Below are 72,089 nucleotides of genomic sequence, written 5' to 3'. Positions count from 1 at the left end.
AAAGCTCCAGATTCTTTCATTCAGATATTATATATATATATATATATATATATATATATATAAATTACTTTCAATTCCTTCTTTAATCTCTTCTAACTCTTTTTTCTATAAGTCTACAAGCTAATCTGTTTAAACTGTAAACTACCTCATAGTATATCACTGTCTTCAATATTTGATTGTATCATCCACATACCTCCCCATTGCTGTTCTGCAAATAAATGCCTTACTGTTTAAATTATGCAAATATTGTGGTCATGCTGCATTATTTTCATTGACAGTCATCTTTCCTAATTCACACCATTGTTGTACTGCAAATAAACTGCTGCAATCTTTGTACAAATAAAGAATTGCAACTATCTGTTGAAACTTGTGTATGCCTAAGTGGCTTTGCTCATGGCTGAAAACAATCTGTGGACCCCCGCCTATCCTGTCAACAAAGTCAATCAATCAATCAATCAATCAATCAAACAATCAATCAGTGAATAAATTAATACATTTTACTTTTCAAGAGTATTTTGCACTTTAGAGAAAAAAATCTGCATTGTTAAATGACTACAAAGCTGTTCAATTAATTGCAGAATGTCATTGTCTTTTAAAAGGTTCAGCAGAATTGGCCCAATGAGCTACCCTAGTCTGTGTCACTTGTCTATAAAAAAAAACAAAATAAAAAAAAAACTGAAGTGGACCAGGTTGATATTTGTGACAAGAAAGCTTTAAGAATATTGGCTATCATGATCATAAATATTTTATAATTTATATTTGTCAGTGACTTGGATCCTGACAAAACAGTGTAGGATCTTTGCTATCCCAGTAATTCAGGAATTCTGCCATGCATCAGGACATAGTTCAGTTGAAAGAACTGAAATGAAAGTCTTTTGCAATATTTGTAATTTTGTCTGTGGTAATTACATGTATTTCATATATTAAACCATCTGGCCCCAGGGCTTTAATTGTTTGGAGCTCATTGACATGCTTGTGAATATTTATAGTGGTTGCTGGCTGGCAATCTCTAAAAACCTGGGAAATAGGAGCTAGCTCAAGATTGTTAAAGATTGTTAAAGAAATTGCAGAACTAAAACTCTCATTACACAAAGCAATATCAATGTAAACCTTCGCATGACAGTCCCAAAATGTTTGATTATTGTACTGATGAAATATGGTTCTAAGATAAGCGATGAATTCAGAAGTAAAAAATGAGCACTTTGTCCAACAGTAAAAGATATTTCATGTACTTCACAAATCAGACCACGATGTATTCCATTTAGAAATTTTTGATATGTTATTTTCTTGTTTGTGATGGAATAGTACCCTATCTTGTAATGTCAGTGCGCTAAATTAGGTAGATTGCACATATATTTTTATTAAATGGAGTGTTTAATAATGTTTTTCTTTATTCTGATATTAAGTTTAATTTCTTGCAGTGTCAGTACATGTTTAGATGCAGTTCATAAACACAGTTATTGTTAAAGTAGGTGTTGTTAGTGTTAAAGCTTTTGTGTGTTTTAAGTCAACTTATTTTAAATTAGCTTAGTTAGAATCACATCCATTTTTTCCATCAGTGATGTTTCCTGTTTGCCTATCCACAGATCATGCTTCATTTTTATTAATTTATTTTAACTTTCTTTAATTCTAGTTATAACCATTTTTATTTCTAGTGAGGTTAATTTCGGTGAGTACTGTTGTTTGGAGATGCATGTGTGGATTTGGGTATGCAGTGCACATTACTTTTTTTTAAAACATTTTTTTAAAACATTGTACTGAATATAGAATGAAGTCCATGATTTTTACTGACTTATTTTTAATTGTATTCTCATTCAACTAAGTATAGTTTTAGATTTAGAAGGTTAGTTTTATGGGAATTAAGCTACATGGGAGGTGGGCCAGTGGATATGGCTTTAACTGCAGTCTGCAAACTTTTATTTTTAATTTCCTAGCTATAACAGTAAAAGCAAATTTACAATAAGTTTATTAATGTTGATGTCACAACAAGAGTATATATGTGTGTGTGTATATATATATATATATATATATATATATATATAAAAGTGTGTGTGTATGTGTGTGTGTATATGTATATATATATAATATATATATATATATATATATATATATATACAAAATATAATATATATATATATATATATATATATATATATATATATATGCATATATATAATATAATATATATATATATATATATATATATATATATATATATATATATATATGTATATATATATGAGTCTACTACAAAAGATTCTATACCATTAGCTAGCAGTACACTTCATTGGTGCCACTAGCTCATTTTGGCAAGTACCCTAAAGTGGACCCTAACTTGATCCCCATAAAATTAACAAATGCTAACTATCCCTTCTAGAACCCTGACCCAAACCCCAAAAACTCCCACCAAGTCCCTAATCTAAAGTCCTAATCAATCCCTAAACCTAAATTCCCCACCATTCCCTAGCTTTAATCTCCCAGTTGCTCCCAAAACCTAAAATCCCTCTTCCACCATAGCCTTAATGTTCTGGTTCCCTCCACTTGCACTCTAAGCCTTAAATTCCCATACATAAACCTAACCTTCTGCTACCTTCTGATTGCTCTCTAAACCTAAACTGTCCCTGCTGTACCTAATCTTAATCTCCTTATCACTCTCTAAACCTAAAATCACCCTCCCTTCCTTACCCATAACCTTACACTACATTCTGCTCACTTCTTAAACATAAAGTCCCCCCCATCCCTTAAACTAAACTTTCTCTCCCCTCCCCTATCTCCTTATATCTTCCACAGAGAGCATATGATTGCAACCATTCATTTTGGCAGCTGCATCTCTGAAATTATGTTTGACTTCAAGCACCTGTTCAGGCAGCTGGGCAGACAGCTACATCCGTCTGCAACCCTGGTTCTGAGCTTGTGGAATTTGAGCAACTGGAGCTCAAGCATCAGAAGAATGCCCTACAGCTCTTGTTGACATGCAAGAGGTTAGATAAAAAAGACATGTAAATAAAGAATGTGTCTTTTTGTGCATTCTACTATTAGGAAAAGGTGTGACATAACAAAAAACATCTGTTCTGCAGTGTAGATAATTTCTGATTATGTATACTCATGGACTATCATTAGCATTTGGTTGCCCTGTGTATGTATCAAAATGTCCAAATTACTCCTAAACCCACAGTATTTTTGCCACTCACTGAAAACTAAAGTTTGTACAATGCTTACACAAACATCACACAAAAAATACTGCAACACAATACCTCAGCCCACAGTCTGCTCTAAAGTTAATTGAAAATGCTAAATAAAATAAACAAATGAAATATGGAAAAAAATGTGTCATTTACCACATGCTAAAAAAAATGTAAAAACTATGGGCTAGATTCCAAAAGAGTTGCTCTTAGCCTGTTCTCATTGTAAGTGGTCGCTTACAATGAGAGCAAGCCTTTTGGAATTTTGAATAATAAGGCGACTCTAACACACCCAAACCACAATGTCATACCATAAATAAGCCATAGATCTTTCACCTAAACCTAAATCTAAACCTATGCTGTTTAATTTAAAAAATATATAAATAAAATAAAGTAAAATGAAATGTAGACTGCATCTCCTAGTAGATGAATATATAAATAAATATTACATTTTGCACATGAAATTAATACACATAATCACTCATGAAAAACAAAATTGTCTGCCTAAGTCAACAATATAAAAACAAAATTCATGCTTGTTAAAATTAGATTCGTTTTGAAAACGATGATATTCTATCTTAACTAACAAAAATAAACTAAGCAAAAATAAATAATCCAACTATAAAATTAAAAATTCTTAACTCAATCATATAGGTGAAAACCTCTCAAGGGTCTGTCCTTCCATAAGTATTGTCATAAGCTACCTAAAACCCTTTCAGCAGAAACATATGCAATTAACGAAGCCCCTTAAAATAAAAGTGAAGCATTACACTAATAGAAAAAAAAAAAAGGGAATACTTACAAGTATGCAATGTCTTGTACTATAGGCAAATCAGTTCACAAATCATGGTGCCTTTTTTACTCAGCAGTGTTTTTTCCCTAAAACTAATGTGCAACATATTTCACATTTCATATACCAGTGCCTCATGTATGACACACACACACACACACACACACACACAGGCACGCACGCACGCACGCACGCACTCACACATACACACACACACATATACACACTAATGTGTGTGTGTGTGTGTGTGTGTGTGTGTGTGTGTGTGTGTGTGTGTGTGTGTGTGTGTGTGTGTGTGTAACTAAACTTAAACCTACCTATCTCCACCCACACCTGCTCTGCATCTAATCACTGCTTTCCCTCCTCCTACTTTCCAGAACATTCTCAGACAACAGTTATTTTTCACTGTACTCTTCTCCTGCACATTATCTCCTATTCTGTACAACACCTTTAACATCACATCCCTCTGTTGTCTTATACATACTAACAAATATCTTTCTGCTCCTCTCTATAACAGTATTCTCCCTAATAACTCCAAACTCACAGTTTTCTCTTACCTAACACCCCAAGCTGACACATCCTACCTTTCCTTACAAACAACAGCATTCACTACTGCCAACTAGCATATACCTTGACAATCATTCATCCACAGTTCAAAAAATCTCACTAAGCAACAATGATATACATGCAACTAACCTCATTTCTGTTTCTTACCACGTTCATGCACATATCCAACTACAAGACTAATATCACACCCCAAACCATCACACCCACTAATTCTCACCTACATACACCTTCCATAAAATCACCCTCTTTTTCATTCAACCAGAAATATACCCATTAAACCTCTGCAACCATTTTAATTACAAATATATAAATATTAACCTGAAAACCATAAACCTGCTTCCTTAAAACAGATTCAAATTTATGCTGCACTTTCTTCTCTATCACTCCACCAAACAGCTGAAACTTTAGAGTAGCATCCATCCAAATCCAGGCCTCCTTAGTACTTGACAAACTGATAGAATACCCTCTCCACTTAACCCTCCAAGCCTTGGATCAGCAGCTACAATCAAGTCTGACCTGCTGCTTCTTAACATCAGTCTTGAAACTATTTGCAATAAACTTCATGAATTCCAAGCACACCTTGCTTTATATTTTCCAGATATAGATGCAGAGAAAAAACAAACAAGGTAATAAAATTGCAGTCATATAAAGAAAGACACTAGAAGGTAGCATTTGTCCACACCATTTACCCAGCTCTAACAATGCAGAATACCTGAGAACAAATCTTAAACTTAACAACACACAAAAAAAAAAAAAAAACATCTGTATCACCAGAATATGTTTAAGGAGTGATCAGGAGATTAGAGTTTGGGATGAGACTAATCAGAAGTTTAGGTTTAGGGAATGGGTGATAGTTTTTAGATTTAGGGTCAGGGTTCTGGGAAAGACAGTCTTTGCTAAGTTTACAAGAATAGAATAAGTGGAAGTTAGGTCACTTGTCAGCACAGGAAAGTGGTAGCAGGGAGTTGTGTCACAAGCTAATGGCATGCTAGCACTTGTACTAGATACATACATATGCATATATATAAATTGATGAATCTTTGTTCTTAGTTATGTTTTCTAAGTCAAAGGGCATCCTTCTTCCATTAGTTCATGACAGATGGATATCAGTTTAGGAAAGTTCTATACCCTCAGCTCTTCATTATGTTTTTAACTTGTTCTGCATTTCTATATCTACAGCTTAGGTGCCACTAAAAATCTCATCTTCTTATACTTGACTGAATTTTTGAACATCTTGTCATATTCTACTCTGGCTGTTATCATTTTGGAAACCTCTGTTCCATGCATGGGTCATAGGTTTATAGGATGATGCTAGACTATTGGCCTGAAAGCACTTATAAGCCTAGCCAAGAATTTTGCCCATGTTCCCTCAAAGTCAGCACCTGTTTCCCCTGTCCAGCAGGGACACAGGTGGGATCCCAGGGGTGTATTTTCTGTTTCCCATCCAGTCATCCAGAGGGCTAGAGATGTACTCTGCTTGACATGAAGAGGGAGTCTATTCCACAGATGGGGGAGACTTTGGGATACAAATCTATCCCACCAACAAGTTCTATTAATGTCATAGACCAAATTACGGCCTTGCGTGTGGGTTGCTTGAGTGGAGTTTGTCTTATGGATATGCAGCAACTCCATCAAGGCTGGATCTGAGATGGCCTTGTATGCTAGACATTGGTCACCTCTGAGCAGTCTGTATGAGACTGAGTAGATGGATAGGGATTTTAGCCTATCTGTATAGGATAGATGTTTGAGACCCTAGATTTTCCTAGTCAGAAACCTCTGTGGTCTCTCCAACTGCTGCATATGCTTGGCAAGGGTTTATTGTGAAATGTTAAGTGACAGTATCCCAAGCTTGTTGGTGGGACAGATTTATGTCCCAGAGACTCTCCCATCTATGGAATAAACTCCCTCTCCACATCAAGCAGATTACATCTTTACCCCTTTTTTAAGTGCAACCTGTATAACTGGATGGGAAACAGAAAATATACCCCCCTGGGATTCTACCTGTGTCACTACTGGACAGGGGCATCTGGTGATGATTTGTCTAAACATGGGTTAAACTCTTGGCTAGGCTTTTAAGGGCCTCAGGGCCAATAGCCTAGTACCCTCCTATGATCCTAAGCATTAGAAGCACAGGAATATAATACTTACATCATGTAAGGGTTAAAAAATAACTAAAAATGACTATTTTTTTCTGGAGCAATCTCTCCTACACCACAAGGGTGTGCATGAATAAATAGGTAAATGAATGTAAAACTTTATACATGAGAGTCATATACAGTGACATCAACTTGGAGAAGAGAGAAATCTCTCTAATAAGGAAATTACTGTCACTGTACACCTAGAACTCACACTGTCAATGCTTTCTATAGAAAACAGTAATCAGCATTATGTTTGGGCTTTGAGCAACTGATGGAGAATTTCAATTTTACTATCTGTAGAAGTGCCTTAATATACAATATACTTTTGATTAAATACTAAATGCTGCATAAAACAGTGTTTGATGTGATACTGGTGTGTGCATCATAAATGTATGTATACAAATGATTAATGCATATTTCTTTTTTTGTCTCAGTAAATTCCAGAGATTGACTATATTTTTTAATTATATATCAGAGCAATTTTTTTCTTTTTTTTAACAAGTCACACCCATGCAGAATGTTCCAGTTATCATACTTAAAAAAGCAAACAAATAAATAAGCCAATAGGTATGGCATGGTTATATATATTTTATTTTTACTATGACACTTATGGCTAATGAAACAAATATGACTAATTTTTGTAAATCAAGCACATGTTCTCTGCAGTGCATAGCTTAAGTGTACTGATGCAATTTAAACTGTATAGACGTAGGCTGAAAACAAAAATGAAAACTATATGTCATTGCTGTTGTACATTATGAAGCTTAGAACATGACAAAGAAGATACATACATTCTGCTTTCTAAATTTTAATAATTAGTGTATATGGCATTAGGCTTCCAGAAAACAGACAGCTGCTACTTGGTATAAACTGGCACCGTATGCTTAAACAATAAATATTAGCTTTTAAAGATACTGTTGAATAATGTTGTGTATTAGGTGGTCAGAAGTAAATACCTTGTGTTTTTCTTTTCTGTTAAAAATGCAATGTGTTGTATTTAAAGAAATAAAAATGTATGCTATGAAATAATTGGTCTTTTTTTTAAAATGCCTGAAATCTGTGTAGGTATCATATCTGAAAAGGAAGTCTTCCCATATGTCATTTACACATGTATTGTCCTGTAACATCAGTATAATTGGTACATAGTTAAAGTGTTGTCATTGTATCAATTTATAAAGGTAAATAAAATTAATTATTATAGTTTAGTGTTATACCAGTTAACGTGCCATAAGATCCCATGTAAAAGCTGTGCTTCTAAATGGTATGGTTATGCATGTATCAGCAAGTATATCAAACTGCTATTAGTTCTCAGTTACTATAAAAATCACCACATTTGTTTTTCTGGAGTTCTGTTCCATTGATGCTAGCATATCTGTTTTCTGTTTTCATTTACCAAAACATTTCCCCCCTTTAATGTAAACTATTGCTTAGCTGGTTATAATTAAAAGATAAAATTACTGTATTTACTAATAGTGATATTCAGGGAAAGTGCAGACATTAGCAAATCTTAAATGCATAGCAGGAATCATTTCATTAATATGAAGTGTAACAATAAAGGCATAATGTATCCTTGGCTTAGAAATACTTTGTACTCCACAGATGAGAAATGCTCAACACATTAATGCACTTGAGTGAATTGCTATGTTTTTCAGTCTATTATCTTTTATCTGTTTTCTTGACAAGTTTCCTGAACTTTGGTTTCATTGTTTTGCATTTTGCTTTGCTTCTTAGTACCAGGTGTTTTTTCTTTGTTTCTAGTTTGGTCTTAACTGGTGGGAGACAATTTACCTGTTGCTTTTAGGACAGTTTATGTAAACATTAATTGTGGGATAACGCTTCATAACAGCAGCAGATCATACTATAAAACATTATAAACAATGTAAGCTTACTAAGTATATATATAATTAAAGTGGGAAAGACTAATTGATTAGTACACACTTTCAGAACTTCAGATTTAAATATTTCTACTAGTTGCTACTATGTGGAACCTTCCATATTCGTCTTAGCAGAGAGATTGCTGTTGAAGTTATTTATACAGAAGGACTGATAACATATGAAACCAACTGTCTCGGATGCTTCTCTTTAAGTTCAAGTTTGAAATTGCATATCACATCTCCTATGGGAAATAACAGCTGTATCCTGTCTATATATAAAACAAATTACTTTGATTCTTTTCAAACGTAACACTGGTACTGTTTGCATAGCAGAATCCTGAATGCATGCTAGCAGACAAGATAAGAAAGTCTTTGTAAAGCAGAGATTAAGAAATTCAAAATCATCCTCCTTAAAGCTGGATAAGCGCATCGTATAATCTGAACATAAAATAGAAACTTACATAAAACCCAGACAGATTAAAGTGATTACAGAAAATGGCACATACTTAATATAAGCAACACCACATCACAGCTGGGTGTTGATCCATTTACTTGACTAGAAGATATCAACTACAAAGGAGATTACCATACAAGCCAAAGGATCTGGGTGAGTTATCCAGTTATGACAAATACTTTATGTTCTCACATTTCCAGAATAATGCAGATAATGAACAAGGTAGAAAGACCTAGTCACTGTTGATGGAGAATATACCCAGTATACTTGACTTGCAGTGTACTGTATTTTGCATCTGTGCATTTCCACCTAGAATTCAAAAGCATTATACCCTTGTAGAACATAATATGGCACAATTTGGTCAAAGCAATAAAAGATATGCCTAACTCACAATATTGACTCACATCAATGTTTAAGGATAGATTCATAGTTTCATAAAGTCATATGTGTATACTAGGCTAAAAACCACTAGAGCCTTTTCAACCCTATCTACAGAGGATAGTATATTGCCATAAACACTAAATTAATGTCACTTAATAGGGGTACAAGAGATGACAGATTGAAAAGAGTAGTTAATTTTATCAGCAGCAACCAAACCATCTTCTGAGACTCAGTTTTTCTTATATTTAAGAATACCTGCTACTGTACATGATGGTAAACTCAGATGATTCCTACCCTACACCAATAGTTTGTTTAGTGCCTTTAAACTACTTTACAAGATATCAGATATTAAAAATCATGGATGAAAATGGACAGTGCTGTTCTATTAGAACACACAGGTTAACCAAACTAAGACTATTCAAACATGTGGCATGTCAAAGAATTGCCTGTTGCTCTTCTAATAATATGCCATGAAGAGGCAGAAACGAAGCCATAACTGAATTCTGCAGAACTTTTGTAAATCAGGCATCAGTATTCAGTTCTATTTGCAATGGAATTACACATTCACAAGTCCAATGACATCATTATCACTGAAGGAATCTCAAGCTCTTTTGCAAAAGAAATAAAGCATGTTGTAGAGATAGGTTTATATCACAGAGAATTTCACTTCAACTCCATATAAAGAAAACTATTTCTCTTGCTCTATTCAAATATAATTTAGACGAATGGCTGGATGACTGCAAATTCACCACTGGTTTAATACCCCTCCCACTCATGAATAGGGAAACCATGTAAATGTCCCAACATATCCTTGTTTGGCCTATCTCTGGGTTATTTGCATGCAGAATAGAAGGGATAAAATCACCATGTTAAAGTAAGCCTAGGCTTTTTAAGATCCTGATAAAGAAATAGCCTAAGTATCTACGAACCTGTGAACAACTAAAACATAAAGCCTTGTAGATGCTTCCTCATTTGAATTTCCTGGTATCCATGCTCTATTTGAAACTTAGTTTAAGTCACCTACTTTTGTATTACTGCTTATCCTTAATAAATTCAAGGTGTGACAAACTAAGCATTGGGACTAGACTCATTGTTTTATTATTGGTGAAAAAGAAAATCCTTCACCTTGTTGTCTTCCCCAGATAATTCAGCTCACAAATATGGTCCTAATCACTTGATCCTGAATATCACTTGGGTAGGATCAGCCAAGCCACTTACAGAGGTGAGTTATAGTTTTCTAACATTTTTGTAGATGTTTACCCATTTGCTTGCTGATAATAGGTGCTTGTTTATTAAGCCCAAGTTAATTATCTTGGGAGGTTTCAGTCTGAACAAGACATGAGATGTATTGTGTGAATATCAAATAAAACTATATCTCAGTGATATTAATCGCACACAGATGGGCATTTACTATACTAAATATAATGCAAACATTCAGAATTACTTGATCTTTAAAATATGGTTATGAGCAGAATATCAAAAAAAATATTTCACTTCTTTGCTAAGCTATCTGGATCTGTCCTCACACTGTAAACACACGCCAGCTTTGTAGTGGTTTTAACCCAAAAAGGCACCATTGCTAACAAAAACAAACAAAATGGAACAGTTAAGGTACATTTCCCACTTCTCTTGCCAATTGTGGTTAATATTTTGCACATCTACTTTTCATTTTTATAACTATGTTAAGCAGGAGGAATCTCCATGGCTGATCTTTGCTTCACTCTTCCTTTCAAAACACTGCCATTTACCAATACATTCTGATTTGTGAGCCTGCCGGCATGGTGCTACAAAACTTGACACATGCTACAATAAAATAGTTAAACTTGCAGCAAATAGCCCTCTAACAATTCAACAATGTGTACCCCACATTGAACCCCAGTGGTTAGAACTCCCCTACTGCTTCACCTTCTGACAGATTAAAACCATCGACAACATAATCCACTTCCCTGAAAAATGCCTATCACAGAAAGATATGCTACAACCACATTCTAAATCTAGACTACCAAGGTCAAACAACAAATCTCCCCTTCCCACCTCATAAACCTATAACTTGTCTGGAGATTCGTTATACTCCCACCAAATAACAGAGGCATGGAACTCTATCCCTTTGCAACTAAAATAGAAAGGCAAGGCGAATACTTTCAAGTTATTACCTAAACAATATCTAAACACAGTCTGCCTTTGCTCCTGCACCACCCCAATTGGTGAGAAATGTGGCCCCATCTGCTATATTTCTTCCCATGCCTCCTCTATACTCCACCAGCTGTACAGATACAAGAAGATTGACAAGGACAGTTACCAAACCATAAAAAGTAACCTCTTCTCCAAACTAGATCAATCCCCACCTCAAAATGACAATGAGTAACTTTTTCTCTCTAATTAGATCACCAACGATCACACTGATCTCCTTAGATTACAGGCTTTTCTTCGTTTTCTACCCCAAAGCTAATGCTTCTCATTATATTCTGTTCTACACCACCTTTTTCACTGTCCATAATTATTCACTGTTCAGTCTTTAAATATAACAATCGTTCATCGCATGCCCTATTCTTAACAAATCAATACTAGAAGCTGCCTTCTCCTTTTCATTACTCCTATAGTTTGAAACTGTAAGGAACAACATCTGTTTACACTGTTATCATTTCTCTACTCTGCATAAACACTGTGCCCTGCTCATATGAACGTATGATATGCAGGACATCTAAGTGTTCTTTCTCAAATATTTGCACACTGAAATCTGTTATGTTAACTATATATTATCTGAATAATTTTGTATTTTTGTATTAAATGTCTAGCTTTTCCTCCTGGGTCTCTGCTGAAAAAGTTTTTTTAACCATGTTGTACTTTTCTGGTGAGCAAAGATAATAAATAAAATAAATATAACAACTAAGAGTAACCTACACCTGCAATGATCAATTCCTGCCTAGCAAGGTTGTTTTTTTTTTTATGTATGTCTGTTTTTTCCCATTGAAACATTCTGACAAAGAAGCCACACCTCCAGAAATGTCTTGAAAATTGATATATATTCTGAATAAAGTAAACAATTACTTTTATAACTGCTTAAGCCATAGTATCACAGGATCAATGGTTCTACAAGGTAAATCAGTCCAGAGACCATTAAAGTCTTGGCAGAATTCACCCTAATATGGTACCTCCTACCACTAGGAGGCTGCACAATATATGATCATGGGTAACTACAGCAAACTGTTCAGTTAATAAGGTATATGTTAAAGGTGTAGAGGGCCTCACTGTCATTAATGCCAACACATAATTTATTCCATAGATGGAGTATACATTGAGAGGTGAAGCCATCCTGCCACTGTGTTCTGTTTATTTGTTGTTTAATATTTAAATCCTTAGTGCAAGCATATGTGGCATCTCAAGTATTGTAAGATATGAGAGACCAAGGAGGTAGAATCCTTTATGGAGCAGAATGCTAAACATAAATCACACTGGAAAGCCTATAAGACAAAGAGTATAGGTATAGGGATTCATGTCTGTTTTGGTAGCTAAGGGTCTGCAGACCTGTTATCTTTTCAGTTAGGAACCTCTGCTGTACTTTCAGTTGGGCAATGTGTTTAAACAAGTATATGCTAAAGGGACGTTGTACTCAGTAAGTGGTCTGACCAAGGATGAATACAGATGGAAGAGCACTTCTTTTGAGCTAGATGAGACACCTTTAAATATTATCTGGACCAGGTATATGGATTTTCTGACAATTGTTGTGACATTTTAGTCAAAGGACAGGGAATTTCATCTGAACCAATTAAGTTAGACATCATTTTAACAAACTTCAGGCAGTAAAATTACATGATGCTACCATCCAGTAGAAACTTTAGAATTAGGGAATTAGAAGAGGTAGTATGGATGAAAAGCTTAATTTCAGAGAGTTGTATTGGCAGCTCCTGTTAAATGCAGGCAGGCAATGCACCAGCTTTAAAAGAGCTCACCTCCATAAGTGGTGCTCTACTTATTGAAGCTTCAAAGTTGGAATTCCCTTGATGGTCAAATTTTGTTTTATAAGTTTGAGTTATTTTTTTTTTTTAATTTACTACATGCATGTTAATGTATTTTAAAATGCATTTTAACAACACATTATTCTCAATGCATTATTCTTAAATAGTTTTTTGGTGATAAATTTAGGTGCATCTCCTTTAAATACTTATTTTATTTTTTTAATTAAGGTTCTAAAGTTTCAGTTGGATAATGGTGCTTTGCGATTTTACTGTTCAAAGTTTTTTTTAAATGATGTGTCTAACTTAGTTCTGATGAAGAGTTCCCTTATGGTAACAAATGAAAGCACTTAACTATTTTTTTATTTTTTTTTTGTATTGCTACTATGTTTTGGCACTAGGTTTCAATAGTTTTTATGGATGAAGGACAGAGAATTGTCAATGAAGTTAATAAGTTTTCTGATGACTGAGTCAGACTGAAGAGATATAACATCTGCGCTATAAACCATGGAGCAGTTTTGTCCTCGAAACTCAGCAATACCACAATCTTTAGCATTTAATTCAATCCCATTATCTTTTCAACAGTTATACTTGTAAAGTGTAGAACAAGCTGCAATGAAGTAGTATTAAAAGCTAAGTGAACAGCAATACCTCAATTGTGATAATCAGCAAATTTAGCTAATCATAATTCTGTACTATTGGTTCAAATGTGAGAGAAGTGGATAACTGAATAAGAGGGCTCTTGACACAGATCCCTGAGGGATACCACTGGTCACAATTTTACTTCTTCAGGAGATATCAACTAATTTAACACAGAGTACAGTGTCTGACAATCAGTTTACATTCAATCTCAAATTCTGGGGGATTTCAACCTAGATTGGTTCACCTGTATATCAGAACCACCAAGTAATCTAATAAATCTCAATGGCTACCAGCAGTTAGTCCAAATTCTAACTAGATGTGATAAAAAATCTAAAAGGGAAACCATCCTTGACTGGGTTCTAACTAACAACCTCACATTGTACCCCCACACAGGCAGTCTCCCAGATACCGTAAGTGACCACAACATAATATACCTTATCCGTAGTAGAACAAGCCTATGCAAAACCACAAACTATAAATCCATTAGAAATATAAAAAACTTCACTCCTGAGGTCCTCAATACTCTACTGTATAACTGTGACTGGACTCCCCTAAAAACCCTCGCACTTGACCAGGCTGTAGCATATTTCAACAAAACATTTCTACAACACCTAGACACTGTTGCTCCATTCTGCAAAATCAAGGTTAGAACCTCTACAAACACCTGGCTCAGTAAAGAAACCAAACAAATCCTCAAGTCCAGAGACACTGCCTGGCTTTACTATCAAAAAAGCAAAGAAACACAAAGCCTAAATAGGTACCAAGAACTGCGCAACCGTACAAGAAAATGCATTAGGCTGGACAAAAAATCCTACTACACAACATTACAATCTAAATACCAACACAACCCCCCAAAATTTTGGAAAAATGTAAACCAGCTACTGAAAGCCACCCAAAACGCTACCCACAAACCAACCACCCCGACACTAAAGTTCTCATCAAAACACAACTCAACTCCCACTTTAGTCCTTAGTATTACAGGACAGTTCCAACCTCACTATCCCCCCAACACAAATAATACTAATACAAACTTTACCCTCAAAACAGTTTCCAGCACCTCAATCAAAAGCATGCTCTCCAAACTAAAAACCTCAACAACAGCCGACCTACTCCCCAGCTATTTCTTGAAACTCCCAGCAGATGCTTTTGCTATCCCAATCTCCACTCTCATAAACAGATCAATTGTTGAAAACTATGTACCCAAACTCTGGAAAATATCCGATGTTACACCCATACATAAAGGTGGGACCTCCACTGAACTTAATAACTGTAGACCCATTGCTATACTCTCCCCCCTGGCCAAAATCCTAGAAAATGCATCCATACCCAGGTGCTAAAACATCTCCTAGACAGCACATCCTGTCAACTACTAAACATAGTTTCAGACCTGCCCATAGGACACTACAGCCCTCCTCTGCTTCACAGACACAATAAACTGTCTCAAAAACGAAGGCCTGCAGGTGCCAACTCTTTTTTTGGATATGTCCAAAGCATTTGACACAGTCTCACATCAAATCCTGCTAAACAAACTAAACCAATATCACCTATCAAATTCCACTCTTACCTGGTTCCAAAGCTACTTAACTAACAGGTACCAGGCCGTGAAATGGGAAAATTCTCTCTCTCCTCAGCTGCCCATAACTATAGGAGTCCCACAGGGTTCTATCTTAGAACCACTACTGCTCACAATCTTCACAAATGACCTGCATACCTCCACACAGCATGCATCTATCATTCAGTATGCAGATGATACTGCCTTAATCTGTGCTGCACAAAATATTCCCACCCTTCTGCAAACAACCCGATTAGCATTCTCTGACATTGAAAACTACCTTACCAAAGCCCAACTTATCCTCAATCCAAAGAAAACTCAGCTTATGATTATAACCAGTTCTAACAAAAACACTGATAACAGTCAATTCATTATCTACTCTGCAAATGCTACTCCAATTGCTCCAGTGGCACCGGCTAAGCTATTGGGAATAACCATAGACTCCCACCTAAAATTTGATAGTCATCTGAACTTAACTATTAAAAAAATACATGCCAAACTGGGATCACTCTACCGTATCAAACCATTTCTTGCCAGCAACACAAGATCAGCCATTGCTCGCTCCCAGCTTCTATCCACCCTACTCTATGCATCTGCCATTCTTTCTAATCTCAACAAAACTGAACTAAGCAAAATGAAAGCCTGCTATAACAGAATTGCCCGCTTTGCTGCAAATTGCTCATATAGAACTCATCACTGTACTGCTTTGAGACAGCTTTACTGGCTTGAACTGCCCAACCTCCTAATCTAATCAGCTCTGTCTCTGTCACTCTATCTATTACCTCCCCAATAAGTGTTCTGCCATCCAAAACCTAGTACAACATCACTTAGCCAAAAGACCTTTTTAGATCATCAAGCAAACTACTACTAGACATCACCAAAAGTTATAATAGCTTTGGAGACACATTATATAGTAGTTCGTAGCTAAAAAAATGGAACTCTCTCCCCACTAGCATACAAGACACATCATGCATAGCCTCCTTTAAAAACCTCATTAGGCAACATCTCAAGCAAAGTTGGCAGTGCAATGACTGCTCCACAGGATAGTGAAAGCGGATAAGGTACACATACTAAGGCTAGAGAACTTGATAACAGTTTTCACTCTTACAAACACTGGCTAATGTACATGTATGTACTGTATCTATTTACTATGTATGTATTCTACCTATGTTCCAAATTTCAGCTGTACACCACAAATCTATTAATTACCTTTATTTTTAAATTGTTTTCTTGTTTCTTCTCTCCACTGTAGCTGTTGATGTAGTGCATACCACTGTAAAAACATGTCTATTGTAATTTGTGTGTATACTGATCATGTCTAAATATCTAAATGTATCTGTAAATATTTTTCTGTGTGGAGCTTTTCTCCCAAGGCCTCTGCTGAAAAAGGGCCTTTTTGACTCAGTCAGACACCCTTGGTTCTTCTTCTTTCGGCTGCTCCCATTAGGGGTCACCACAATGGATCATCTGTTTCCATTTCTTCCTGTCCTCTGCATCTTGTTGTGTCACACCAACCACCTGCATGTCCTCTCTCACCACATCTATAAACCTTATCTTAGGCCTTCCTCTTTTCCTGTTACCTGGCAGCTTCATCCTTAGCATCTTTTTCCCAATATACTCTGCATCCCTCCTCAGCACATATCCAAACCAACGTAATCTTGCCTCTCTGACTTTGTCTCCAAACCTTCCAACCTGGGCTGACCCTCTAATATACTTATTCCTAATCCTGTCCACCCTCATCACACCCAGTGCAAATTGTAACATCTTTAACTCTGCCACATCCAGCTCTGACTCCTGCCTTTTTGTCAGTGCCACTGTCTCCAACCCATATAACATAGCTGGTCTCAATACCCTCTTGTAGACCTTCCCTTTCACTCTTTCTGGTACTCGTCTGTCACAAATCACTTCTGACACTTTTCTCCACCCACTCCATCCTGCCTGTACTCTCTTCTTCACCTCTCTTCCACATTCACCATTACTCTGAACTGTTGATCCCAAGTATTTAAACTCATTCACCTTCACCACCTCTACTCCCTGCATCCACACCATTCCTCTATCCAGACAACGCCGGTTAACAAATGTAAAATAAAATAAAATCTCATGATATTTGGATTTATGCGCAGGTCTTTGTCAACAAAATACCAACATTGAAAATCACGGCAAAGTTTTAATCAAATCATGGTATGTTGTATCAAGTGCATGCCTGTCATTCACACCTCCTGTGACCCTTTCAAAGAAATTTGTTAGGTTGAGTAGGCATGACCAAACTTTGATGAATCTAAATTTGTAAGGGTCCAGAGCAACAACATTTTCAAAATTTGAGTTTATGAAGTCTCATACGATGCATTACAATGCTTTGCAATTTAGACTAGTTAGTTCAATGATTTTGTGTTTAACATGGGTAGAGCTAGGGACACCTTTATTTGAGGGCATTCAAATAGCAATTTTCCACACTGCAGTGACATGCATAGTGGGAAGGAGTAATTTGAAAAAATTTAGGTGCCACTCAATAGGACTTGTCTGACACTAATGATCGGGCATTCTGGAACATTATCAGGTACCACGGATGTGGTATTTTTGGCTTTAGAACAAGCAGGTATAACTTTCTATGGTAATCCTCTGAGAGGTTTGGGACTAGGGTACTTGTGGAATTTTTATAACTGTAGCTAGTTTGAAATTAGCACTAACTTTTTTGTTAATACGTTGTCAACATCCTTTAGTTCAGTGTAGGTATTCTTGCTTTAGACTATGGATTAACTTAGAGCATTGCTAGGCATTGTTTCTTACTTTCTTGACATAGCTGAAAAGAATTTGCAAGCATCATTGGAGTCTGGTGCAATTTTCAGTTCATATTTGACTTTGACTTCTTAATGTTCATTACTACCCCTTTAATCATTTTCATGATGCAGTCCCTTGAGAAGGTAAACTGCAATTTGCTTGCAAGCATTTACTATTTTTTTTATTTTATTGTAGAGTCTGTTTATGTGGTGAACCAGCATGATGATTTGTTTTTTTTTTAATTTTCCATTATATATGCTCTAACTAGGGGCTTCTTATTCTATGTATCTTAGTAAATGTGATTAAAATTCTAAGAAATATGTGGCAGCTGGGGCTGCTTCAAATGAGGGAGGTATTGCAATGTAATCTTGATAGCTCATAACATAGTTGTAATAGATTTTGTTTTTAGTCTTTAAACTCAGAAGTGCTTGTTAAAGAGGTGTTTTGTGGTTTTGACAGAAATGACCCACTGCTTTGTGATCAGATTTTACCAGACATGTAAATGCAATAGCCAGGGTACAGAAAAGAGGTATGTTTGTTAGGACAAGATCCTCAATACTAAGACCCCTGATAGATAAGGTGAGGCTTTGTTCGAAGAAGGTTCCATTAATTAGGTCAAGGACCCATTAAGCATGCTTACCATTAGTGGCATATGTTTTCCAGTTATTTGGTGGATAATTGAAATCTCACTTTATAAATCTATTGTGATTTATGGAAAATTCAGCTTACATGTTTAGATATTTTCATAGTCATCAGGGGACATGAAGAGGAAATTAATCTTGTTTATAGTGATTTATACTTCAGTAAGTTCTATTTGAGGGTCACAGGGAATCAGCTAGAGATAATAGAGTCTATGATAATTAATGATACTACGCTGCAATTACCTAAGGATTTGACTGTGCGTAACCCAATAACATTCCTCATACATTATTTAATACCCACCATGGCATTATATGCCAAGATAAGGGTCTAAACATCATAAGTCACTAATCAGTCTACAAAAGCACTCCAATAAGATGAAAATAAGTATTGCACCTTGTATACGTGAATATTTATATTTGCTACAACTTAAACTAGCATGGTACAAACTCCATTTCAAGTTTGACTTAAAATGTATAGTTATCTGCCAATAAAGCCCTACCTCTGTTGCTTAACCCTTTTTTTCTGTAAGGCACTATATGTTTATCCTAAGTTCCTTACTGTGGTATTGCATGATATGTCATGTACAAAGCACTTCAGGTTACTTCCATTATAATATCTATGTGAGAGTCCACTTCTAAATCTTGAAAGCTCATAATCTTGAAGTTCAAAATACTGAGTCCAAAATCTTGAAAGTTCAAAGTACTGAAAACTCAATATATTGAATTTCATAATATTGAAAAAAAAATACAGGATACTAACACTTACTATACTCCACCAGAAGTACATAGAGAAACAAATAAAAGACAAAGCATATTAGTTTACTCCAACTATTAGCAGGGGGGAAAGCCCCCCTGCACCCTCATGTGGGGAGCTGCACACCCCACACCCCCTGCTACTTAAATATATCAACCCTGAGATCGCACTTTACTACACTAAGAGATGAGTTATGTTGTGATACAGCAAATTAAAAGGGAACATGACTAAGGTTACAACAGTCAGTCATGAAGCACATAATGGTATGTTTGCCATTTTCTTCTGTGGAGTAGGATTTTGGAGTTAATATATTTAAGTAACAGGGGGTGTAGGGGTGCAGGGGGGCTTGCCCTCCCGATAATAGTTGGAGAAAAGTAATATGTTTTGTTATTTGTAAGTGTCGGTGTACTCTGTTTTTTCAGTATTATGAAATTCAGTATTTTGAGTTTTCACTATTTTGAACTTTCAAGATTTTGGACTCAGTATTATGAATTTCAAGATTATGAGCTTTCAAGATTTAGAAGTGGACCCCTATATGATAGCACTCCATTGTCAATATGGTCTAATTTAGAATACAACAAAATTGTGTATATAAACAGAGTACATTCAACAAATTTGACTGACTGACGTCCTTATAAACACTACAAAGATCCCTAAAGCTACCTGGCCTGCATGCCCCCCCCCCCCAAACATAAGGCTAATTTATTCTTGAATAATAATAATAATAATAATAATAATAATAATAATAATAATAGTAATAATAATAAGTATTATAGTAATAATGACAACAACAGTCAGAAACCTTAATCCAATCAGATGTAAATACTGATTGTAATAAATACTAAAATCATTTCTCCTACCCTGAGTTTACTCAATACAGCCTAGCATAAACCATTTGCCTGCAAATCGTTTACTTCCAGATCAGAGTCCACAAATCTAGTTCAAAGGAGTCTGGCAATAATTCAGTATTATCATCTACTCTTCAACATATGAAAGTAGCAGGAATTGTAGCTGATGCATAGTGTCAATGTTCCAATTTTCAATTTATGGTGACCAAGTAAAATTCAACACAGTCCATCTCAATCCTTCAAGGAAATGTATACCATTTTATTCATGTTCTTTTGAACCAGTTGCTTAAAATAACGGTCTGACCCCCATTGTTAAATATACCTACCTCTTGATGAACCAGTTGCTTAAAATAACGGTCTGGCCCCCATTGTTAAATATACCTACCTCTTGATGATTCATTATCATTTCTTAATAGTACGTTTTGAAAGCAATTTTTCACAGTAGTCTATCCATGAAAATAAGGGTTTAAAATGTCACTGAGTCATTCATGAGTCCATTCTGGCCCTACAGAGAATTTTAGAGCTCTACTTCTTCGTTCGGCTTTTTCCAGTTAGGGGTCGCCACAGTGGATCACCTGTCCGCTCATGACTGGCAGTGGAGTTTTACAGTGTTGAGTTGCCAGCCCGGTGCCTAACCTTCCACAGTAGGCACACACATGCACACACTCACACCTAGGGACAATTTAGAGTGTCCAATCCACCTACAGCATGTCTTTGGGATGTGGGAGGAAACCGGAGCACCCGGAGGAAACTCGCTCGACCACAGGGAGGACATGCAGACTACACACAGAAGGCACCCCAGCCAAGGACTGAACCGGAGACCCTCTTGCTGTGAGGCAACAACGCTAACCGCTGCACCACCGTGGCCGCCCAGTTTTAGAACTCTACTGAAATCTTAAAAATCAAACAAACTTTAAACAATGTGGTCTAGCAAGAGTCATTGCAAATCTCATATTAAGACCTCTAAACAGAAATATTCCCACATGGTTCTGCACTTCATACAAACATTTTCTGTCCTGATCTACTAAAGTTATTAAATACTGGCCAAGTAACAACCAGTCCTTTCCAGTATTGCAGTCACACTAAATTAGCAAAATGATATGTGTTTCAGTTTGCAAATTATGATCTTGCTACTAACACCTTCTCATGTTTGTACTTTGAAAGATCCTTCATGAAAAAGAGAGAGAGAGAAAGACCGAGATTGAGATTGTCATTCTCTTTGCTATTAAATTAATACAACACATATCTAGGTAAGAAATAACGATGATGGTGATAATTATCATAATGATAATGACAATTTATCCTGGTGTTTATGAGAGGAAGTGAAAGAAATAAGTTTAGACTTCCCATAAAGCCATCTAATCTAAAATATTCCATGTCATGCCTACAGGCCTAATGGCTCACTGCTGTTCAGAATATGTCAACTACATCTAATACAAAGCTGATCTGGTAGGCTGTATAGTAAGAAAATCAAAGTAGGCCGCACAGTGGGGAAATGGAGCATGCTCAAAATATTACCCAACAGTCTGGGAGCAAAGATATCTGAAATGTCCTCAGCCTTCCCACTAAAGATCTGCAGTAATTCTGCAAAATGTCTGTCCTGGTCCTTCATCTGATACAGGACAACTCACTCATGTTACTCTCTTAGGCACACACAGTACATATCTTCTCACTTTTAATAATCACACATGCAGTAAATGTTACCTATCCATTTCTATCTACTTTTGCACTGTACGGCTTTCAGAAATATTTCTCTCTTAACTTACCAAAGTATATAGTAGGAAAGAGGACACAAATGTTTCCTACTCATGGTTCATTATTGTCTCTTGTGAATGTTATCTGTTGTTATAAACACACCTTTTAGAAGATCAGAAATGTATATTGTTTTAACTATCAATTCATTAATATACTATGAAGATTCCATGCAATTATCCACAACCCATTTCCTATTTTTGCACATGGGGTCGAGGTGTTACTTCATCGGTGACAATCATCTAGAGCCAATGCTTCTCATCGCCAGGTGGCTAGACCTGCCATGTACTCTCCCCAGAAAAAGTCAGGCGTAACAGTATTATATACAATGTACTGGCAGTGCTGCTGGATATAATACTTTTGATAGACAATGAATAGCTTGGAGTTGAGTTATAGCAAGTTAAGATGTGATCACTTTATATATATGATTGTAGTAATTTTAACTAATAATGATACATTCCCATATTCCATCTCGCAACTCCATTTCCACAGGAAAGAAACCTTCAGAAATTGTATGTGTGTGTGTGTGTGTGTGTGTGTGTGTGTGTGTGTGTGTGTGTGTGTGTGTGTGTGTGTGTGTGTGTTTGTGTGTACAGGTATGTGCATGTATTTGTGTGTGGGGGGGGTCACTCTTTTTTTTAGCCTATAAAGATATGAATTAGAGGAATATTTTTTCAAAAAAAGTCATATACAACTATGTTAAAAATACTTGCTCAGAAAAAAAATAAATAATAAAAGCTGAAAATTTTTCATTTTCTTATCTAATAATACCATCAAAGGTGGGTAGTATAATTAAACATCATATATATATATATATATAGAGAGAGAGAGAGAGAGAGAAAGAGAGAGATTGAGAATAAGGAACTCTGCCCATAGTGACAGGTCTCAGAACACCTCCCAGTGGTCCAGTATTCCATAATACTGCCAGCTCTTTAAATCATTATTAGTAGTGCATTACCTAACGTCATCTTATCTCAGTCATAACTCATTTCTAGCTCCTCATTACATAAGACTTCAAACTTATATTTATTTTTGCTATATTCATCTATAAACCAGAGCTGCTTCTTTATGTCTTTGTGCTTCTGTTTTTCTCTTCTCTGTTCCTTAAAATACATCACCACTTATACACTGCCCTTCAGTTTAAAACTTCCAGCCACACTAGCATCACACCACTTACTTCCCTCCTTTCACTTTTTCCCTTTGTTCTATGCTATATGTCCTCAGTTTTTTCTCTAAATGCTTCACTCTCAACATATCTAATACTTTTATACATACATATTTCTTCAAACTAAACTATGTCAACATTATACAGTGTTGTATTATGCTACTGTCTACAATATTTATATATTTTTTGGTTAGGGTTGGCTTAATGGTCAAGTTCTTTACTTTACAGACACAAAATGCAGGGTGTGACTCTCACTTTTGGTAGCTGTCTGGTTATTGGTTAGGCAAGTAATTGTCTGAAGGCTGATTGCCTAGAGTTTACTATGAACATATTTAACAGTAATTCTACAATAGTTGTACATACAACCACCTTGAAATTCTCTAAATGTAATTTAGGAAGCACATGCATGAAGAATCAATGTCTAGTATTCTGCTCTTCTGCGTTCTTTTCTTTTGTTTTCTACTGTTTTGTACAGCTGTGGTTTCACTGTTGCAACCGCACAATACTTGATCTTTCAGCTTTTCACAATAGGACTCAGCTAGAAAACAATACAGCCTAGTTGGACTCTCCAAGTAAATAAATCCAATAGATTAACAAATAAAACTTCAAAATGCATCATAAACTTAGATCCTTACTGTTAAAAAAACACTGTTTTGTCAGATTTGCTTATTTATTTAATGATTCATAACCAGTTAAGTGGGCTGGTATATAGACACTTTTTAACCACAATATATGCCACAAAGACATGCATAAATACAGAGCACATGTCAAAAATTTAGTGTAACCAATCAAACAGCATGTTTCCAAAGTTGAGAGGAAATCAGAGTAGTAGAAGAAAATCCAAGCAGAGCATGCAAACTGCACGCTAACAGCAAACAGAAGTCATCAGTAACCCCCAGAACCTGGTGAGACAGAAAACACCATTCTGCCTCAGTAATCCAACCTCACTATTTCTGAATCTTCATACTGTTCAGAGACTGAAGTCTCCAGATTCAGATGTTTTGGAATTGCATTCAATATATCTATGAAATGTAACGTACAGGCAGATTTTCTGCCAGTAAATCACATATGGTGATCAATGCTCCAGGAATGGTTGAAGACATGTGCCCCTCTCTTCAACATACATGAGAAATTAGGTTAGGAAGTATCTCTTATCTAAAACATTTCCACAACAAAAAAATATTACTAGGTGAAGTGAATATCAGTTAGTTAGACATAAACTCTTGCTCCTCTACATCTAGCATGAATGTATATGGTTTCACACAACTAATTAATAGCACCAACATCATAGCAGGATATCAAATTCCGTATTAGACTAGATCCTAGTATCAGTCCCTAGCAAATAAACCCACTGGTACAATGTCAGACTCCCTCAGTGATCATCCCCCAGTCTCACATATGCAGTTATACACTGTATTTATAAAACAAAACTCAGCCTTTCCAAGTTTAACCCAGAAATGTTCATTACTACATGATCATCTATTAACTGGAACTTCCTAAAAATCTTCTCCATAGATGATGCTGCAATTGAATTCAATACAACTTTTCTAAATACTCTAAATAGCCTTGTACCACCTAGAAGGAAGAGACTGAAACCAAATAATGCAATTTGGCTACCCAAAAAGAGTAGGATGCTAATGCAGGACAGATAAAAAGTGTGGAAAGAATTGCAAACATATAAAACACCTCAATCCATTGAAATCTTCAGAATGCTTCAAAATCGTACCAAAAAGCAAATAATTGAAGACAAAAAAACTAAACTATCATAACTTTTAGAATAATATTAAACACAGCCCTAATAAATGTTGGACATCCATGAATGAAATCTGACATCCAGGCAAAAAATTCAACCCAAACCCTCTACCTATAACTCACCACTCAAAACTGCAATACAGTTCAACTCTTATTTTATATATTGTATAGCATTTCTAACCAAAGATTCCTCAACATCTAATCTCAACCCTGCCCAACAGCCACATATCACAACATCCACTTTCACCTTCAAACCTCTGCCGACATCCCATATAAACTACTGTTAAATAAACTTAAACCGTGCTTTTCTTCAACTGATGACCTTCCAAGTAAGTACCTAAAAGTATCAGCCAATAACATTGCCTAGCCTGTCTCAAGCCTTATAAATATGTCAATCCAGGAATGCCACATTCCTTCTTTCTGGAAAAAAGTCTCACATTATCCCTCTACACAAAGGAGGAAATTCAACAGGCATTAATAACTTTAGGCCTATATCAATTTTATCTCCCCTCTACAAAATACTTAGAAAAATGTATTTAAAAAAATTGCTAGACTATCCGCTGCAGGGAGAACTCCTATATACTATACAATATGGCATCCATCCTTCCCATAGTACTAGCACTGCCCTTTTAACTTATATAGAGACTGTCAATAAAGCTAGAGATAATGGCAAATTAGTCTCTTTCTTATTTACTGGGACTTTCCCAATAATCAATGTAATCAAATATCAATAAATAAATAAATTACTTAAAAAGTGAATTGATCCTTTCCCAGCTTACTTTTAAAAACCTTAATAATAAAATGGATGTGTTGGAAATATGGGTTTACATTGTAATCCACTATATTGTGTATATAACTGTGACTGAAAGGCAATCTCAATCTATCCTTTCATGTCTCTTGTAATTACTTCCTTTTCATGATAACCAATCTAGCTACAAAAAAAGATGCAGATGAATGTTATTGGCCAGAAAGCACTACCAATGATTCTTGTCAAAAAGAATTCTTCACTGCATGACAACACTTCTAATTGGTTGTTTGCTCAGATTGTTCAAGAAGGTCACACAAAATTGTTAGCAGATGCTGAATGTATACCTCCTCAGGAAGTGGTAGCACCTACTACAGAATGCTAATAGGCCATCTATGCCTGACCTACAAAGAATCCTCTGATACCACGTAATTCAACCTGTTGCACATCCTTAAAACAAATAGTATTCGAATTACCCAGTCTAGAGACCTAAACTTTGTCTGCAACATAACAATGATGACATGTTTGGGGACAGGTATGTGTCTCAGAGGTTACCCTTTTTCGGGAACATGTTTCCCAGCAATGTGAAACAAAGTTCTTCCCAAACCCAGTTCAGGTGTAAATTGGCCTTATGGATGGTGAATATGAAATTTAGCCCTGGTCTGGCACTTACTTCTCTGCTAGACAGAGACAGCCTGTAAATGTTGACCACCCATGCCCATCCTTGAAAATCACCCAAAGGTAAAAAGAAAAAAAAAAACTTGTCAGATATATTTTGGAAACATGACTAGACCTATAACAGACCCCTGGAGTCATTAGCATAGTAATCACATAGGAACATATGAACCTATAAGAGCCTGTTTTGTTGCAGACAATATTCCCCTTCAAAGCAGTCAACATAATGGTAATCACATCCTTGTAGGGTCTTCTGTACAACAGTGAACAGTTTAACAATAAATTGGACCACACGTCTCTTCATATACCTTCTTCGTGGATACATAATCATCTGGCTTATATGTTTAGCTTCTTCTTTTCTATCAGTCTAGTCCTGCCATATCTGAAATGCACCAGCAGAAATCCTTTCTCAAACTCCCTAACTGAACTTCTCTAGGTGATTTCAAGTTTGTAATGAACATTGTGTCCTTGGCCCAAATCCTGGTAAGCATAGTATATGATTAATTACTTGATTACATCACCAAATATGGATTCCATCTAAATGTGCAAAATGGCTACAAAGGGTTGACACTGTTAATGACTCATACAGCATAAATTAAGCGACACATTGATACATAAAAAGGATATTTCTTAGTTCAGATATGTTTTTATCTTGTAATGGCATTTGAGAAAATGAATACAGTCTGCTGTCATCTAAGCTTAACAGTTGTGGCATTGGAAATAGTCCCTTAAAATGGATGAAGGACTGTTTAACAAAAAAAGTAATTCAGAGTAGTCAGAGGCAATGTGGGAGCTGCATGGTTCACCCTTGATTGTAGGTCAGATACCCTAGACTCCAGCTCACATTATAGTCTGACATATTAATTAGAATTATGCCATGTTAACAGTCATAAATCAAAAGCCATTTATTCAAAAATGTTGCTGAAAATCACTTTTACTAATCATCAAAGATCTGACCCTAAGCTTTCAGCTTAAAGTCATTCAGTAACACAACACAAACCTCTTTACTCTAAGCCAAAATGCTAAATCCTTGCTAATGGTTTAGCATTTAAAGCAAACTTATTTTCCTTGTGCTTTGTAACAGCTTATGTAATAGTGAACAAACAATCAAAAAAATCTCTTAATACAGGAAGTTGGCCATGATGCTTTTTTGGGTTAATGAAAGACCCATGAAGGATAATAGGCTTGTGCATTTGCAATCTTGCTGATTTATCTACAATACGGATCAGCAGTATTAAATACATGTGGTTATAGTCAGATGAGAATCAGTCCTTTAACTTTATGTAGCAAACGTTGTAGCTGCAGATAAGTTAAAATTCCAACAGCCAAAGAAAACTAGCAATTAGTTCAATGTTTAGATAACAAGTCATTGGAAATCACCTTTTGCTTTAGTAAACTTAATTCCTTCCATAACACATAACATTTCACTTGCTGATAACATATAACTCCATTGTCTTTCACTGTACACCTAACATAACAAATAGCTTTACAGATAAACCATTTTCTAAGCAAAATTTAAGTGTATGTTAAACGTGAAAGTCACATTACACAAGGAAAGTACTCAGCAAAAGGAAAGAAAGAGGAAACAAACCTTTTTTGGCAGCATGTAAAATGTAATGACCAAAATGAAATGATGGGAGTGGTAAACTTGTAAAACATTTGAAAGAAATCTGAGAAAAAGTAGAGAAATATGTAAGAAAAAATATATAAAGAACATGAGAAAAGGGATATAAAATATTGTGAATGGAAAGTACAATTTATAATTGGTAAACGGATATGCAGAGTAGTAGAAAGTAAGATGGAAGATGAGCAGTTTGGATTCAGATCAGGATGTGGTACAGCTGACCTGATGTTTGCATTGAGACAGATAGTTGAGAAGAAGCTATAGATGAGGAAAGAGTCCAACTGGGCATTCCTAGACTTGGAGAAACCATATGGCAACATCCCAAAAAACTTGATTTGGACAGTACTGTGGTGGTTCAAAGTCCCAGAAACATTGGCAGAATTAGTACAGGCTATGTATAAGAACCCAATGATTCAAGTACAAAAGGTGTTCGGTCTCAAAGAGGGGTTCCCAGTGGCTGTACACCAGGGTTCAGCTCTGAACCCACTACTATTCATACTGGTGATGGACTACATTAGTAAACAGGTTGGAGAGGGAAGATCAACAAAGTTGCTGTATGCAGATGATGTGGCATTACAGGCAGATTCTGAGCAAGAACTTTAGCAAAGGATAGAGGAATGGAATGCAAAACTGAAGGCACATGGGATGAAAATATGTACAGATAAAACAGTGGTAATGGCAGCAAATTGGGGGAAATCAGAAAAAGCTGAGAACTAAGGTAGAAGGGAAGATAGCAGAAAAGGTCAATAGCTTCAAGTATCTGGGAGAGATGGCTGATGAGAAGGGAAGTCTGAAGAGGTCAAAGCTAGAATCAGAGATGCTGCAGCCAACTGGCATAAAGTGTTAGGTGTAGGTGTACAAAGCAGTGGTGCAATCAGTACTACTGTATTGTATGTAAACCTGGGCAGTAAAGACAAAGCAGAAGAGAAAGCTAGAGATGATGGAAATGAAGTGCCTGAGAAGGGTAGTAGGATGGGGTCTGTTTTAGAAGATTGAAAGATGTAAACCGCAAACGCTGACAACATCAAAAAGAACAGACCTCAAAGTGCTTTTTGTCAGATCGCAGTACAGTGAAGGTTGGAATATTTGCCTTTCCTCACTGTAGTGAGATCTTGGAGTTGGTATATATGTTTAGTGGTGAGTGTGGGGGTGCAGCCTCCCAGAATTGCAAGTTTGAAGTCCGGTCTTTTCGGTGTTGTCAGCATTCGATAGACCCAGTAGGATGCACTCTGTGGGACAGATGATGAAATGTGGATATAAGAGCAGAAATCAAAATAGCTCCAGTTGCACAAAAGATCAAATGGAACAGATTATGGTGGTCTGGGTACATGTGCAGAGAAGCAGAACACAATCTGTTGAAGAAGACAAGGAGAAGGTAAGAGTAAATGAGGACACCCAGCAATGAGGTGGATGGATCATGTGAGAGAAGATATGCAACAGTCAGGTATGAGTATCGAAGATGCCAGGAGTGTAGCACTGAATCGAGAGAAATGGTGACAGTTAAAACAACACCACGACCCCATGCAGAAAAATGGGGAAAAGGGGGATGATGATGACGATGATAGACAGTATAAATGACAAAATAAAGGATAAATTAGAAAATGTATTTTAAAATAAAATAATTAATAAATATTACCATAAGTAAAGTTAAGAAAGATACACTACTAGGATAAGGTGGAACAGTGTATGGGATTTACAAAAAAAAATGGAAAAAGAAAAAAATATATTTTTCTTCTAGAGGTGTGCAAATGCATGGATGAAGTGGCTACTGAATAAGGAGATATGTATGGGCGTCATAAAAATATAAACTAAAAAGAGACAAACCTGCTAATTTTTGTAACTCTGATTATAAAATAATGGAGGCAATACATCAAAATAGTTTGAGGTTTTTATTAAAGAAGTCGTAGAAGACAGAGTATATCAAGTGAAAGGGAGAAGCATTAACATTTGTTGTTCTAAATTAAAGAAGTAGTGGATAACATTAGAATAGGAGCCATGGATTGAAGACTAGTAGCATCTGATATCATGATGTCATATGAAAACATTAGGCATGGCCAATAATAGGACATATGAGTACAGTACTGGACACACCAAAAGTGATAAGGGTCTCTTGAGATATATAAGACAGATCCTGGGTAAAAGCATTAATTAATGGATAAATAGGGAGTAAAATCAAAGTTGTGAAGGGCATCAAACAGGACAGCCCAGTGAGTGCAGTATCACTTTGTTTTTCTTATTAATACAGTAATAGGGAATGCAATGACAGCTGGAAATGAAGCAGGAATAATGTATTATGGTGAGGTTTGTTTACCAACATTTTTGAGCTCTGCAGATGATTTGGACTTCATGGTAAAGACAAGGTGTGGGTAGATTTGATAATGAATTATACTGGACTTTGTTTGGAGTAAAGAAAAAGGCAAAGTATATGATGACATAGTGTAAATAAGTAGTATATATTTTACAAGAAAAGAAATAGAAATGTTAGGCCTAAAATATGCTAAGAAATAAGTTGCCAAAAAGAATGAAAACATTAAAGTGAAATAAAGAAATAATCATGGAGATTTAATAAAAGCTGCGTAGGAATAGTGGAAGACCTACACAGAAGGTGCCATGGCCATATATGCAGATCCCCCTTGGCAGAGCGCAATGAAGACACGTTACCGAGGGAGAGCCATGTTACACAGTTAGTGAATTAGTGTAGGGAGTGTGTTACTATGTCCAAAGATGAGAAACACATTCCCTGCACTGTCAAAGTGCCAGATATCAATGTATTTAAAAAGTATTTTAATTTTATTGTATTTTATTGTGTGTTTGCACAGCATGGTACAGCGTGCAACAATGGACATGTTCCAGACATCTAAAAATAGAAATCAAATACATTTAATTATTTAGGAAAGGTCGAGTTTAAGCATAGCTGAGCGGGTTTGAGCAGCAGGCCACAGTGGTTAACAGTGCTTAAATGTAGTGGAAAGATATATGTAAAAGTATAACAGCATTTCACATGTCTATGCACCCATTTGAATACTGGTTATTTTGCAAATACACATTATGAGACATCTTTTAACTCCTGATTTAATTTTTTGATTACACAGACAGGTTATTAAATTTAGTTTGCAAATACACATGTATGAGAAGTAGCATTAAACCTTGATTGAATTTTGTATGAGTACACAGATAGGGTATGAACCAATTATGCTGCAAATACATAAATATGAGAAGTATGTGTAAAGCTTTGATGGAATAATGTATGTATGCACAGACATGTTATTAAACATTGTAGTTTGAAATTACAAAATTTTAAAATGCATTATGAAATCCTGCTTTGCTACGCATAGCTAAGTCCTACTAAGCACAGCTAAGCCCTGCCAATCACTGCTTAAACAAGGACTGTTTTACTTGTGCTTAGCTGGTTTGCTCATTGCTAAGCAGTGCAAAGCACTGCTAAGCAATGCCCATTTAAACAGTGTTCAGCATGACCAAGCTGGTTTGCGCACTGCTAAGCTTTGCTAAACATTGCCAGTTTAATCACTGCTCAGCTGAGCTCAGCAGGTTTGTGCAGTGCTAAGCAAAACTCTGCAATTTTTAAAAATGGTCCTATTGTGGCAAAGGGTGGGAAAACAGGATTATTTAAGTGCAGCAGGTGGGAATACAGCCATAATCTGTTGGACTTTGATCTTGGCAGAGACTATGGTAGGAGTTGGAGAGGGTGCACACTTCCGGGCACAGTGGTGAGGCATTCTGGAGTCCAGGTCATTGTTGGACTCCTTGTAAAATACTATGATGTTCAGCTGCTGCAGGGCCAGTACCAGGGGTCAGAATACAAATTAGAGGCCTGGGATCACCAGTGTAACTGTTATCCACCCACACAGGAGAACAGGGGCATCATCATTATGATGACCTGAAGCATCGTAAGGGAGAGCTCTTGACCACATGGGTCCAATATGCTAGAGACGGGAATGTCCCGCCAATTTGTAACTATTGTTATCATTGTTTTATCAAATTCTACTCAATGTATGATAGACAGGTATGCATAATGGTGTGTTTCTCTCCCCACAGCTGCAGAGGAGAGAGCTCGCAACCTGGAGGCCCATGCAGGGCACCTGGCCAGGTTGCACTGCGAGTGTGGTGAATACAGATGTATCTTGCAATCTATAGTCATATAAACAAGAAAGAGTAAATTAGTAACTGCCAGTAGGTATATTCAGTTTTGATTGCACTGCAATGAATGTGGTCATAGACCTGGACTGATATGACAGCTCAGATGGTGTAGTGGTACATTCCTTTGACTATAACTGTGTGAGGCCAGGAACAGATCAATAAAGATGAAAGCATGAAACTTGGAAATGCTAAAGAAATAACGTTTCTACTGCATTACTAATGTTAAGGAAATAAAGTTCTACTGCATTAATTGTGGAATTACAGCAACACCTGCATTATATGAACTGTTCATTATAAAAAACTCTAGATATATAACAATCACTACATGAAGTCATCCCTAATAAAGCTGTGTTGTGCGATATGTGTGTATTTTCAGCTGTTGGTCATGAAATCGAGTATGAAATCCACTGCGAAGTAAAAACAGGAAAAATACCACTAAGTGATTGAAGGTTTGGTAATAAAGAGTGTTTTGCTAAACTGTAGCTGTAGAGTTGTACTACAAGATATAATGCATAATGATATTTGTTTTGCACTAAGATCTGAACCAATAATAGGAATGGTCAAGGTATATTGTGTATATCAGGAGTGTCCTGTGTTAACCATTGCATTTCAGCTATATGCATTCCTGCTCTTAGATATGCTGATGCAGCCAAGTATGAAACTGTAATAGCTGTAGACTGCAAGTATACCATCTACAACTGTAAATAGGTCAGATAGCCAACACAGCACTCCAATATGGTCTGCACACATCACACATATTCCCACCCACTAGGGGTTAATTATCTACATCTGCTTTCCATATATTAATGCACAGTTCACCTACTATCTCTGTCATGCATGAATCTCATGCATGTGCATTCAAGTGTCACTGCAGTCTTGTATAACACTCTACCTCTATTACCAGGCCATATTTTGTTACCAGGTGAGCTCTAGGCACATATCAGTCAAACAATATTCAGCACTGGCTCATTAGCTCAGTTTAAAAAATGCCATGTATGATGTACATTTTGTCACACACAAACCTGGGTTCGAATCCAGGGACAACTACCACTAAATATTTATAAAAACAGTTATGTATTGTTAAGAGATGTTCTCCTCACATGAATAGTAGGTAAATAAATGGCTGTAGTAGCTGCTTGAATGAGTTAATAATTTCTGTGTTCAGATGTACCAGAGTGTAAACAGCGTTGCTCAGCAAGGTGATAAAACATCAGTAAATAAAGTCAACAAGTACAATAGTCATAAAAGGGAATGAGAAAAATAAAACTGTGTAATCTTGGTAGAGTTGTATGCCTGGTGTGCCTGTGAATGTCTGCTGATAGTCTAACCCTATGCTTGCCAAGGATGGCATGATAGGTAAATTCTCTGTACTGTGCACAATACATGTCTCTCAAGTGTCACGCTGTCAAGGACTGTGATTACTGTTCCCAGATCCCTTGGACACAGATTTATCATCCACTTGATTTATGTCAATAGCACAGTCACACTACATCAGTCCACAGTACACCTTGGTAGTCATATAAGTCCACCCGACATGTAATAGTTCCCTGTAATTGTGTACCTGTAGATGTTACAGCTTGGCCCATGCTGTCCCATATGGATAGCTTGAGAGGTATGTTGGTGCTACAGAAGCTATAGGGCACTTGTATACATAAAGTAAGGGCAGATCTGTAGAGTATATAAGAGTACTTTTGCAAACAATATAGTATATACCGGTAGTAATGGAATGTATTTCCACCCCCCCCCACCCCACCCCTTATCTGCATCATAAATTATTATTGTTATAGATCAGGTATGGTTTCCTTTTAATATATGTTGTTCTCAAAATGTTATGTTGGGCCATGTGTTTTATTATTGTTATGTATTATAATGGTTGCATACTGACATACATTGTTGAATTACCTATGTTGTTGGCCTTATGCCATAACTGTTACTGGCATGCTGTTACTATACTAACTGTTATCTTACTTATTGTTGTGTTCCATATTCTATGCAATGTTATGTTACTGGGTTCATTGTAACATTCTGGCATGCTGTTATAACTAACTAAATGTTCTGCTCATTACTAACCTATACACTTTGAAATACCTCAACACCATAGCTCAGCTGGGTAGGCTGGCTCTTGGCAATCCGCCTAACCTACCTCAGCCAGCTGTGGCATCGGTCCCAGCAGGTCTGGGAACCAACCTGGTGATGCGCCCTCTGCTGGTCCTGCACCACCTATGAGTGGAACCACCTCAGGGGATGGGGTCCATGCCCCCCCCTGGGAGCTGGCATGGAGAAGGAGTCATTACACAACAACAGCTATCAAGTATGATGTACAAGATTGTGCATGAGGCTACGAAGATCACCTGCACTGGATTGAGTGCAGACTAGCCAACCTGGACAGGCAAGGTGGCCAGGTGCCCAGCTCCAAGTACAGCCACCCTCAGGGCAGTGAAGGAGCAGTGTTGACTGCCCATGGGTGGGGTGCTCAGTCTCACTGCTGCCATCTGGGGGGCATATGGCTCTCTGATTTCACAACACTTCCTGATTCCCGAAGATACCCTAAAGCACATTTGCAGTGCTGTCTGTCATTACATCACACGGATGTTGCTGGACTGTCCCCCTATACATGTAGTGACACTCACCTATTTGTCGGACGGTGGCTGTATGATGTGGTACTGGGGTGTCACCCATAGGGGACACACAACAGTAGATTCATTGATTGGAGTGGAGACATAACAACACACTCTATCACAGCACACAGGGCCATAACCGGTATTCATAGGATCATAGAAAGTTACTAATTTATTTGCCTTGAGGCCCTTATTAACCTAGCCAAGAGTTTAGCCCATGTTTATACAAGTCAACTCCCAATGCCAGTCCAACAGGGACATGGGTGGAATCCTAATTGTGCATTTCCTGTTTCCTATCCAGTTATCCCAGTTGTGCTTCAAAAGGGGCAAAGAGGAACTCTTCCTGACATGGAGAGGAGTCTATTCCACAGATGGGGGAGTCTCTGGGACACAAATCTGTCCTGCCAACAAGTCCTTTTGATGTCACAGACCAGAATGAGGGTGTGTATATGGGTTACTCAAGTGGAGCTTGACTTGCAGACATGCAGCAATCCCATAAAGGTGGGGGTCCGTGATCTCCTTGTACGCCAGACAGAGGTCATGTCTGAAGAGTCTGTATTAAACTGAGTAGAGGGATATGGCTTTTAGCCCATCTGTGTATGGTAGATGTTTGAGGCCCTGGATTCTCCTGGTGAGGAACCTCTGTGGTCTCTGCAGCTGCTGCATGTGATTTGTGAGGTACATGCTGAAAGGAGCATTGTACTCAATAATGGGCCTTATAAGGAAAGAATACAGAGATGTTATGACCCTTTTGTCCCTGGAGGAGATACCCTTACTGATGAGGTGGACCATGTTGAAGGCTTTCTGTACCACAGAAACAACATATTGGTCAAAAGTCAGGTTGCTATAAACCTGTGTGCCCAAATCCCTCACGAATGATTGCATGCTTAGGACATTGTTATTAATGGTTAATTTGTGGGGATGTCAGTCTCTCCAAGGGAATGATGATGCATTTTGTGGTATTCAGCTTTAGGCCATGTTTCTGGCACAGTCATTTGTCGGAGTGAAACCCTCTTGAAGGATGTACCCATCACTAGGGAATATGGAGACAGCACCCAGCATGCAGTCATATGCAAACTTAACAAGCCATAACCCACAGGTTTTGCCCTACACCTCAGAAAAGTATATCCCAAATAACAGAGGCCCCAAGACAAAACCCTGGGGTACACCACTTGTTATGGGTCTACTACTTGAGGTGGCTTCCCCTATTTTGACTAGGTGGGTTCTATTAGTGCACCAGTGTTCTACCCATCTGGTAATATATGGATTGATGCTTAGTTGACAGAGTTTTATCTATTATGGCTGACTGGGGAATAGTGTCAAAGGCTTTGGCCAGGTCAAGGTAGGCGGTGTGCACTGTCCTCCCCTCGTCCATGGCTTTGGTGACTGTCTTAAAGAAGTCAACCAGATTTAACAGACATAATCTCCCCTTGACAAATACAAACTGTGTGGGATTGAGTGTTTGGAGATTGCCAATGTCCTTGTTAATTAGGTCCATGATAATCAGTTCCATGGCCTTGCAGATCAGGCCAGGATGCTCCAACTTTGTGCAAAGGTATGACAGTGGCTGTCCTCCACTCAGCTGGTACAAAGTCAGTACTCAGCCTTTGGTTGACTAGGGTGCTAGATGGCCCTGCCTAAGTTCATGAAGGATGCAGCCTGGGATGTTAACTGGTCCCATGGAGGCTGAATGTTTTGCCTTTGAGAGAACAGTGATGACCTGTTCCCTACATATAAGAGGAAGGGACAAATACTGGGGATGTCCTGATCTACTGATGGGGGGACAGAGGGATGAAGTTCTCACTGTATCTGTCAGCCAGCAAGTTTGCTATATCTACATCATTTGTATATGTGGTGTCCTTGACCACCACTTCTGAACAGATCTGGGTGCTCCCTTTGAGGTTATGGACATATGTGAAGAAGGACTTATGAGTGCCTGTAGTAGATGTCACATTTTTGGACTTGAAGATTGCTTTGGAGGATTTCAGTAGTGCTCTCATTTGCTTGTTCAGGCTAAGGAAACATTGCTTCCATTTGGGCACCTGTTCCTTCTTGGTATTGGACAGCGATTTTTTTCCTCTTGTTATTTAGTTTATTTATTGCAGATGTCCACCAGACAGGTTTACTTATCCTTGCAGAGAATGATGTAGTCCTGTCGGGTATTCCTGATTCCATGTATCTATATACATGCTCATATAGTGCTTTGGTGTAATTGTGAGTATTGGTGCCAGTTCCTACAGAGGGGGAGGGTGTGTGAAGCTGTTTAGACCATACCTCTGGAGGCTGTAATCAACTTTGGAGACATGTTTATGTCTGACCCTAGCTAGATGGGTATTGTGGGAGATGGTGACTTCGAAAGTGACCTCTTTAGGGTCAGATCTTACCAGGGAGGATGATACTGTAGGGATGCTGCAGTGGTTACTCATGTTGTTTAATACCATGTCCAAGATATTTTCACCTCTTGTGGGGGTATCATCTAGCTGTTCAAAGGTGCTTGCATTGACAACATCAATGAATCTCTGGGCATTTGTGTTCTGGCATGAGTAGTTCTTCCAATCTATGTTTGGGTAGTTAAAGTCACCCCGGATCAGGGAAAAGAGTTGAATTCTGATAGAGTTGAACAGGTTCATATAGGTGGAATGGGCATCTTGAACCAGATATGGGGGCCGGTAGCCAGCTATGATTTGAATAGGGGTCTTGCCAATGGTTAACTGCACCTTGAGGGTCTCCTGTGCATCATGCTGTTTGATCAGCCTGGATGTGTGTATTTCTTTGATATATATTGAAAATCCATCTCCTTTGGCTTTACTGCCCACATTTTGGGGTCTGAATGTATGACAGGATGGGTATCCAGGAAGGCTGACGTGCTCTCCACATCTGCAAACCAGGTTTCTGTGACTGTGCAGATGTCAGCATTTTCCAGTGTTAAGAATGCTTGCAATGAGTGCAGTTTCATGTTTAGACTCCTAGCGTTTAGCAGCATGACCTTAGACATGTGCTTTGTTGACATTTATATGCTGGTAGTTTTAACCACATTGCTTTTCCTAAAAAAAGACACTATGGGGAAGGCATGAACCTTTGCCTGAAGCCTGAAGCCCAGGTGAGACAGATGCAGGCCATCTCTGGCAAAGCATCTTGGTCTGTCTATCATATTTTCCCATGCTGTCAGGTACTGGATCCCTCTGGAATGACACCAGAAACTAAGCCAATTGTTAAAGTCAATCATTTCCTGTTTGCATTTAGACATCATATTAGGTGATGGCTGAATGCTGCTTAAGGCTAGGGACATACCTGCCTGCGACACATAATCAGCAAACTCAATAATGTCTCGCTTCAAATAGTCCAGGGAGGTACAACTCACATCATTCATGCCAACATGGACTATGACAGAGTCATAACAGTAGCTGTTGTTGAGAAACATCATTGTGCATGTGATATGGCAGATTCTGGCACCTGACAGACAACTAACCATGACTTTCTCCTTATCCAGCCTGGTGAGAGGCACATCTGTGTGTCTCACAATGGAGACTCCTATGACTAATATGTTGAGTTTATGGTGAAGCCTTAGTGGCTGTGAGACTTAGATGTGTGGACTATGTGTGGTATGTGGTGTGGAGGGCTGTGGAAATCACATTTGTTTTTGTCTCTGAAGTCACCTTTGCTTGGGTATGTTTATGTTGAGGACCTCCACATAATTGGATATGTGTTGTGTAGGTGTGGGTGGTGTTTGAGGTATAGTGATTGTGTTGACATCCTTTTTGGTGCCAGATACACTGGCTTGAGAGGGAGAGAGCATGGACTCTAGGTTCCTAATGTACTTGGATCTCTCACAACTTGTGTTCTTAGGTGGTGGTAGAAGATGATTGTCCGTGTACATGAGGCAGTTGTTACACTGTTATCAGGATGCTCATATCAACCAGACTGGCAGGAGAAACTGTAGGACATTGTCCATCCATATTTGTCAGAATCTGAGGGAGAAAGGAGAGGGACACCTAAGGGGTGGGCAGGGGTGGACCTAAAGCCCAAGTGCTTAAACTAAAAGTAAGACACTTACAATAACACAATTTATACAGGCTATAAACAAGCAGTAATAAATGCAACAGAAGAGATGCAGTTGAATACTTCAGAGAATAATCAGCAAGTAGAAGGAAAAAGCAATATGAGCAGGAAAATTCAAGATATGTTGCCACTTTGTTGCTGATAGACACATACATACTGTGTTGATAGATGGTGGGGTATCATGTGGTAGTTAGCGGAGGATAGTGCTGGCCAATTTGCATGTGCAGGGTGTGTACATAGTAAAAAGCAATGCACATGGTCATGTGACGTGTCGCCCTCTTCTTGTCTTTCAAAAACCATGTACAGAGGGAGGCACCAACCTTTTACTGCTGCAGAAAACAATGTGATACTGGATGGCCTCAGACAGCATCTCAATGGATGCTCATTTGCAGAGGCTCTCAAATATAATCTGCCCAAGCAACAGAGACCTCCAAAGCAGAAACGCAAGCAACTTCCACCCCCAACACAACCCAAATGACACATAGCTCACAGACTCAGTGTGCCACTCAACCACAGCCAATAAGGCAAAACAAAATATCCAACACACTAGTCATAGGTGACTCTATAGTCAGGCACACTGATGTCCCATTCACCAGGCTAAACAAGGACAAGGTTACTGTCAGCTGCCTGTCGGGTGCCAGGATCTGCAACATAACCCACGCACTCAGGTCACTCCACAACAAGTACAAATATGACTGTTGTTGTCCATGTTGGTGTGATACAACCTGAGATGTACCTCCCTGGACTACATGAAAAGAGACATGGAAGAGATCTCCGATCTTGTAGCCCAGGCAGGTATGACCCTAGCCTTGAGTAGCATTCTGCCATCACCCAGAATGATACCGCAGTACAAGGACAAAATGATTGACTTCAACAATTGGCTAAGCTTCTGGTGTCATTCTAAGGGGATCCAGTATCTGTCTGCTTGGGATGACATGGTTGACAGACCACGATGCTTTGCCAGAGATGGCCTGCACCTGTTGCTTCTGGGATTCTGGATACTGGCTAAGGCTCTTGCCACCCCTATAGTGCCTTTTTAGGCAAGGTTCAAATGACAAATGCACCACCATAACAGGAACACGCAAGCAAAAACTGAGGGTAATGCTATTCAATGCTAGAAGTCTAATCTTAAAATGCACTCACTCGAGGCACTCCTTAAAATGGAGAACATCGATATCTGTGCAGTGACTGAGACCTGGTTCAAGGCTCCAGAGAGCACCCCTGCACTACCAGGCTATAACTCATACCACACTTTTCGGCCATGTAACCTGGACTGGAACAGCAAAGGCGGAGGTGTGTCCATATTCATTAAGGATATCCACACATCCAGGCTAGTTGCTCAGCACAATGCATCTGAAGTTATCCAAGTGCAACTAACTCTGGGAAAAACTGCAATCCAAATTGTAGATTGCTGCAGATCCCCCACCATACCCAAAGATTCCCACTCCTCTTTTCTTGATATACTGGAAAATATTAGGGTTCAACCAAATACCCTAATAATGCGCGATTTTAACTACCCCACCGTTAACTGGGAAAACTACTCGTGTACCAACTCCTGCACACAACGCTTTCTGGAATTCATAAACTCCAGTACCTTGGATCAACTTATCCACATCCCCACCAGGGGCAACAATATCCTAGATGGAGTCATTACCAACATGAGTGACTTGTGTTCTACACCGGAAGTCAACTCCTCGTTGATCAGATCCGACCAAAAGCTAATCACCCTTGATATCCACATCCCGCCCCCACCCCCCATTAAGGAAACCATGGTAAAGAATTTCTCCAAAGCCAACTTCATGCTTCTTAAGACAGAAGAGGTGAACTTCATGACACCATGCAGATGGACAATACAGTTACGACTGCCGAATCCTACACAAATGCACTCTATAAGCACTTACATGAATGCATGGATCATGCTATCCCAAACAGAACCAAGACGCTATCCTCCAAAAAAAGTAAGCCAATCTGTTTGTCCCCTGCCATAAACAAACTGTACAACAGAAAGAAGAAATTGTTGCAAAAGAGAGTAAAATCCAATGAGTGGAGGAGCTCCCTGGTCAGTCACAGTAAGAAGCTGAGATCCCTTATAAGATCCTCCAAAGCTAGTTATGAAAACAAAATCACCACTGATTCTAAGGACAACCACAAATCATTCTATAGCTATGTCAAGAATCTCAATGGCAATGCCCAGATCTGCTCTGAGTTACAGCACAACGGCATGAAAATTACAGAACCAACTGATACTGCCAACATCCTGGCAGATAGGTTCAGTGCTAACTTTACCCTGCCCTCACTCCCTAAAGGGCCCATATCTATACAGGAAGAATGCAGAGTCCCTGTAATCACAACTATGCAGGTAAAAGCAGCACTCTCTAAAGCCAAAAACACAGCACCTATGGGAATGGACAACATCCCAGGCTGCATTTTACACGAACTTCAAAACAGACTGGCTCCCCACATAAGCACCATGTTCAATCATAGCCTCACATCAGTCTCTGTGCCCAATGAATGGCATACAGCAACAGTTACCCCCCTCCACAAAGGGAGAGCCACCACTGATCCTGGGAACTATCACTCTATTAGCCTGATGAGCCTGGTCTGCAAGGCCATGGAATGAATCATCATGGAACTCATAAACAAAGACATTGGTAACCTCCAAACTCTGGATACCACCCAGTTCAGGCTTGTGAAAGGCAGATCATGCCTCCTGAACCTGATTGACTTCTTTGAGGCAGTCACCAAAGATGTAGATGAAGGTAAGGTGGTTCACGCAGTCTATCTTGACCTCGCCAAGGCTTTCAACACCATCCCCCATTCTGGAATTATAGCTAAACTCACTAAACTATGTATAAATCCGTATGTCACAAGATGGGTTGCCAACTGGCTCACTGACAGAACCTACACTATAAAAGTTGCACACTCCAGATCTGACCTCAAACCAGTGACAAGTGGTGTACCACAGGGATCAGTCCTGGGACCTCCTGTTTGGTATCCACTTCTTTGAAGTACAAGCTAACTCAGAAGGCCTCTGGCTAATGAAGTTCACTGATGACTGTAAACTAGGAACCATAGTCAAGTCCCCAAATTATGTGGAAATCTTACAGAAGGGCCTTGCTGAGACAGATGCCTGGTGTCAGAGCCATGGCCTCAAGCTCAATGCCAAAAAGTGCATTGTCATCCCCTTTGGTAAAAACTCTGTACCCATGAACTACTACATAGACAGCAGTCTACTTAACACCGAATGTGTGATAAGAGACCTTGGGACCCAGGTAGACAATAGTCAGTCCTTTGATAGTCACATCACCACAGTAGTCAGGAAGTCCTTCTACGTGGCACACCTCATCATAAAAGGGTTCTCATTCAGGAAAAAAGAGGTCATTGTTCCCCTCTACTCGACACTATTAGACCCATTATAGAGTGCAACACCCCTTTTGGAATGTATCTCACAAGACATCTGCAGCAGCTGGAAAGGCCACAAAAGTACCTCACAAAGAGGATTACTGGCCTTAAACAGATTCCCTACACTGACCGTCTCAAAAAACTGCAGCTTTACTCCGTAGCATATCGCCTGCTCAAAGGTGATCTCTGCCTAACATATAAAGCTATGTCAAAACCAGAGCTGATGGACATGCTACACCTAAAGAAATCCCAATCCCTCCAAGGTACATGCTCTAGGGGCCTAAACCTCACCAGTACATTAAACAGGACATGCTGGAGGGATAGATTCCTGTCCCAGAGACTTCCCATACTCTGAAACAGGCTACCCATCTATGCCAAGCAAAGTTCTTCATTAGCGCTCTTCAAGAAAAATCTTGATGAGTGGATGGGAAATAGGAAATACACCCTGGGGATCACTTTTGTGTTTCTGCTCAACAGTGGCATAGGAAAATAACTTTCTTGGGTGGCATAAGCCAGGGAGCCTTGTTGGCTAGGCTTACGTAGGCCCTCGTGCCGATAGCCTAGTACCTACCTATGAACCTATGAACAACATCCTGCTTTCTAGGAGACACCAGAATTGGGAGCAATGTGCTGCACTGTGGGCTGACCTCATCATATCAGTAAACTAAGTAGGGCTACAGAAAACAAGCTACAAGTAGGTCTGACACCGAGAGACCAATACAAAAATGCTGCACAGTAAAGGGCTGCTGCTGTGGCCAGGGACAGTGCTGCCACTGGTGGAGGGCCTGCAGAAGAACAACCGCTCTCAGCCATGGAGGTGTTCCTAGCAAACCTGGGATCAACCACCATCTCCAAAGCATCCATCACCCCATACATCATGGAGCTGGGTAGCACAGCTTCCACAGCAGATGAACATCCATTTAAGACTCCTGTGTTAATCACTGTAATACTGTAGCAGTCATTGTGGCAGCCTCTGCATACCAGTACATGGATGTCAGATCAATATGCATATTGGGGAGGGGGGTTGTTTGTATTGCACCCTTGTGCAAACATACTCAGAATATCAGCAATGTAGGTAGTATCAGAGTTCCTACTGTACATGTTGATATACACACATATTATCCTGTAACAATGCCACATTTGAATTTGCTGACAATACCTCTCCCTCACATTTCCATAGGTACATCTGGTGTGGCCAGAGTCCAACATCCTGTAGCCAGTGAGTGTGCAAATATTTAGGTATGGCTCACATATACCCTAAGAATGTTAAGGGTTGCCAGTTTGCAGTAGACACAACTGTTATGCTTAGCCAGAGTACAATACCTGTGTGTTCAGTTTTGGAGGGGTTCACTGCAGTGCACTGAATCAGTAATCACAGTATTGTACTTGCAAGAGCTTCAACATATTTGCACTTATTTTTGTGGAGGTCTATGCAATCCTCTATACAGGGGGCAATAGTATGGTGAAGACTGGTGCACTTTGTTTTAGGTGTAGGTCCATCACATACACTGATATATCGCTTATCTCACAGGTGTATAGTACTGCCAACATTTACTGGATGTAGCTGCAGTGCATGTTATTTAGGGCCTGTCTTGTCTGTGTTTGTCATAGTATGCTTGTGTGTTGTGCTTGGGATCAGAAATAAGATGTGGTATGTATAATGCAGTTGTAGCACCTCATCCGTATATGTGCATGTGTGTGGATCAGCAGGCATAATAGTGCAGATATTAATATAGGTATGTTGTCGTCCTCCTCGCAGGTGACCATGGGGATTGGAGTTTGTCCCCCTCACAACCTGATGTCAGTGTCTCATCGGACTGTGATGATGATGGTGGCCATAGTGAGACACAGGTCAGGTTGTTGGGTGCTGAATCTGTCCCATGGGTTGACATCCCACTCCCTCCCCAAATGTCCCCACACACCACTCAGTATGCCCACACATACCCAGTCTTCAGTGACTACAGATACTGCACAGTCAGAGTTTGGCGGCATTGAACAGGGGAGGGTGGTGACTATGGCATCAGTGAGTGTAGATACAAGCCATAGCCAGAGAGCTGCAAGGTCCCACACAGGCAGATTGACAGGGGTGCTCCAAAGAAGACTGCTGTCCATCCACCACCTATCACAGGTGTCACATCATGAGTTAACTGACACATGTTTTGGTCTATCATGTAAGCACAGGTACATTCCAAATGCAACACCAGATGGATGCTGAGGATCGTGGATGCATCACTGTCTGTCATCCATGACTCCATCCACTACATCGGTGATGCCATGCATTGCTTTACTGATGTAGTGGGAAGATGGTGGGGTGAGATATTGTCAGTTCTTGACCACACATTGTCTGTGCTAGAGTATGTGGTAGGAGTAGGGCATCAGACACGTGGTGGTAGGTCAGCAATGACATCTGCTGAGAGTTCACGTGGCCATGCACATTCACACTTCCATAGTGGCAGTAGCTCCAGTACTACAGAAGGGAGGGTGATGTCCACACCATGATGTGGCAGGACATGGGCACATGGTCCTGGGTAGACCCGTGAGGGACATGGGCCCAGCAGACACCAGTTACCATCACCAACTAATACCGCATCTAACCCTGGGTATGGTGGTGCTAGTGCCATTACTGGTAGAACCAGTTCCCGTGTTTGTGGCTGGAGATGGTGAACTGTCCAGTCTGCCATGTATGGTCCACTGCTGTGCAACATACCCATGTGTAGGGCTAACACATGACTTGACAGTGTACACGCACACACTCATACATCAGTGTCACATGCAGGTCACCAACAGATACACACAGCACCTCTCCATGGCCCAGCTGACCACCGCCCTTTCCTGACCCCCACACATGATGTCAACTGTTTGGCACAGCCTAGGCCTCTGGCAACCCCACACCACACCCTGTGCATATGATGATACCTGTGCCACAACCTTGACATCCATAACATCAATGCAAGAACATCCAAATACATGTCTGATGCACAGGGTGACTATAGTACATTACATGACATTGTTTACTAGGATTTTGCTATGCCATGACAGGTCATGTCTGCTGGCATGTGTCATGAGCACACATTAACTTCTTTGTTCTTTTGTTACATGATGTTAGATTGGCAGAGGTGTTGCAGACTGACAGGTGTCTCTCAGAATTTTGTATGTTTCTGTTTCAGGAATCTGATTGACTAAGCTGTGGAGATTTATAGGTTCATAGTTTCATAGGTAGGTACTAGGCTATCAACCCCAGGGCTTATATAGGCCTAGCCATAAAGATTCCCTGGCTTTAGCCACCAAGAAATGTATTTACCTGTGCCCCTGTCGAGCAGAGCCACAGAAAGTGATACCCGGGGTAAATTTCCTATTCCCCATTCAGTTGTTCAGATTTTTCTTAAACAGAGCCAATGAGGTGCTCTGTTTGACATGAATGGGCAGCTTGTTCCAGAGTATGGGAGGCCTCTGGGACAGGAACCTATCCCTCCAGCAAGTTCTGATTATTGTGGTAACAAGGTTAAGTTCTCTGTAGCGTGTGGCCCACAGGGATTGGGATATTTCTAAGTGTAGCATGTTTAACAGCTCTGGGTTTGACATGGCTTTGTATGTTAGGCAGAGATTGCCTCTGAGTAGGTGATATGCGATGAAGTAGAACTGGAGTTTCTTAAGGCGGTCTGCATAGGGCATCTGCTTAAAGCCAGTGATCCTCTTAGTGAAGTATTTCTGCAGTCTTTCCAGTTGCTGCAAATGTCTTGTGAGGTACATCCCAAATGGGGCATTGTACACTATAATAGGTCTAATGAGGGCTGAGTAGAGGAGGACAATGACCTCTTTTTTTCTGGAAGAGAAACCTTTTGTGATGAGGTGTGCCACATAGAAGGACTTCCTGACCACTGTGGCTATGTGGTTGTCAAAGGAGAGACAACTGTCTACCTCTATCCCTAGTTCTTGTATCACATTTTTGATGTTGAGTGGACTACTGCCTATGTGGTAGTTTGTTGACACAGGGTTTTTCCCAAAGGGAATAACTATGCATTTTTGGCATTGAGCTTAAGGTCGTGGTTTTGACACCAGGCATCTGTCTTAGTGGGGCCCTTTAGTAGAATATCCACATCCTTAGGGGATTTGATAATGACCCCCAGTTTGCAATCATCTATGAATTTTGTTAGCCATAAGCCCTCTGTGTTGGCATGGACTTCCAAGAAGTAGATGCCGAACAGGAGGGGGCCCAGTACTGAACCTTGTAGTACTCCACTTGTCACCAATCTGGAAATGGATTTGGAATTGGCTACTTTCATGGTGTGGGTTCTGTCGGTGAGCCAGTTGGCCACCCACCACATGACATAGGGGTTTATGCCCAGTTTCATGAGTTTATCAATAATACCAGAGTGGGGAATGGTGTTGAAGGCCTTGGCGCGGTCTAGATAGGCAGTGTGGACTGCCTTACCCTCATCCACATCTTTGGTGTCTGCTTCAAAGAAGTAAATTAGGTTTAGGAGACATGATCTACATTTTACAAACCCAAACTGGGTGGGGTCCAGAGTTTGCAAGTTACCTGTGTCTTTGTTTATAAATTCCATGATGATACGTTCCATGGCTTTGCAGATCAGACTCATCAGGCTAATGGGTCGGTAGTTCCCAAGGTCCATGGTGGATCCCCCTTTGTGAACTGGGATCATCATAGCCATGCCCCACTCAGTAGGCACAAAACCTGTAGTGAGGCTATGATTGAACATGGTACTTAGGTGTGGGTGCCAGTTCATTTTGTAGTTCATGCAGAACACAGCCTGGAATGTTGTCAGGTCCCATGGATGCTGTATTTTCGGCTTAAGTGACTGCATTTTTCACCTGTGTGGCTGTAATTATAAGGACTTGGCATTCATCAAGTATAGAGATGGGCCCTTTCGGAGGTGAGGGGAGAGGAGGAAAAACTTGCACTGAACCTGTCTGCCAGGATGTTGGTGATATCAGCTGGTTCTGTATGTTTAGTGCCATTGTGCTGAAACTCTGAGCAGATCTGAGTGTTGCCATTGAGATTCTTGACATAGTCATAGAATGCCTTATGATTGTCTTTGGAATCTGTGGTGATTTCATTTTTGTAACTAGCTTTGGAGGATTTTATGAGGGATCTTAGCTTCATACTGAGGCTGACAAGGGAGTTTTTCCAATCTTGGGATTTTACTCTTTTCTGCAACAGTTTCTTCCTTTTGTTGTAAAGCTTGTTAATGGCTGGGGAGCACCAAATTGGCTTCTTTTTTTTTGGAGGATATCATCTTGGTTCTATTTGGGATCGCATGGTCCATGCACTCGTGTATGTGTTCCTACAGTGCATTGATGTAGGATTCAGCAATCGTACTGATACTGTCCATCTGGATGGGAGTGTTGAAGTTAGCCACTTCTGTCTTAAGAAGTGTGAAGTTGGCTTTTGAGAATTTTTTTATGGTGGTTTCCTTAATAGGGGATGGGGGCGGGATATGGATATCCAGGATGATTAGCTTATGGTTGGATCTGACCAATGAGGGGCTGACCTCTGGTATGGAGCACTGATTGCCCATGTTGGTAATGACCAGGTCTAGGATATTCCTGCCCCTGGTGGGGGTCTGGATCAGTTGGTCCAAGGCACTGAAATTTATGAATTCCAAAAAACACTGTGCCTATGTGTTGGTACATGAGTAGTTTTCCCATTTAATGGCAGGGTAGTTGAAGTCCCCTAGTATGAGGGTGTTGGGTTGGACCTTGATATTTTCCAGTATGTTAAGAATAGTGGAGTGGTAGTCTTGAGGCATGGTGGAGGATCTGTAGCAAGCTACAATTTGGATTGCAGTCGTGTCCAGTGTTAGTTGCAACTAGTGAATTTTGGATGCATTATTTTGGCCAATTAGGCTGGAGGTGTGGATATGCTTGGAGAATATGGAGACGGCTCCGCCTATGGTGTTTCAGTCCAGGTTAGATGGCCAAAAGGTGTGGTATGAATTGTAGCCTGGTATTGCAGGGGTGCTCTCTAGAGCCTTGAACCAGGTCTCTGTCACTGCGCAGATGTCGATGTTTTCCATTTTAAGTAGTGCCTCAAGTGAGTGCATTTTGAGGTTTAGACTTCTGAGTAGCATTACCCTCAGATTTTGTTTGCACCAGTTACGGTGGTAATTTTGTCATTTGAACCTTGCCAACAAAAGGCACTATGGGGGGTGGCAAGAGCTTTAGCCAATATCCAGAAACCCAGGGGTGAGAGGTGCAGGCCATCTCTAGCAAAGCCTTGTGGCCTGTTGATCATGCCATCCCAGGCTAACAGATACTGGATCCCCTTAGAATGACACCAGAAGTTTAGCCAATTGTTGAAGTCAATCATTTTGTCCTTGTACTGAGGTACCATTCTGGGTGATGGCAGGATGCTACTCAGGGCTAGGGTCATACCTGCCTGAGCTACAAGATCCAAGAACTCCTCCATGTCTCTTTTCATGTAGTCCAGGGAGGTAACTCTCAGGTTGTTCACTCCAACATTCACTCTAACCATTTGGTGGTAATACAGCAGCTCAGGATGGCATGGTAACAAAGCAGAAATATGATATCAGCAAGGTAAGGCTTTGTATGTGCATGGTTACTTAGGTGCATCTGTGTAGAGCAGTGTGTCAGGGACAATAGGGTGGACAGCATAATCCTGTATGCATATCCCATGACAAGACATGTCACACTTGATATGTGTTGCCTGACTGTTGTGTACCTGCAAATGTAGATTGTGGCAGATAGCATTTATGCTTAGGTAGCTGTGGGCTATTTAGGGGCAGTGGGTACTCACAAGGCCTTACAATGTTTAACCATTGCACACACCTAGGCAAGACTGACACACTGCTGCAAGGGGGAATATTTACATACATACACACACACACACACACACACACACGCACACACACACACACACACGCACACACACACACACACGCACACCCGCACACACGCACACACACACACACACACACACACACACACACACACACACACACACACACACACACACGCACTTAGCATTTTTGTGATTAGAACCCCTACCTATCTTTATATTATATACAATAGTATTGCATGCCAAGGAGCGTATGTGTTGTCAGTGTGTATGCCAATGATGTTTAAGGGGATGACATCAGTGAGGCCTGTAAAGGAAGCCAATGGGGGGTTCACAGGGCTTGAAAATGAATCACCAATGAGCACACATAGGCAAGACAGACACACTGCTGCAAGGAGTGTATTTACACACACACTCACACACACACACACACACACACACACACACACACACACACACACACACACACACACACACACACATATATATATATATATGGCCTTTTCAAGATTAGAACCCCTACCTATCTAGTTGTAGATACTATAGCACTATGTACTAGCCGTATGTACCACAGAAGTTATGTGCTGTGGGAGTGGAGTGTCTCCCAGTACTGTTAAGGTGGATGACATCAGTAGGGCCTGTAAATGAGGCCAATGGGGAGGGGGGTTGACAGGGCCTGAAAATGTATAACCATTGCATACAGATAAGTGAAACAGACTCAGTGCTGCAAGAAGATATATTTTTACACACACACTGACAGAGTTGATCTTACTGAAATAGTACTACATGCTTATTGCATGCACCACACAGCTTATCTATTTTGAGAGTGTCAGCCAGTGCTGCTAACTTATTCACTCCAATGGGGCTCAGGAAGTTTGCACTATAACTTCCAATGGGCGGAGCCTAAGCCTTTTGACAAAATGAAAGTATGGACTCACATTTCAAACAAATTTTCATATCTCTGGAACCATAGGGGTTATGAAAGAAGTACAAATGGCAAACTTTACAGCACATACTATTTTCTTTAGGTTCTATGTCTTATACCAACTTTTATAAGTCACAGTAAACACAACAACTATTACTTTTGTAATATTTTGTAAACAACTTATAATATCTTAGCAACCACTCAAGTTACACACATACTGTCAGCAGCATTTTATTCATCTAGCTGAGAGCTTTCATATGAGGCTAAGGAGTTCTGTCTGGGTTACTTCAGATATTTAGAAAAATGTGAAAATGATATCTATATAAATTAATATCATAACAACAACAGTTAATATCCATTTACCTACACTAGACAGAGGTCAAATATTAATGTGGTTGAGTTTGCCATTGTGCAAGCTTTAAGATGAAATCTTTTAAAACCTTGTACATAGAATGGCTTTGGAATTATTGATGCAAATATGAACAAATATTTGACAGCTGCAGGCATCAGTATTAGTTATTAGTTGCAGATGCACCTGGAAGTGCCACTCGTATGTAATGAGTTAAGGTGACTTACATCAGCAGGCCTTGTAAAGGTGGCCAACTTGGAGGTCGACAGGTAGGCACAGGGCCTTAAAATGTTAAACCAATGCATTCAGATGGGCAAGAGAGGCACACTTCTGCAGGGAATATATTTACACACACGCACACACACTCGCAGAGTTACCCTTACTAAGAGTAAAACCCCTATCTCTCTAGTCATGTACACTATAACACTACGTACTTATCACCTGTGCCACGCAGCTTACTTATGTCAAAAGTGTCAGCCAGTGCTGCTAAGGTGAATTACATCAGCAGGCCTTGTAAAGAGGCCAATGGAGTGGTAGTCAGGTAGGCACAGCATATATATGTATATATATATATATATATATATATATATATATATATATATATATATATATATATATATATATATATATATATACATATATATATATATATATATATATATATATATATATATATATGGGACATAACTGTAGCTGTGTGTTTGTGTGTGTGTATGTGTGTATGTGTGTGTGTGTGTGTGTGTGTGTGTGTGTGTGTGTGTGGGTCTAAATCACTCTACACCTTTATGCAGCTTTGTGTGTATATCTAGCTATATATATATATATATATATATATATATATATATATATATATATATATATATATATAGATATATATATATATATATATAGATATATATATATAAAATATCTGTGCCACAAACTGGTAAATTGGGTAATCATGTGTGAGTGGGATAGGGAGAGACAGATACGTATACATAGCTGCCTGTATGCACACAAGTATTTTTAGATATCAGTTCTTCAGGAAAATGAGGCATCAGACATGGGCTAAAGTTAGCTAAGTGCAGGGGCATGCCCAGTGTGACTGTCAGTACTTTCAAGGTGACTCCAGGCCAGACCTACCTATACTCCTGTCTGTGATTATGTGTGCTACATCCAGTTGGCTGCTGCACCTGATTCAACAGTCATGTGCTTGATATTTTGTCCAAGGCATTCCCTGGCTGTGTGCTGAATGTAATATATGTTTCATACCTATCAAGTGTGATGATTGTAATAAAATGTACAGAGTTCTGCATATGTATGTTAACTTGTACACAGCATTGTTGATTACTGGTACATTATTGGCACATCATTATAGGTTGACATTAGAACATGCTGACAGACATTTGAGTTACTAACTCCATACACATCAGCAAACCAATGATAATGCACAGCTTGTTATTATTTGCACTTTATACATTTGTCTGGCCAGTCATTAATCCTTCCCCTTGTATTTGGACATTTGTCCTACCGCTGTTCATGGCTTTGTGCAGATTTCCTGCTGTAAGTGGTTGTGGGTGTGATGTGACTCGGGTACATGCTGTAACAGCAGACACAGGGTGACAGTCTATATACCGCATGTTTTTGCAGGATGTCCAGCATTCCACTCCATTTTTCTGCTCTGTTTGTCATACAGTTGTGGTTTCACAGTAATATACTAATCCGTGGAGCCCATAAAAAGTATTGACACAGTAAAGTGATGGCCTTTACATTCTGCTGCTAATCTGACCTGTGCAACCTGCTGCTATACTAGCCACTTACTAGGTTACTCAGAGCATATGTATAATGTCTGTTTGCTTTGCTCTCTTCCACCCATCGTCTCTGCCTTTGTTCAGTTTTCTGGCATGAACAGATTGAGTCATATGGACAGTCTGGGGACTCCTACCATAAGGGTACCTCACATGCAAAAGTTGTAGGTGCAGCTAGCTTTGAACAATCAACACCATTAACCATGCTAATGTACTTAGCCCAGTGAGCCACCAGAAGGTGAGGTTTAATTCCACACACTATCAACAGCCGACAGACATACATACACCGTGTGAGCCCTACTGTGACCCCTGCATTTTGTGTAAAATAGGACATTTGGGCAGGTTCTTTGTGACCGCCCTGGGATTGTGTGGTCTACAGATATATCCTTGTAAATATATAGTGTTACTACAGTTGTATGTGAACACTGTTGCGCTGGGGGTAGTGGACTCTGGCATTGACAGTTTTGCTTCTGTCCTATAATACCTCTATTTGTCATTTCCCTTGCATGCTGCAGTGGGATTTTCAACCCTGTGACGTCATGCATATTATGGGGTACCCAGTATTGGACAGAGTACCTGTTGTCCCAAGTAGCTGTTACTTTTCTGCAAGTAGCTCAGCAACCCACTCGATTCCCTTACATACATGTAGCAGGTCCATGCATATGCTAACATAGTCTAGTACCCTGTACATTTGTAGTAAAGGAGAGACACTTACCTTGTCGACACAGCAGTTGAGTGACCTGTGTTTCAGGGCTGACTCCATCTGACACACACAGTACACAGCCAATATATGGTAAGGCAGAGGTTGTGTGATGTGGCTGGTATCCTTTTTACTATGTATGTGAGTCGGAGTAAGGTGGCAGTCCCTAGGAACCTAGTTTGTCAGGCCATGTGCTATGCATTTCCTTTTTGACAAGGCAAGGGCATACTGGGCATGTGTACACCTGCCTACAGGAAAAGACTCAGGAGGTTCCTCCTCTGAGTCCCCCTGTGCCTGTGGGGACCTTGGCTCTGGTGGGGGGGCTGAGTTCCCCTTACCTGTGATGGTCCTGCTGCAGCTGTTTCTGCAGGATCATATTGTGTAGCATGGAAAATACTGTGAACATCTGTGCAGGATGCCAGGGCACTTCTATGGGCTAGGCTTGTAAAGGCTCCAGACCCTTTTGCCTAGTACACACCTATGAACCTATGAACCTATGAACATGCTGCTGGAAAGTACTGCAGGGCTCCACCTGCTATATCAAGACATTGGAACTGTGACTTTAGCAGCCCAGACACATGCTCTATGATGTTCCTAGTTTGTGTGTGTGCCTCATTATGGCATTATGTGGTTGGTGTGTGTGCATTTCTGATTTCTGATGGGTGTTATCATCCACAGTCCCAGTGTATAGCCAGCATCCCCCAGTAGATGGCCATATGGGATGTCACCCCTGGCAAATGTCTGGTACAGCTGTGATGCATGCCAGATATGGGAGTCATGATAGCTACCAGGGCTGCCAGCACACACACTCATGATAATGCCCTGGGCATTGCACACAACCTTGCAGTTGATGGAGTGATAGCCCTTGCAGTAGGCATAGACTCTACCCTCCTCACAGGGTTGTGCTTTGATGTGTACATGAGTGCATTCTATGGCACCCAGCACCTCAGGGTACTGTGCTACATGGTAGAAGAGATGCATACTGTTGGCCCTCTCCTCAGGGGTGTAGGATAAATAAATGTGCTCATCCACTGGTGGACTACCGTGGATGCAGATGTCTTTGAGACCCCACATTATGTCCTCATTTGGTCTTTGAAAAGTACCTGTAGCTAATATTCTATGGGCAAAACATACCTTTGTTTCCACTGGGATGGATTCCCCACTGTTGGCTCTGGATCTGAGTTGTGGTCAGCAAAGCTCGGTGAGTTCTTGTAGTATGTCCCTGTCCACCCTGTAGCACTGTACAATCTCCAGCTCATGTAGACCTTGGAAGGTTACCTAGGCCTGAACACTCTTCTCATTTTCTGTCTGGGCCTATTGTCAGTAGCACCATCAGCACTGCCCTCAGCATGTAACACATACAGATGTAGCAGAGCAGCAGCAGCACATAACATTCTGGCAGTTAAAATCCCCAAGTCTGTACTTCAACGGTGCATAGTATGTTGGAAAAAACAGATTGTAGGGTGTATGCATACTTTATAGTGGTGTACTATAGATGCAGCCTGTGTGATTGGCTAAATATTATGCATTCCACCTGTCAGGTATATCACTGAGGGGTTTGAATGACCCAGTGCCTGTGGGATAGGGCTTAACAGTACTTTATACATGATTGGCTTTCCCAGGCTATTATCATTTTTTTTAAATGCCTTTCCTGCTAAGCACTGTGGCACAGCTCACAAACCTGCAGTGCTGGTGTAAACACTGCTCAGCAGACTGGACACACTTCCATGCATGGGCATGCTCAGCATAGCTTAAACCAGCTGAAACATGCACCCCGCAGCTAAACAAACCTTAGCAGCACTAGACACCCCCTCCTTCTTAGCTGATCTGCAGGGCATGTAAATGGGTGCTGCTGAGCTCCAATCTGCTTAAACATAATGTGACACACACCCTCTTGATGTCAGCTACCTCTTATGTGGGCACCAACATGGATCAGGGGCTACACCAGTTTTATATGCAGCCACAGTAGCCCATTTTTGCTATTCATTAACCCCAGCTCATTTGCATAGTGATCCGTGCACACAGCCTGAATACTTCACTATTCCAAGGCCTGCCTCCTTAGCAACCACTTAAATCTACCATTGCACATACTGCTTGCAGGGCCCTACAATATATTATTCTCATATATGTATTGTTTTTGGATTTTACAATTTTTAATATTTTTGTTTGCATACAGCTATTAAAAGATATATATTTTTTATTATTTTGGATTATGTTTTGCACATACAGGGTATAGTTTTGAACATATCTGTCCCTAATATGCAATCTCTGACCTTCTAAATGGGCTTTTACAGCCCCTGTTCTATTTTTGCTTTTTTGTACATGGTAATTTTCTGTGTACACTTTGAACACCTACACGGGGTCTGCACGACTACTTGTCTGTTTGCTGGATCACTCCAGCACCCTCATTTGCCCTTATTTGCAAGATATTCACCTCCTTATATGGTGATTTGCATTCCGTGGACACTTCCGTGTCCTCACACTCGTGTATGCTCCTCTGCTCTGTTTACTGGATCGCACATCTGCCAGTTTCCATGTTGGGGCCATGCCACTCTGCCTATATGGCAGATCACTCTCTGTAGGCTTTATTGAATTCCCCCCAATGTTTTTCATGGAGGCTGTATAATTTGATGTTCAAGAAAATCATGCCTTGCCTGTTGAGTGATATTATTGAAGGTAGTACATATTATTGTTTTGTTTTGTTTTCCTTTCTGTTCTTTGTATAAATACAACTATTAGAAAAAGTCTGTGGAATAATTTAGCGGTATATATTAAACCATGTATGAAAGTGGGTTGTGCATAATGAATCTCTCTCTCTCCTTTGTTTTTATCTCTCTAGCTGTCTATCTAACTATATGTATCTGAAGTATGCTTGCATTATAAAAATATATATGCAAACACTTCCACACAGTAATCCTATACCTTCTGGACTTTTTTTTTACTTGGGAGCCATGTGGATGTCTTACCACTGTTCCTTTGTCAACTGCCTTTATAGTCTTTCTTCCCAAAATTTTCTAACCTCCTATGACTGATTCTTGTAGTTGTCATACAGTAGTTTATATGACCTACTAATTATCCTTTTTTAACAACAACCTATATTCTAGACTTGACTTAAAACTTTACCACAGCTGGCCTTTTAGGTAGCACACCCTAATCCCTTTGTTTTTGTCTGTATTCTATCATTCACTGATAGTGAAAGCAGTCTGTAACCTACAGTCTAAACTTCTACTTGGACTTATCCCACACTGCTTCCTTTTTTTCTCTCTAGTGGGGGGTTGGCCTAATGGTTAAGGTGTTTACCTTACAGACACAAGGTGCAGGATTTGATTCTCACATGGGATAACTGGATGGGCTTAACATGGCCTGAAAGGGCAGGTAGCCTAGTACTAACCTATGAATCTAGCTATGTACTCTCAATACATACCTCAGTTTCTTTGCCAATTATTTCAGTAACTTTTAGTCCCTGTTTGCTTATTTTTATGCCTCTACTTAAATTCATCCCCTTTGCCAACATTTCCTTTCTCCATTACTAAGTTGTTCTTAGAATACTTTCTGAAATTTTATGACTATAATATTCTAAACGATTGCTGTTATTCTCCTTTAGAGTCTGGATCAGAAATCCTACTGTCTCCTTATTTCTAGAAGCCTCTCCTCCCATTTCATCATCATCTCATTCCACTTTGGTTTATAACCTTCTGCTTGCATTACTTATATGAGCCTTAATGACTTAGCTCTAAAGTATGCATTCAAATCAGGTATCCTAAAACCACTATGTTCTATGGGAAGGATCAACTTATCCAATTATGAAAACCATATTTAGATGTCTCTGGCATTGATATTGCCATTAAAATATGGCTAAGTATATTTTAAATATCTTGGTATCATTTCACAATCCATTACATTTTGCATGTTTTATATTTTGTCTTATTTGGAATTTCTTAACATCAGTTATGTGACCTAACACTTTTTTTTTAAAAAATATATGCTGCATAATATGTTATTGTTTTTTCCCTTTCCCCATTTTATTCCTCAAAAGAATCCTTTATCATGCCTACTAACTCTGTGCAGAAATGTATGAGTAAGATGCAAGCACTAAGTTTAAAGCATACAGTACTTTAACTCCTGGCATATAAGAATGTGAATATAAAGGTTAAAGCTATTGTACAATGGATGCAATACTAACAGCAAAAACGTTCACAAACCAAAAAAAAAAGGGCAAATCATTTTATTCCATATGTGGATTACAAGTCTGCCAGGCAGAAGTGATTACAAATATTACAATGCCATCAGGTTCAATACCAACTAATTTACAGGCTCTCACAGATTTATTTTTATACTCACCAAAGTTGAAGATGATAGATAATTACCCATACAATAGGACTGGCTGGGTGCTTATTGGAAAGATCTCATAAGAACCCTTATTAATGAGAATGTCCATAGTACATCAGATTTCTCTTTTGAGAAGTTTTTGTCTTTACGTTGCTCATTAGAAAAGGTGTTAGTATTTCAAACAGTTGCTGCTATTATCAGCTTGGGCATAAAAGCATTCATCTGTCATTTTATGCATAACAATTCCATTATCCAAGCACGATGTATAAACTGTGGCTTATGCTGTGCAATGCTTAGTGACTATCATTACCTAATCCATGTGCTTTGTATGTGTCTGGCATGCAGCTTACATACTGTCATGATGGTGTTAGATGACAAGTTTGTTTAGTCAATAAACATCTGGTAGAATAAACTTTTCAGCCCAGCATATAAATTGTTCTTCACTGTTGCTATAGTCACCAGCCTGAAGAAAAATAAATGATTGATTAGGGTTTTTCATGAGGTGCAGTGCGTACTGTACCAAGGAAAATACTGAATGTTTTAGCTCTCCTAAGTCTGTATTTACCAGTGCCTGCTGCATCATAATAGACATTGCATTTGCTGTATGTGTATTTGGCAATGAGCTAGCTTCAATCTAACTTGATAATACATTCTCAACAATAACTCATTTTAATAATGCTGCCTGTTATTATTAAAGCAATAGCAGTAAAGTACATTGCTTGTTCTCGCTGCTGGGCCAGTTAGGTAGATAGTCAGTCAAAAATCTAATCACTGATTGATTTAGCACTGACTATTCACCTCAATCCCTCTTCTTCTTCTTGTAGCCTGCAGCCCTGTTTTCACGTTTTGCTGATCGGTCAGTATTAAAGGTCGATTTTCTAATGCTGTTATAATATGGGGGTTGAATAATGACTAGAACAAAATGTACAGTAATGCTAGCCGTGATGCAACTGGCTTCATTCCTACTGAGAGGTACTTACTGTGTTGATAAGGAGTTAGAAAATATGTTCCCCTCCATCCTTTTCACAGGACTGAATCCCACTTTACAGCCTTTCAAAAATGCTTCTTGAAACGTTTTCTTCTGATATGATGACCAGAACTGCTGGAAAAGATCTCATTGTAATAATGCTACAAATGCTACAAGCAGCTATTATGATTTAGAACTGAGTATGCCATCATTAAATGACTACTGTAACCCGAGTTCCACATTTATTACCACTTCAATGTAGTTTTTATTTGAAAAAAAGCTAATGAACTACATTATGAAGTTTTGATTTTGAGTCTCTTTATCTCCTCTTGAAAATCATCCAGTTCTGAATAACTATGTTTATGAAACATTGCTGCCAGGTTACCCATGAAAACAGAGAAGGGTATCTAATAGGTTACCCCTAAACAAATTAAAAGTAGCATTAAAAACAAGAAAATAAAAAAGCAGATCGTTAATATAAATTGCTTCATTTGCACAGTCAGTGTTTACTAACCATACTAATGTAAGTTGTTGAAAAATGTGTTGATCCATATTAATATTCATTCCTTACTTCTACTCTTTTGCACAGTTATTACAGGAAGTAGGCATAATTTTATAAATATTTCACATGGTAGATGTTCCATATTTGCACATCCTTCAAAACCCAGTAGTCCAGATCCACATCTTACAGCAGCCCACATCAGAGATAGCAGACTTCAGGCCTGTAAGTCTGACATGTATCATCTTTATCATTTTAGAAAATATTATCTCAGTAAAAAGCGTCTGTCACTTTACTGGATCAAAATAAGCATTTCTGCATTTTTTTATGGCAGATCCTGACTATTAAATCTAGTAACACTATTTGAAGAGATTCCACTTGTAGTAGAATATGGATTGTCTTTTCATACCATCTTCTGCAAACATGTAGAAGGTTTTGTTACCTTCCTAGTTACTAGAATCTTAACTAGATATGGGAAATTAAAAACACTCAACAGAATAGGCAGCTTGCAAGAGGACTGACTCTGAGGTATGAAAACATGGAAAAAAAGCCAGCCACAGTAAGTGGTGTTTGACAGGGCTCTGTATTCAGACTACTGTTATTCAGACATCTTTTTAGCTGAGAGTAAAACAGAATCCAGGTGTGGGTAATTAAAGATATGATGAATGTCTGGTATGATATATAGTCACTTCAGCAGCAAACTCTGTTATACTTCATTAAATGAGCACTAGTGAATGAATAACCTTAATATTAGTGTAAGAAACTATGCTATGGTAACAACTGAGCACACACACAACAATAACAACAAATAGTACACATGGCAGCTAAAGAATCATGTGAATTAAAAGTATCATGTCCATTATAATAAGATAATGATTTGAGATAGAATGTTAGATTCAGCTGGGTAATACTATTAGGTCCATACAGACACTGATTCTTGTGCAAAATGCATTGATGAAACCAGCATTGGATTATAATGCAACACTTTCCTCCTTCACGATAATGACTGTATTACTGTAAAAATGAAATCTGCAAATTGTATTACCGATTGTTATTAAAGAGAGCATACAACTTATTTTTCTAATGCATCTGAGTATAGCAGTAATTTTCCTTGTTCCTTAGATTCTTACTTACTCGTACATAATTTTATTTGGCTACCCCAGGTCCATTTTCATTTTCATTTGTGTTGCTTGATGTGCCCCCCCTTCAGAATTTGTATAGTTTTTAAGAAAGTGTCCGTGCATGTTGTTGGTTAATGCTATGGACTTCAGTTTAGTAGCAGATATTTTGTGTTGTAACATCATACCTCACTTCAACATTTTGAAAAGCCTTTAAAATATGACACTGATATGTAAGTTTCTCTTGCAGACAGGTAAATATCTTCAGGGCAGGACTCATGTATTCAGATTTAAGAGCAAACATTTTTTCTTTTTATCTCCAGAGTAAGTGAAGTATCTCAGCAATCATCGTGTGGCTCATATTTAAAGTTTTATGATCTCAGGTATTGGTTCAACTGGTGTATGATAGTTTAAATGTATCAGTGACTGTATTGTCTGATGTTTGGTAAATAATTTTGAAAATGTTACTGTAGTATAATTGCAGTATAATTATCTTTGAAGAGAGTGATGAGAAATAAATCATTGTCCACCACAGTATCAATATGTATACTCCTTCTGTTTTATCTTTACTGCACTGCTTTCCTTATAATGTATGCATTGGGACTGTACAGAACAAATCATCTTTCCTTAAAATATAATGATCCTAATCAATAGCTGCTTCATATGCTGTGTTCTATAAGCCATATACAGTTCTAATGGCACTTTTATCTATGCAGACTATAGAATTATCCTGCACCTCGCTGCTGCAGTCAGAGGCATGTATCTGTATGTGCAGTGTTCTCACAGCCTGCGAAGGAATCCTGTGCGTCTGCTGCTCATCTGTTTTACTATTTCATTACTGATGTCACAATGCTATACAAGTATATGACATGATGGTTATGTTAAGAATGGCTTACTAGAGAGATGTTCCATAAATAAACCAATTACCTCTAATATTATGCCAACATCTTGTTTTAAGTTTCAGTTGTTTAAAAAAATAGTAATGACATCATTATTCATTTTTAATGCTTTCATAATGTTTCACAAAGAGGAAAACACAATATACCAGCAATGTGTTTTTAAGTGGTTAGAGTTTAAAGAAGTTTAATGATGTATCTTGATACCGTACTGCTTAGCATATTTTGCTAAATTTGAATACTTCTATTCAGATTTCATACATTTCAGAATGTATGAATGCACATTTTCCTATGAAGGGCATGATAGCTGGGTCTATATCAGCTTATCGAAAGCTGATAACATCAAACGTTTGTTGCTTGACCACAAAGGTCGAACAAACAAAATAGAGAAGACACAGAACAGCGATTTTTTTTCCCAGGGGAAAAAAATCACTGTTCTGCAAAATAAATAAATAAATAAATAAAACACAGCATAAAGTGGGGAAGGTTTGCCCCCCACCCCACCCCCTACTTAAATATAACAACTCCGAGATCGCACCACAGTGGAGGAAATGGCAAACTCCCAACAACAGCCCAGAGATTTTTTTTCTCGGGGAAAAAAAAAGTCGCTGTTCCATGTCTTCACTATTTTGGTTGTTCGACCTTTAGAGGTCGAGCAACTAGTGTTCGATGCTATCAGCTTTCGATAAGCTGATATAGACCCATGATAGCTTTGTACTTTTTTTCCATTTTGCATATATAAATTTAACACTACATTTAGGTCTCTTGATATTTTTAGTCAATCCACTATGAGTATTCGAGGTATAGCTTCCCTAGCAGCAAACCAGATTAGTCAAACTCATTGCAATACACACCTGCAGAAACTGTGAATGACATCTCCACAAAAGCATCCAAACCCCTCTTCTCCATATATATCAACATCATGGTCACAAGCTTTGCAAATAAAGAGAACCTTTTAATAAAACTAAAAATGAAAAATGTCTCACACAACTGAGTTTTGGCATATAGTTGCAACATACATATCAGTACTGGGAGCTGTGATTTTAGGCTAGAAGGACTGGGTAGGTAGTACTCTGGGAATTATCATTAGGCAAATGGTAGATGTCTTGTCTGTGGAGTTTCCTTTTATTAAGGGACTCATCCACACTTTCATCTAATATCTCAAAGCATTCTGATCCTTAAAATGCAAAATTGTACTGCACTAAGCATGCAGGAAAGTTCTGGAATAAAGCATCCATTTCATTAATGCACAATTCTTTTTTATTAAATTGTATGGCATCAGATATCCACAAGCAAATGCAAGCATTCAGAGCTGATGATGGCAGAAAACTGACAGTCTTTTGGTTCCAGAATACATGACAAGCACTTCATACATATTGCATTTATTTATTTTGTTTGTTCGTTTGTTTGTTTATATGACAACCAATATTTACAGTTCAATTTCTATTATAGTTGTTATTTTGTATGACTATTTAAAAGAATCACTGCACTCTCTACAAGGATACTAGTGCTACTACAGTTCAGTAACTACCACAGCTATGCTTTTGCATTAATGTAACTTACACAAAACAATTTATTTTTATTTATTTAGCATTTATTTACTGGGAAAGTCAGACTGGGACATAGCCTATTTTCAGAAAAGGCCCAGGGAGAAAGGCTCCAGATGCATGTCTTTGGAATGTAGGAGGAAACTGGAGCACCGGGAGGAAACCCACATGAACACAGGGAGGACATGCAGACTCAGCGCAGAAGGTACCCCAGCCAAGAATTGAACCAGAGGACCTCTTGCTGTAAGGTGATAATGCCAACCACTACACCACTGTACCCCCAAGCCCAAACACAAAGATATTAGTACTATTTATTTACATATTTCCCTATTTAAACTGATAGCACAGCTGACTTTATCTATCATTATGTCTGCACATTACTGAGTATAATGTGATTTTTAGCCAGGTAGCGTAGGCACTAATCCCCTGGATCTAACCTTTATCCCTGCTGGTACAACACACTTTCAAGAGCTTTTAAAATAGTTTGCTACCTCCTTGTACTTTTTCTAGTGGAGTATTATTCCATGCTACTGTAAAATACTCTTTCTGTTCTTGCCATGGTGGTATATGTCTTTATAGTTTTACAGTGCATTGACTTTTTTCAGTTATACTAAGGGCTTCTGTGCTTTTTGAAAGGAGTTAAGAAGCTTTGTTTAATAGCTTGTTGTTTAGATTATATAGTAAAAAAATATAGTTGTGCCAAAAATGGTAACCATTTGGTTTTTACTACGGTATTTCATTGGTATTCCAGTTCAAATGATGAATGAATTTGAGTATTTTTATTTTCAGCTGTTTGAAGGTTATCAATACTCTAAAGACGTAGTAGACAGATAAGTGGCAGGCCATGCACAAGATGTGGAATGGGGACATTTTTGGCTATGGATGTTAAAGCTTCCATAATGAACAAGTGGGAAATTCTGTATTATACAATGACCGTCTATTAATATTCCAAAAGTAGCAGGCTGATCAGTCAGCCCAACCAGCATGCCTGTTGTAAATCCGAGCATATACCAATAGAAAAAGATTCAGTCGCCCGGACCTTTTTCCATTAATATATGCCATAAAATTCCATAAAAAAAAATAAATAAATAAAATTACAAAACCGGACACCTGAAACCAACGATAGAGTTGAGACAGACAAAAATAAAAGAATAATCCGGTACATTATGAAAAACTAGAGAAACGCACCTGATTATACTTGTATTTCCTGTGTCCCATCTTTCCCACTCTACCATACCTTCAGTGTCCTGGTATCTTTTTCTAATTAAAAAAAAAAAAAAAAAAAGCACTGGAGAACTTCCTTTCTCTATTGATTCCTATACACAGCACCTGACACACAGCACTGATGTACTGCATAAGTGTGGGAATGAAAGTCCCATATGCTTGCACAGTACATGAAAAAAAGCACCGGGATATCTGAGAAAAGCAGAAGAACACCACAGAGCCATCATACAATGACATTATTTAAGAAAAGTAAGTAATGTTTTTCTTAAATAATATCATTGTATAATAGCAATAACTGACTCCTTGGTATGGTGTATTGAAGATTTACCCACAGTTGTCTTTGTTTAATCACTTCGGCTTCAACCTCATGATTAAAAAACAGCAACCATGGGTAAATCTTCAATATACTATAACCACATTGTCAATTATTATAATATATGTTTAGTTGATCTAGAACTTTGCTGACCTGTTGCTCTGCTTGCCTGTGAAAAGAAAATTTGTAATCTAACATAATCAGCTGATACTTTTCTAGATCAGTTGAATATATGGATATTCCTTCTGGATCTTTAATTTTTATGCTTGAGGACTGAGTTAGACTGTGTCACTTTTAAGTTCCTAATATCGTTACCATTTTTTTGATATTAACAGATTATTAGAAGTCAGCCAGTTCTGTAACTGGAAAACCACTTGTAACTATTTACTTAATGTATTGTGTGACTTATGTCCTCTTATAAACACAATATCATGTGCACACAATGTGCAGTTTTTACTTGGGAGATTATGAGGTAGACTAATAATGAAAAAAATGAGAAAGGCTATAGTCCTAGTACTAAGCCCTGTGGGAGTACTTTTGCCATTCCTCCTGACTCTGAGATAGTATTCATAAGGTAAACTGCAAAGGTGCTGTTGTTAAGGTAGTTTTGTAACAATTGCCCTACTTTTTAAGGAAGTCTAGTTTTGTCCAGCTTTTGAAGTAGTGGCTGATGATCCACACCTTCCAATGAATGTTTAAGAGTCAGGAAAATGGCACATGTGAGCAGTCTGTTTTCCATTTTGCTATACATTGTTTGCAAAATTATACAAAAACTATACAAAATTATGGGCTGTTAGCTCACCTAAATGTGCGTTATCCATTTTTTCTTGTAAACTAAGAACATAGCATTCTTGTATATATGTTAAAGAATCTCTAACTGAACATTTATTTAAAAACAAGGTAACATTCCATGCTAATACCTCAGTCTGCTGCTTTATTTGTTAACATAAGTTAACTATATTATCAACTGAGAAGAGGACAAGCCTCTGACATTACCAAAGAGTGTCCTCGAACAGCAAGACACAAGCAGAAAAAGGAACAGACATACCACCACGGATGATCAAATAATAGAGTTTATTAAAACCAAAAACAAACCACAGCAAGGTTTGTTTTTTTGTTTTAATAAACTCTATTATTTGATCATCCATGGTGGCACGTACGTTCCTGTTTCTACTAATATTATCAACTGACCACATTCTTATCTTGTAAGTGGATATGTATATTACAAATGCAGGAAAAGAAAATACACAAAGTCTTCCTACTTCATATTTTTTGCTTCAGAATATTTTAAATCACATTCAGTGCTTTCTTTTTCTGTCTCCAGTCAGGTAGCACTTAAGCTATTTATCTTTCCACATTAATGTTTCTCATAGTCCTTGCATTACTTAAATTAAACCTATTAATTTCATACCAATGCCATATTTCTTGCCTTTGTCTTATATTTTCATGCCTCTGTCTCCAATGAACTCTTCTACATTCTTAAAGATAACTTTATTTGCTTATTTATTTATATTTTGTTTATATTTTGTTTACCATGATAGAGAACTGATAAGAACTAACCATATTGTTCACAGGATGCTATATTGTCAATAATATGATAAGCCAGGCTTGTTGAATATAGGGTTAAATTCCCCACTGCAAATTATCTACTGAAATATTTACTACATTTCAAGCAGTCATAAATATTATTGCCTTGCAAATACAAGATTAATTAAGTTTAAAAAAAAACAACATTCAGTGACTCCTCTCAATATTAAATAGATCATCTTTTTCTGCACTTCTGTAATGCATAATTAGAAAGTCATTCTGTGCTTACATTTCTGTTATCCTTCTGTCCTCTTATCTTATTACTGTACTTTCTTTTCTTTTCATCCCTCTGGATCTCTCTGATCCTCTGTCCTCCAAAATCTTCCTCTTTTATCAGCAAATACTTCTCCTGTTCATTTTTCTTCTTTTTCCATCAACATCCATTTGTGTGCCACTGTATAAAACACCTCTCTATTTCATTCATTCATTTATTTATTTATCCTTTGTTAACTGAGTTAATCCCACTAATCTAGTGGCCTCTTTTCAGGAGAAGACATAGGGTGGTATTTATACTACTAGGGAAAATTTGGTTAGGCCATAAGCGACATTCCTCTATTCCATTTGATAGGTACCATAGGATTTTTCACATTTACTTGAGCTACACACCTCTCAATCATACCAAATTCCTCAGTATTTACTGTTTTTGAGGACAAAATAATGGGGTGTCATGAATTACCGACTGGCCCCTTTAATTCTGGATTTTTTTTGTGTTAATACAATTTTAATTTTAATTTATGGCTGATGTCACCACACATCATCAGCCTACAGGGGCATGCGTGATGACATCAGCTTTGTTGGACTCGGTCAGACTGGAGGAAATATAGCAGCAATGCAGCTGTGAAAATGAAGTTTCAGTCTGCGCAGTACCCACCCCCATGCCATGGGCTCCCAGGTAAGAAAAGAAGACAGGCTGTTTTTGCTTTCTATTTCAAAACACTAATTGGTAGCAGCTGCAGCAGCCATCTTATTTAAGCACATGGCCACCACTCCAGTGTATCGTTAGCTGTTAGCTTCCTAATTCAAATCTATTACACTTGGCCTCTTATTATTTTATTTAAGCAGAGTGGTTCATGGTTCAATGGTGTATTAAGCTGTGGCAGCAGTTAATTTATTTAAGCAGAGTTGGGGTTTCTAATTTAAATCTATTATGCTCAGTTAGCTTTCTAATTCCAAATCTACTATTATGCTCAGTGTATGGTCGTTCGTGCATTAAGCACTGGCAGCAGCTAACTTATTTACTCAGAGTTGGTGTGTGTGTGTGTGTGTGTGTGTGTGTGTGTGTGTGTGTGTGTGTGTGTGTGTGTGTGGTTTGTTCATTATTTTATTTAAATGGAGGTTCATGGTTCATTGGTGTATTAAGTATTGGCAGCAGCTAATTTATTTAAGCAGAGCTGGTATGGTTCATTCGTTATTTTATTTAAGCAGTGGTTCATGGTTGATATTTTATTTAAGCAGTCTATTATGCTCTGTGTTATGTTATTTAAGCAGAGTGGTTTAAGGTAGTGTGTGGATCACTGGTGTTATTTTATTTAAGCAGAGTGCAGCTAATTGATTTAAGCAGAGTTGGTGTGTGTGGTTAGTTTGTTATTTTATTTAAGCAATGGTTCATGGTTCATATTTTATTTATGCTGTAAGCAGTTTATTAAACTCTGGGTTGTGTTATTTAAGTAGAGTGGTTTGTGTGTGTTATGTTATTTAAGCAGAATGATGTTTGTGTGTGTGTGTGTGTGTGTGTGTGTGTGTGTGTGTGTGTGTGTGTGTGTGTGTGTGTGTGAAAAATGCCCCAGTTAGGTATAACTAGTGATTTACAGCTACTCAGACTCAAACCTTGGGTAAAAGGAGCAAGATCCTAAATTCTGTACTCATACCCCCACCAGTTGTGATTCAAGGAGGTCCAAAGTTTTACAGAATGTCTGGAATGTACTTTTGGTCTGTTCCTCTTAAAATTTGTGGATTTCTGGCAAATCAGTGAGAAATTAATTCACTAAATAATGAAAGCCATTTAACTGTCAGTCTTCATATCTTTCAGGAAAGACATGGTAACACAAACCATTTTATTCTATCAACTTTTCTAAGATTATACAAGCAATGGTTAAAATGTGTCCCTGTTTTTGGGTCTTTGTCCCCCCCCCCCCCCCCGCTAATAAATTTTATTTTTTTTCCAGATTTCTTGTGCTGCATAGGTCTTCGGGGGGGGGGGGAGTTTTGTGCTGCTAGCAACAAAAACAGACTTGGCATAACAGATAGAATACTTGCTTTTGATGCAGAAGGCTGTGGGTTCTACCCCCACAGTATGTAGCTGGATTGTTGATGTTGTTCTTTTAAAGGGGTGGATGCTGCAGTCCTGAAAATGTCCTCTTTGGCAGAGATACTGAGTAACTATGAACCTTTTATCAGTTTTTGATCCATTCCCTATTGCAATATTCCTAGCTTATCATTTCTTTAATGTAACATAGGCAATTTATTCCTCAAGGGCAACAGGTACTTTATTTGTAGATGAAACAATAAAATATAAAGTCGGTTGCTAGCACCAACCTCTTCATTAGTTACAGATCTCTTTAATGTGGAATTACTTAGATTACTTTTTATAAACATTTCTTCATTTTTTGCTATAAATGTATGTAAAGATATTGATTCTATGGAGCTTTTTCTCCTCTGGCCTCTGCAAAAATGGTCTTTTCTACCCAGTTGTCCTTTCAAAGTCAAGAAGAGCAAACAAACAAATAAATAAATAAACTTTTCTGTCTTCTATTCCTCTTTCTTATTCTTTTATTACAACTTAAAATACATTTTCCTCTCTCTGAAACCCCTTCTATGCTTAATTTCTTTCTAAGTATCTTATCTCCATTCCTTACAGTATGTTCTTCTTCACACTGACTTATCTGAGTCAAATTTTTCTCATTTGTTATGATTTTTACGTCTTACTACTTGTTTGTGTTTATCCCTTCCTTCGCTCATATGGCTCTACTTGTTTTCCCATGCTTTTATTCTTCTCACTCCTCATCTCTTTGTTATGCTTTCATTAAGTTGTAAGCATTGTTATGCTTTGTCCTGTCCTCATGACTGTATTCCTTTCATGCTTTATTAATTTTATTTCCCTTCTTTCCCTTTATTAATTTAACTTTCTCCTTCACCTATACTGCGTTCTCCTCCTTAGTTCCTTGCTTCATTTTTTTATTTCCTAGGTAGCAGTTTCCTTAACCCTTGAATTGTTTTCATTCAGTTTGTCTCAAAGGTTTATTAATGTTCACCCTGTTTAAACTAATTTCATTTTTTTTAGATTTGTCTTTTTCTTGTACTATTTGTAAGTTCATATTAATTTCTCAACATGTTTCCTATATGAGCATTGTACTGTATACATTATGCATTCTTACATGTTTACTCTCCTATGACAACATAGCACTCTGTGGAGCTTTTCTCCCTAGCTTTCCACTGAAAGTGGGCTATTTTTAGGCCCAGTCTGACACTCCCAGTAAACATATGAAAATAAATAAATAAACACATAAACACATAAATAAATAAATAAATAAATAAATAAATAAATAAATAATTTTAACTGTGCATCTCTTTTTGTCATTTTATAGTCAATGCTTACTGTTTATCTATTATTTAGAGTTAATTGTTCAAGATCATATTGTGTATCTATGCATGACTCATTACAACTTTTAAAAGATCATTAAATAGTATCTCTGTGTTCTTGTCACCTTTACAATTTCCCTCATCTAAGTGATTCCACATTAGACTCTCTCCACTTGCGATCATTTCTTTCTTATCATCTACTGTCATATTTTATTTTCCATCACATGTAAAAGAAAACTCACAATGTTCTCTCCATCTTTCATCCTAATTTTAATCTAAGGGTCTTCTATTAACTGTAGCAAATATTGTTCAGCTCCAGTAAGTAGAAGCACATTTGTATTGTTTTGCATGTGTTCTGTAGTCTTTGAAGTTAGTGCTATCCACCAATGTTATATGTAATAGTCGATTTATCAGTTCAACTTTTGTGCTTGCTTTAATATTTTTTCTTTAAGATAAATATTGAGATTATGTGATAAATATTATTTCTATAGTTATTAATTCCATATCCATCTGCTGTTTCTGTATCTGCACTAGTTTGGTCTGTTCACTTTGTCTGTATTGTCACTTACAATTCTAGTAACAATTATAGGTTCATAGGCTCATAAGAGATTACTAGCCTAACGGTTTAAGGGCCTTTATAACCCTATCAAATATAACCTGATTTTACTCAATATATGTCCCCTAGGGGCAAGAGGATGGCATGGATTTCTGCTTGTGCATTGAATATTGTTTAGATTGCCCCATTCCATAAGGGACATAGACACTCGCCCAGGTGTGAATTTGTGATTTCCCATCCACTGATCCAAATTTCATTTGCAAAGGGCCAGGGAAAGGCTTAGCATATTTGTCTCTCCAGCATGTTTTGTTTGAGTCACTGACTAAGTTTAGATCCCTAGATCAGGTGACTCTTGTGCTGTTTGACTTGCAGATCTGTAGCAGCTCCATCAGAGCTGGATTTACAAGTGCCTTGTAGGTCAGGCATAGGTCGCCCCTTAATAATTGGTAGGAGACAGAGTAAAGGGATAGGGCTTTTAGTCTATCCATATAATTCATATTGTTTATACCCTGTATTTTCTTTGTGAATAACCTTTGAGGTCACTCCAGCTGCTGTAAGTGCCTAGTCAAATACATGCCAAATGGCACACTGTACTTTATTATTGGTCTAATAATGGCTGAGTACAGCAGGACTATAATTTCCTTGGATCTGAATGCCATACCCTTACTTTTAAGTTGTGCCACATAAAAATATTTCCTCACCATTGTGGACATATAGCGGTCAAAGTTAAAGTTACTATCTATTTGTGTACCTAGATCTCTCACCTCAGAGTCCATTCTAAGGGGTGTGCTATTGATATTGTAATATGCATTGGTATTTGACTTCCCAAAGGGTATGATAATGTATTTTTTTTTTTGTGTGTGTCAAATTCCTTGGCCAGGTCAATGTAGGCAGTATGTGCTGTTTTACCAGCATCCATGGCTTTTGTCTTTCTCAAAGAAATCTATTAGATTCAATAGGCATGATCTGCCCTTAACAAAGGCAAATTGAGTTGGGTCCAGTGCTTGGAGGCCTACTATGTCATTATTTATGCCTTATGGTTATCCTTAGCTATGGAGGTTATTTTTTCCTCAAAGTCTACTTTCAGAGACTCAATGAGTTTCCTGATTTGCTTGTTTAGACTAATGAGAAACTTTTTGCACATTTGTGTGCACTCCCTCTTACTTCTTGACAGGATTTTCTTTCTTTTGTTGTATAACCTATTAAGACTGTATGCGTTGGATAACCGGTCAGTGGTACTGATATCAGGACTGTATTGAAGCAGTTTGATAGCAGTTTACTTAACTATAGATAGACTCAGTTGAAAATAGTGTACCTAGAAGAATGTGTGAAATGTGAACAGATACCAAAAGGGTCAAGGTATTGTCCCTATTCAATGGGGGTTATACCAAACTCCCAATTTCACTTAGAAATGGTTTAATTTTTTAACCAATAGGGGCTTAGCTTAATGAAAATTATGGTATCTAATTATAAAAAAGAAAATGCTGAGTTGTTTAATGAAGTTAATGCTGGAAGATAGCATTAAAACCAACACTGATTTTGATAGATACAAATTTGAATATAATAGAATTTTCGAGTCCATTGATGCCTTGATTTTAAAATATAAAGCTGCAAAAATTGAGAAACTACAGAGAAACCTTAATGACTAAACTAATAGGCTGGCTTTCCCACATCCAAGACTGCAGATCAAGAAGAGCAAAGCCCCTGTAAACCAACCACAGTGCATTGTTAATATTAATATGCATGAGGAGGCTGAGGTGGATATGCCCACTAGTGATGTCACTAGGGATGTTATTGAACCAGAGGAACAGGAAGGGACAAGCCAGCTAAGAAGAAGTGAGCATTTGCGAGGGAGAAACATCAATGGCATTTCAGGGAAACAAAGTTTTCATGCTCCTATGTACAACAGTCAAATGCAATGAGGAGGCACCAAAAGGAAGGCAAAATCATGGAAAAACAATCACTACAACAAACAGAGGTAGTAGCAAACTGGGAAGTCCAGTTTGAAGAAAATGAGCATGGGACTGTTACTTTTGGTAAGGAAATCAACCACAGTGAAGCAGCTGGGCATCCTGTTATTCAAACTAACCAGTAAGGTGACTTTAATATATTTAACTTTACTACTGTGACTATAGAACCTAATTTGACTGAACTTTTAGCAAGGGGACTGACATATATGTCAATGCAGAAAGCAGATATAGGCACTGTACTGATGAACTTTAAACTTTACATTCGTAAGTTAAATTTACAGCTTTCATTTCATGGTTGTGAAATGAATAATGTGAATAAAACCAGGGCTCCTAGTACTTTTAACCCACCCTTGCATCCCACACTAGCACTATTCAAAAGAAATGTGAAATTGATTTTAGAAATAAATTAAAGGGGATTC

Source organism: Protopterus annectens, chromosome 11.part0 (assembly GCF_019279795.1).
Source record: "Protopterus annectens isolate FY-2018-M chromosome 11.part0, PAN1.0, whole genome shotgun sequence".
NCBI lineage: Eukaryota > Metazoa > Chordata > Ceratodontiformes > Protopteridae > Protopterus > Protopterus annectens.
The sequence above is the reverse complement of the archived record's forward strand: the minus strand, read 5'-3'. Positions refer to the sequence as shown.